Source organism: Lampetra planeri, chromosome 10 (assembly GCF_965212315.1).
Source record: "Lampetra planeri chromosome 10, kcLamPlan1.2.h2, whole genome shotgun sequence".
In the NCBI taxonomy this organism is placed as follows: Eukaryota; Metazoa; Chordata; class Hyperoartia; order Petromyzontiformes; family Petromyzontidae; genus Lampetra; species Lampetra planeri.
Genome location: NC_136116.1, coordinates 486,892 through 556,344, shown reverse-complemented (window position 1 = coordinate 556,344; position 69,453 = coordinate 486,892). Strand labels below are relative to the sequence as shown.

Here is a 69,453-nt window from a genome sequence, read left to right as displayed (position 1 = left end):
CGGGCCCACAGTGGGTTTGTGGGGGTGCCACCCGGGCCCACAGTGGGTTTGTGGGGGTGCCACCCGGGCCCACAGTGGGTTGTGGGGGTGCCACCCGGGCACACAGTGGGTTGTGGGGGTGCCACCCGGGCACACAGTGGGTTTGTGGGGGTGCCACCCGGGCACACAGTGGGTTTGTGGAAGTGCCACTCGGGCCCACAGTGGGTTTGTGGAAGTGCCACCCGGGCCCACAGTGGGTTTGTGGGGGTGCCACCCGGGCCCACAGTGGGTTTGTGGGGGTGCCACCCGGGCCCACAGTGGGTTTGTGGAGGTGCCACCCGGGCCCACAGTGGGTTTGTGGAAGTGCCACTCGGGCCCACAGTGGGTTTGTGGAAGTGCCACTCGGGCACACAGTGGGTTTGTGGGGGTGCCACCCGGGCCCACAGTGGGTTGTGGAAGTGCCACCCGGGCACACAGTGGGTTTGTGGAAGTGCCACCCGGGCACACAGTGGGTTTGTGGGGGTGCCACCCGGGCCCACAGTGGGTTTGTGGGGGTACCACCCGGGCCAACAGTGGGTTTGTGGGGGTGCCACCCGGGCCCACAGTGGGTTTGTGGAAGTGCCACTCGGGCCCACAGTGGGTTTGTGGAAGTGCCACTCGGGCACACAGTGGGTTTGTGGGGGTGCCACCCGGGCCCACAGTGGGTTTGTGGGGGTGCCACCCGGGCCCACAGTGGGTTGTGGAAGTGCCAACCGGGCACACAGTGGGTTTGTGGAAGTGCCACCCGGGCCCACAGTGGGTTTGTGGAAGTCCCACCCGGGCACACAGTGGGTTGTGGGGGTGCCACCCGGGCCCACAGTGGGTTTGTGGGGGTGCCACCCGGGCCCACAGTGGGTTTGTGGAAGTGCCACCCGGGCACACAGTGGGTTGTGGGGGTGCCACCCGGGCCCACAGTGGGTTTGTGGGGGTGCCACCCGGGCCCACAGTGGGTTTGTGGAAGTGCCACCCGGGAACACAGTGGGTTGTGGGGGTGCCACCCGGGCCCACAGTGGGTTTGTGGGGGTGCCACCCGTGCCCACAGTGGGATGTGGGGGTGCCACCCGGGCACACAGTGGGTTGTGGGGGTGCCACCCGGGCACACAGTGGGTTTGTGGGGGTGCCACCCGGGCACACAGTGGGTTTGTGGAAGTGCCACTCGGGCCCACAGTGGGTTTGTGGAAGTGCCACCCGGGCCAACAGTGGGTTTGTGGGGGTGCCACCCGGGCCCACAGTGGGTTTGTGGGGGTGCCACCCGGGCCCACAGTGGGTTTGTGGAGGTGCCACCTGGGCCCACAGTGGGTTTGTGGAAGTGCCACTCGGGCCCACAGTGGGTTTGTGGAAGTGCCACTCGGGCACACAGTGGGTTTGTGGGGGTGCCACCCGGGCCCACAGTGGGTTGTGGAAGTGCCACCCGGGCACACAGTGGGTTTGTGGAAGTGCCACCCGGGCCCACAGTGGGTTTGTGGAAGTGCCACCCGGGCACACAGTGGGTTTGTGGAAGTGCCACTCGGGCACACAGTGGGTTTGTGGGGGTGCCACCCGGGCCCACAGTGGGTTTGTGGGGGTGCCACCCGGGCCCACAGTGGGTTTGTGGAAGTGCCACCCGGGCACACAGTGGGTTGTGGGGGTGCCACCCGGGCACACAGTGGGTTTGTGGGGGTGCCACTCGGGCACACAGTGGGTTTGTGGGGGTGCCACCCGGGCGCACAGTGGGTTGTGGGGGTGCCACCCGGGCACACAGTGGGTTTGTGGGGGTGCCACCCGGGCACACAGTGGGTTTGTGGAAGTGCCACCCGGGCACACAGTGGGTGTGTGGGGGTGCCACCCGGGCCCACAATGGGTTTGTGGGGGTGCCACCCGGGCCAACAGTGGGTTTGTGGGGGTGCCACCCGGGCCCACAGTGGGTTTGTGGGGGTGCCACCCGGGCACACAGTGGGTTTGTGGGGGTGCCACCCGGGCACACAGTGGGTTTGTGGGGGTGCCACCCGGGCACACAGTGGGTTTGTGGGGGTGCCACCCGGGCACACAGTGGGTTTGTGGGGGTGCCACCCGGGCACACAGTGGGTTTGTGGAAGTGCCACTCGGGCCCACAGTGGGTTTGTGGAAGTGCCACTCGGGCACACAGTGGGTTTGTGGGGGTGCCACCCGGGCCCACAGTGGGTTTGTGGGGGTCCCACCCGGGCACACAGTGGGTTGTGGGGGTGCCACCCGGGCCCACAGTGGGTTTGTGGGGGTGCCACCCGGGCCCACAGTGGGTTTGTGGAAGTGCCACCCGGGCACACAGTGGGTTGTGGGGGTGCCACCCGGGCACACAGTGGGTTTGTGGGGGTGCCACTCGGGCACACAGTGGGTTTGTGGGGGTGCCACCCGGGCCCACAGTGGGTTTGTGGGGGTGCCACCCGGGCCCACAGTGGGTTTGTGGAAGTGCCACCCGGGCACACAGTGGGTTGTGGGGGTGCCACCCGGGCACACAGTGGGTTTGTGGGGGTGCCACTCGGGCACACAGTGGGTTTGTGGGGGTGCCACCCGGGCCCACAGTGGGTTGTGGGGGTGCCACCCGGGCACACAGTGGGTTTGTGGGGGTGCCACCCGGGCCCACAGTGGGTTGTGGGGGTGCCACCCGGGCACACAGTGGGTTGTGGGGGTGCCACCCGGGCACACAGTGGGTTTTGTGGGGGTGCCACCCGGGCACACAGTGGGTTTGTGGAAGTGCCACTCGGGCCCACAGTGGGTTTGTGGAAGTGCCACCCGGGCCCACAGTGGGTTTGTGGGGGTGCCACCCGGGCCCACAGTGGGTTTGTGGGGGTGCCACCCGGGCCCACAGTGGGTTTGTGGAGGTGCCACCCGGGCCCACAGTGGGTTTGTGGAAGTGCCACTCGGGCCCACAGTGGGTTTGTGGAAGTGCCACTCGGGCACACAGTGGGTTTGTGGGGGTGCCACCCGGGCCCACAGTGGGTTGTGGAAGTGCCACCCGGGCACACAGTGGGTTTGTGGGGGTGCCACCCGGGCCCACAGTGGGTTTGTGGAAGTGCCACCCGGGCACACAGTGGGTTGTGGGGGTGCCACCCGGGCACACAGTGGGTTTGTGGGGGTGCCACTCGGGCACACAGTGGGTTTGTGGGGGTGCCACCCGGGCGCACAGTGGGTTGTGGGGGTGCCACCCGGGCACACAGTGGGTTTGTGGGGGTGCCACCCGGGCACACAGTGGGTTTGTGGAAGTGCCACCCGGGCACACAGTGGGTGTGTGGGGGTGCCACCCGGGCCCACAATGGGTTTGTGGGGGTGCCACCCGGGCCAACAGTGGGTTTGTGCGGGTGCCACCCGGGCCCACAGTGGGTTTGTGGGGGTGCCACCCGGGCACACAGTGGGTTTGTGGGGGTGCCACCCGGGCACACAGTGGGTTTGTGGGGGTGCCACCCGGGCACACAGTGGGTTTGTGGGGGTGCCACCCGGGCACACAGTGGGTTTGTGGGGGTGCCACCCGGGCACACAGTGGGTTTGTGGAAGTGCCACTCGGGCCCACAGTGGGTTTGTGGAAGTGCCACTCGGGCACACAGTGGGTTTGTGGGGGTGCCACCCGGGCCCACAGTGGGATTGTGGGGGTCCCACCCGGACACACAGTGGGTTGTGGGGGTGCCACCCGGGCCCACAGTGGGTTTGTGGGGGTGCCACCCGGGCCCACAGTGGGTTTGTGGAAGTGCCACCCGGGCACACAGTGGGTTGTGGGGGTGCCACCCGGGCACACAGTGGGTTTGTGGGGGTGCCACTCGGGCACACAGTGGGTTTGTGGGGGTGCCACCCGGGCCCACAGTGGGTTTGTGGGGGTGCCACCCGGGCCCACAGTGGGTTTGTGGAAGTGCCACCCGGGCACACAGTGGGTTGTGGGGGTGCCACCTGGGCACACAGTGGGTTTGTGGGGGTGCCACTCGGGCACACAGTGGGTTTGTGGGGGTGCCACCCGGGCCCACAGTGGGTTGTGGGGGTGCCACCCGGGCACACAGTGGGTTTGTGGGGGTGCCACCCGGGCCCACAGTGGGTTGTGGGGGTGCCACCCGGGCACACAGTGGGTTGTGGGGGTGCCACCCGGGCACACAGTGGGTTTGTGGGGGTGCCACCCGGGCACACAGTGGGTTTGTGGAAGTGCCACTCGGGCCCACAGTGGGTTTGTGGAAGTGCCACCCGGGCCCACAGTGGGTTTGTGGGGGTGCCACCCGGGCCCACAGTGGGTTTGTGGGGGTGCCACCCGGGCCCACAGTGGGTTTGTGGAGGTGCCACCCGGGCCCACAGTGGGTTTGTGGAAGTGCCACTCGGGCCCACAGTGGGTTTGTGGAAGTGCCACTCGGGCACACAGTGGGTTTGTGGGGGTGCCACCCGGGCCCACAGTGGGTTGTGGAAGTGCCACCCGGGCACACAGTGGGTTTGTGGAAGTGCCACCCGGGCCCACAGTGGGTTTGTGGAAGTGCCACCCGGGCACACAGTGGGTTTGTGGAAGTGCCACTCGGGCACACAGTGGGTTTGTGGGGGTGCCACCCGGGCACACAGTGGGTTTGTGGGGGTGCCACCCGGGCCCACAGTGGGTTTGTGGAAGTGCCACCCGGGCACACAGTGGGTTGTGGGGGTGCCACTGGGGCACACAGTGGGTTTGTGGGGGTGCCACTCGGGCACACATAGGGTTTGTGGGGGTGCCACCCGGGCCCACAGTGGGTTGTGGGGGTGCCACCCGGGCACACAGTGGGTTTGTGGGGGTGCCACCCGGGCACACAGTGGGTTTGTGGAAGTGCCACCCGGGCACACAGTGGGTTTGTGGGGGTGCCACCCGGGCCCACAGTGGATTTGTGGGGGTGCCACCCGGGCCAACAGTGGGTTTGTGGGGGTGCCACCCGGGCCCACAGTGGGTTTGTGGGGGTGCCACCCGGGCACACAGTGGGTTTGTGGGGGTGCCACCCGGGCACACAGTGGGTTTGTGGGGGTGCCACCCGTGCATACAGTGGGTTTGTGGGGGTGCCACCCGGGCACACAGTGGGTTTGTGGGGGTGCCACCCGGGCACACAGTGGGTTTGTGGAAGTGCCACCCGGGCACACAGTGGGTTTGTGGGGGTGCTACCTGGGCCCACAGTGGGTTTGTGGGGGTGCCACCCGGGCCAACAGTGGGTTTGTGGGGGTGCCACCCGGGCCCACAGTGGGTTTGTGGGGGTGCCACCCGGGCACACAGTGGGTTTGTGGAAGTGCCACCCGGGCCCACAGTGGGTTTGTGGGGGTTCCACCCGGGCACACAGTGGGTTTGTGGGGGTGCCACCCGGGCCCATAGTGGGTTTGTGGGGGTGCCACCCGGGCACACAGTGGGTTTGTGGGGGTGCCACCCGGGCACACAGTGGGTTTGTGGAAGTGCCACCCGGGCACACAGTGGGTTTGTGGGGGTGCCACCCGGGCACACAGTGGGTTTGTGGGGGTGCCACCCGGGCCCACAGTGGGTTGTAGGGGTGCCACCCGGGCACACAGTGGGTTGTGGGGGTGCCACCCGGGCACACAGTGGGTTTGTGGGGGTGCCACCTGGGCACACAGTGGGTTTGTGGAAGTGCCACTCGGGCCCACAGTGGGTTTGTGGAAGTGCCACCCGGGCCCACAGTGGGTTTGTGGGGTTGCCACCCGGGCCCACAGTGGGTTTGTGGAGGTGCCACCCGGGCCCACAGTGGGTTTGTGGAAGTGCCACTCGGGCACACAGTGGGTTTGTGGGGGTGCCACCCGGGCCCACAGTGGGTTTGTGGGGGTGCCACCCGGGCCCACAGTGGGTTGTGGAAGTGCCACCCGGGCACACAGTGGGTTTGTGGAAGTGCCACCCGGGCCCACAGTGGGTTTGTGGAAGTGCCACCCGGGCAGACAGTGGGTTGTGGGGGTGCCACCCGGGCCCACAGTGGGTTTGTGGGGATGCCACCCGGGCCCACAGTGGGTTTGTGGAAGTGCCACCCGGGCACACAGTGGGTTGTGGGGGTGCCACCCGGGCCCACAGTGGGTTTGTGGGGGTGCCACCCGGGCACACAGTGGGTTGTGGGGGTGCCACCCGGGCACACAGTGGGTTTGTGGGGGTGCCACCCGGGCCCACAGTGGGTTGTGGGGGTGCCACCCGGGCACACAGTGGGTTTGTGGAAGTGCCACCCGGGCCCACAGTGGGTTTGTGGGGGTGCCACCCGGGCCCACAGTGGGTTTGTGGGGGTGCCACCCGGGCACACAGTGGGTTGTGGGGGTGCCACCCGGGCACACAGTGGGTTGTGGGGGTGCCACCCGGGCACACAGTGGGTTTGTGGGGGTGCCACCCGGGCACACAGTGGGTTTGTGGAAGTGCCACTCGGGCCCACAGTGGGTTTGTGGAAGTGCCACCCGGGCCCACAGTGGGTTTGTGGGGGTGCCACCCGGGCCCACAGTGGGTTTGTGGGGGTGCCACCCGGGCCCACAGTGGGTTTGTGGAGGTGCCACCCGGGCCCACAGTGGGTTTGTGGAAGTGCCACTCGGGCCCACAGTGGGTTTGTGGAAGTGCCACTCGGGCACACAGTGGGTTTGTGGGGGTGCCACCCGGGCCCACAGTGGGTTGTGGAAGTGCCACCCGGGCACACAGTGGGTTTGTGGAAGTGCCACCCGGGCCCACAGTGGGTTTGTGGAAGTGCCACCCGGGCACACAGTGGGTTGTGGGGGTGCCACCCGGGCACACAGTGGGTTTGTGGAAGTGCCACTCGGGCACACAGTGGGTTTGTGGGGGTGCCACCCGGGCCCACAGTGGGTTTGTGGGGGTGCCACCCGGGCCCACAGTGGGTTTGTGGAAGTGCCACCCGGGCACACAGTGGGTTGTGGGGGTGCCACCCGGGCACACAGTGGGTTTGTGGGGGTGCCACTCGGGCACACAGTGGGTTTGTGGGGGTGCCACCCGGGCCAACAGTGGGTTGTGGGGGTGCCACCCGGGCACACAGTGGGTTGTGGGGGTGCCACCCGGGCCCACAGTGGGTTTGTGGGGATGCCACCCGGGCCGACAGTGGGTTTGTGGAAGTGCCACCCGGGCACACAGTGGGTTGTGGGGGTGCCACCCGGGCACACAGTGGGTTTGTGGGGGTGCCACTCGGGCACACAGTGGGTTTGTGGGGGTGCCACCCGGGCCCACAGTGGGTTTGTGGGGGTGCCACCCGGGCCCACAGTGGGTTTGTGGAAGTGCCACCCGGGCACACAGTGGGTTGTGGGGGTGCCACCCGGGCACACAGTGGGTTTGTGGGGGTGCCACTCGGGCACACAGTGGGTTTGTGGGGGTGCCACCCGGGCCCACAGTGGGTTGTGGGGTTGCCACCCGGGCACACAGTGGGTTTGTGGAAGTGCCACCCGGGCCCACAGTGGGTTTGTGGGGGTGCCACCCGGGCCCACAGTGGGTTTGTGGGGGTGCCACCCGGGCCCACAGTGGGTTGTGGGGGTGCCACCCGGGCACACAGTGGGTTGTGGGGGTGCCACCCGGGCACACAGTGGGTTTGTGGGAGTGCCACCCGGGCACACAGTGGGTTTGTGGAAGTGCCACTCGGGCCCACAGTGGGTTTGTGGGGGTGCCACCCGGGCCCACAGTGGGTTTGTGGGGGTGCCACCCGGGCCCACAGTGGGTTTGTAGAGGTGCCACTCGGGCCCACAGTGGGTTTGTGGAAGTGCCACTCGGGCCCACAGTGGGTTTGTGGAAGTGCCACTCGGGCACACAGTGGGTTTGTGGGGGTGCCACCCGGGCACACAGTGGGTTTGTGGAAGTGCCACTCGGGCACACAGTGGGTTTGTGGGGGTGCCACCCGGGCCCACAGTGGGTTTGTGGGGGTGCCACCCGGGCCCACAGTGGGTTGTGGGGGTGCCACCCGGGCACACAGTGGGTTTGTGGGGGTGCCACTCGGGCACACAGTGGGTTTGTGGGGGTGCCACCCGGGCACACAGTGGGTTGTGGGGGTGCCACCCGGGCACACAGTGGGTTTATGGGGGTGCCACTCGGGCACACAGTGGGTTTGTGGGGGTGCCACCCGGGCCCACAGTGGGTTGTGGGGGTGCCACCCGGGCACACAGTGGGTTTGTGGGGGTGCCACCCAGGCACAGTGGGTTTGTGGGGGTGCCACCCGGGCTCACAGTGGGTTTGTGGAAGTGCCACCCGGGCACACAGTGGGTTTGTGGGGGTGCCACCCGGGCCCACAGTGGGTTTGTGGGGGTGCCACCCGGGCCCACAGTGGGTTTGTGGGGGTGCCACCCGGGCACACAGTGGGTTTGTGGGGGTGCCACCCGGGCAACACAGTGGGTTTGTGGGGGTGCCACCCGGGCACACAGTGGGTTTGTGGGGGTGCCACCCGGGCCCACAGTGGGTTTGTGGGGGTGCCACCCGGGCACACAGTGGGTTTGTGGGGGTGCCACCCGGGCCCACAGTGGGTTTGTGGGGGTGCCACCCGGGCACACAGTGGGTTTGTGGGGGTGCCACCCGGGCACACAGTGGGTTTGTGGGGGTGCCACCCGGGCACACAGTGGGTCTGTGGGGGTGCCACCCGGGCCCACAGTGGGTTTGTGGGGGTGCCACCCGGGCACACAGTGGGTTTGTGGAAGTGCCACCCGGGCCCACAGTGGGTTTGTGGGGGTGCCACTCGGGCACACAGTGGGTTTGTGGGGGTGCCACCCGGGCCCACAGTGGGTTTGTGGGGGTGCCACCCGGGCACACAGTGGGTTTGTGGGGGTGCCACCCGGGCACACAGTGGGTTTGTGGAAGTGCCACCCGGGCTCACAGTGGGTTTGTGGGGGTGCCACCCGGGCACACAGTGGGTTTGTGGGGGTGCCACCCGGGCACACAGTGGGTTTGTGGGGGTGCCACCCGGGCCCACAGTGAGTTATGGGGGTGCCACCCGGGCCCACAGTGGGTTTGTGGGGGTGCCACCCGGGCACACAGTGGGTTTGTGGGGGTGCCACCCGGGCCCACAGTGGGTTTGTGGAAGTGCCACTCGGGCCCACAGTGGGTTGTGGGGGTGCCACCCGGGCACACAGTGGGTTTGTGGGGGTGCCACTCAGGCACACAGTGGGTTTGTGGGGGTTCCACCCGGGCACACAGTGGGGTTGTGGGGTGCCACCCGGGCACACAGTGGGGTTGTGGGGGTGCCACCTGGGCCCAAAGTGGGCTTTTTGGGGTCCCACTCATTGCCAAAAGCTCCCGCCACCCGATGCGCCCCCCACCCGTGGGACGGGCCGAATTACTGTGTTTTATAACTGTTGTGTTTCATTTACGACCGTCAAATACCTCGTTTGCTGGTTGTGCAATATTCCTCAAATATCTCGTTCTATTTCAATAATGATGTAATCGTTTTGTTGCTGCTGTGCTCACAAATCTCCCTTGGAAATTCGCCGGACGACTGGCTAAATGAGATCATCCATGTGTAATATCGTTGAAGACTCTTGGACGCCGGGGTTGAGGCACACGTATTTATTCCGCAACAGTTGTCACAACCGCGGACATACAACACTGGAGGGGGTATCGGCCCCCTCACCCGGCTAGCTGGGAACACACTTGCTAGCTATCTTTGACCTACCTCCTAGTCCTCCACTAACGGGCTAGGGGAGGCTGTCTGGCCCGACACTGGTAAGTCGGGCTACGGTACCCGGAGTCCCAGAGCACTAGCTCTGGTTCTCGGGACCACGCCGCTGGCTCGGTCCTGCGCGGCCCTGATAAGGGCGGCGACCCAGGGGAGTCCAGGGCTCTAGCTAGACGATCTTCGGTCTTCACTGGTTTAGCTTTAACATTGTTCCCCGAGCTCTCCGGCTCATCCCCTTTTATACCAAAACCCCCCGCTGAGGGGTGGGGCCCCGGGGGATCACGATTCCGGGTCAGCCCCCCAGGCTGCCCGGTGCGGACGTCGTTGGGAGCACCTCCCCGTGCACTCACGAAGCCCTGCCCACTGTGTTTGTTTCCCGTGTGATCCTATGTATACAGCCCCTCCGTAACACCCCTACATCACCCCCCCCCTGTACAGCTCGCAGCCGTCCCGGCTGCAACAAACGACAATAAAAGTAGATTTACCCCTCGACCCCGCGTGTGCCTCACAATTTTTTTCAACCATAACGAGAACGAGAACAACAACAAGAACCAGAAAAGCAAGAATGGAAAATAACCCGACGCACCCCCCCCCCCCCCCCGAATAAATACGAATTCCGTAAAACCAACGTATATACAATTTGCAGGGAACCCCAGCACACACACAACACACAGTGAACACAACATACGTACAATCCAATGTGCCAGGAACACACCACCCACGCAGCACACAGTGAACATAACATGTGAAATTTTTTCTTTTTTTTTTCTTTTTGTGCATCACAAGAGTCTGCGCATTCTTGCGCGCGTCCTTGCAGCAGGCCCGTCACACGGGGCAACCCCGGATGGCGGGCCGTCGGGTGGCAACTGTCCATTTCCGAGTGAGTCTCTTCTTGATGTCGCGAGACCCTCGGCATCCCCCGTAGGGGTTGTCGGGCGTGAGCCCGTCATTCCTGGTGCACCTGGGGGCGGGACAGCCGGGAACACGTCAGGCGAGAGCAGCGGAGACGGACCCTTTGAGTCAGTCGACCCCCCACATGTTTGGCCACGCGTGTGTGGAGTGGGACTTCGTACCGCAACGAAGGGTTTCAATCTGGAGGGGTGCACAAACCACCGGCGCTTCCCCCATTTGATGCGTACGCACTGAGGCTGCAAAACCTCAACCACCTCGACAGGGCCCCGCCACGGCCGCACCAGTTTAGAGGAGGTCGCGAGTGGTACCTGTGGACAGTGCAGCCATGCCATGTCCCCCGGCTTCCACTGTAGCACGTGCGCACGACCCAGTCTGAGCCGCTCATTAGCTTTCTGACGGAGGTCGGAATTTTGCATGGCAGCATCCCGTGCCTCTGTTAATTTAGCAAGGTTAAATTTAACATGGTCGGCCAATTTAGTTTTACCCTGTGGCGAACCTGACCCACCTGTTCGAGCTGGGCCCGAACAGGTGGGTCAGGTTCGCGGCCATACATGAGGAAGAAGGGGGAAAATCCCGTTGCCGCATGGGGGGCCAATCTGTATGCTGCCAGGACCCCTTGAATTTGCAGGTCCCAATCGGTCTGAGTCCGAAACCTGCTGTGACAACATGGACGTGATGGTTCGGTGCAGACGCTCGACCATCCCGTCAGTTTGCGGGTGATAGGGAGAGGTACAAATTTTTTTCGTGCCCAGGAGCTCACAGACTTGTTGGAGCAGTTTGCCGGAAAATTTTTTGCCCTGGTCAGTCAGCAGCCGCTCCGGAGCACCTTTGTCCAGGACGTATCCCTGGACAAAGGCCTCCACGATGGCTGCTGCCGACTGGTTGGCCAGGGGCCAGGCCATAGGCCAGCGCGTAAAGTACTCCACCCCGGTCAACAAATATCTATTGCCCCTGGGGGTGGCGGGGAATGGGCCCAGAATATCCAGCGCGACAAGTTCGTTGACTCTGGAGACTTTGATAGACTGCAAAGGCGGGTTAGACTCCCGTGCTGGTGGTTTCCGTTGCGCACACCGAGGGCATGACCCCAACAGATCTGCGACATCCCTTGTCATGCCCGGCCAAAAAAAATCAAGCTGGAGCAAGGCGAGGGTCTTTTGGGTCCCCAGGTGGAGGAGGCGCTCATGAGCGGCCCACACCATCTTACCCCGTAACCCAGAAGGGACCACCAGCCGGTGTCGATGGGATTTCCCGTCCCAATGCATCAGCAGACCCGTGACCATTTCCCATGCATCGGCATCACCCCTCCCCCGCCCAGCATCCCTGACGTGACGACGCAACGCGAGGAGGGAGGTATCCTCCATCTGTAGGCGCCCCCATTCAGTGACAGGCAACCCCAACAGGGAATCTGATCCCTGTTGTGCGATCGAATTCGTCATTGACGCTGCGTCGTCGGCGGCCGCCAAGACCGGAACAGATATTTCACCCGGATGCCTGCAACGACCCGACCCCAGGAGGCATGCGCATTCGGGGGTGGTTGGCATGCGCGACAGAGCGTCCGCATTGGTGTGGCGAACGCCCTTACGGTACATGGTTTCAAAATCAAAGTCCTGGAGAACCTCCAACCTTTCGAGACAATTGTCCCGACGGTTGTTGAACTCGCAGGGCGTACTGTAGTGCCGCATGATCTGTACGGACGGTGAAACGCTGACCGTACAGATATGGGCGGTACTGTTGGATGAAATAGACAATTGCCAACAGTTCCCGACGGGTGACACAATATCTTTGCTCCGCTGGAGACAACACCCGACTACCGTACGCGACTACCCGTTCTACGCTGTCAACCACCTGGGAAAGCACGCCCCCAATACCCGTGTTGCTCGCATCGGTGTCGAGCACAAAGGGTTTAGAAAAATCGGGGTAAACCAAGGGAGGAGCTTTAACCAGAGCGTCCCGAAGGGAGCGGAAAGCAGCCTCCTCCTCCTGTCCCCAATGAAAGCGGACCCCCTTTGACGTCAAAGCGTGTAGGGGCTTTGCAATTGTCGCAAAATCCGCGACAAAGCGTCGGTAATACGACGCGAATCCAATGAAACTCCTGACCTCTCCCACAGAGGTGGGAGTCGGCCAGGAGCTGACGCACTGCATTTTGGCGGGATCGGTAGCAATACCTGAGCGTCCAACGATGTGTCCCAAATAACGCACAGATTCGCGTAACAGATGACATTTTTGGGGTTTAAATTTCAAATTAGCAGCCCGCATTTTGAGGAAAACCGCCCGCAACCTCTGGAGATGTTCGTCAAATGTTCTGCTAAAGACGATAACGTCATCCAAATAAATTAAGCACGAGTCCCATTGCAATCCAGCCAAAACCAATTCCATCAATCGCTGGAAAGTCGCCGGCGCCGAGTGGAGTCCCATCGGCAACCGGTTGAATTGGAAGAGGCCGTGCGGTGTACGGAATGCAGTTTTAGCCTTTGAATCATCGTCCAGAGGAAGCTGCCAGAATCCCGAAAGCAAATCCAATGTGGAGAAGAATCGCGCTCCCGCCAAGGCGTCCAGCGATTCGTCAATCCGTGGGAGCGGGTATGCGTCGGCAACAGAAATGTTGTTGAGGCGGCGAAAATCTACGCAAAACCGCAACGAGCCATCCTGTTTCTTAACCAGGACGATCGGCGCTCCCCACGGGCTGGTAGAGGGAGAAATGATGTCGGCGGCTAACATGTCATCAACAGCCGATTTGACATGGTCCTTTTCGGCGGGACTTAACCGAAAAGGATTTTGGCGTATTGGCCCGCTGTCACCTGTATCAATATGGTGACGCAGCAGATGGGTACAGCCCAAATCGAATTTGTTCTGACTGAAAACGTCGGAAAATTCACGCAGCAGTGTCCTAAGCTTTTGACGCTCTAAATCCGACAGGTCCGTCGATCCCGCACAAAGCGCCTCGAGCCACCCTTCATCGGTGTCCGAATGTGGTTGCGGCAGAGGGACAGTGCCTACGTGATTCGCGACAGGTTCCTCACAGGGCACCGGCGTTGCGTGAGCAAGCACGGTCCCTTGAGGAACCACCACCGTCTGCGACCCCACATTGAGGACCGCGATGAAAGGGTCCCCGTCCCCTTTGACGATGGTCTGGGCCGGAATTAAATGAGGTCCGCTAACCCCGGCCCTAGATGGCCCCAGCAGAATTCCCTGGTCCCCAATGCCTTTAGCGAAGGGCCGACGAAGTTTGAGAGGCACCAACATTTGTGCCCCCGGTGGTACGCGAACCGTTTTAACGACGAACGCCGGTACCGTCGCGAACGCCGTCCGACCCGCAGTGGGGGACGGCAGAAACGCCATGCGTCGGCCCGACGGGAGCTCAATGCAGCCCTGGTCTATTAAAATACGAATCAGCATTTTGCCCAAGAAGTCCGTCCCCAGCAGGCACGGAACCGCCAGCGAGGAGGAAACAAAAATCGGGCCGGATAATTTGATATCACCGATACAAATTTGTGCTCGAATCTGTCCAATGATGCCAAGTGAGCCCCCGTTAGCGGCATAGAATGGGACGTTAACCGGCAGTAAAGGACGGCTCTGGACAGGGAGAATATTGTAAATTAGTTCCGAAATGATGGTCGCCGATGCTCCTGTATCGACCAGGATGCGCACCTCAACCCCGTAAATGTGCCCCACCACGGCTGACGACCCTGACGATGCAGCCACAACGCGATGGGCCAACACGGACCACTGCCTGGGTTCGATCTGAGTCCCCATAGTGGTGCGTGTTGGCGCGACGGTGCGCAATGTCGGCCCCCCGTTCGTTGCGGTGTGCGAGTGTGTGACGGGTGTGTGCGTGGGCCAAGCATGAGGGGTGCCGCGACTCGCCGGGTTATGTTGATGGAGCTTGGGAGGAGGGCCGGCGTCCTGTCGAGGCGTCGTCCCGCGCTGCCGAGGAGAGCGGCACCCCGAGGCGACATGGCCCCGGATGCCGCAGTTGTAACAGCGCGGGAGCGCAGGCGGCGATGACGGATGGTCGGAGCGGCTCGATCCATCCCGGCCCGCCCGTACTCCCGCCCTCTGCTGCAGTCGATGGTCGATGGCGCAAACTTCCTCCGCCGGGAGGGTGGCTGCAGCCACCGTACGCCCGGCCGCTGCCCTGCTGGCCTTCCGTCGCTGCGACAGTAGGTTGGCGTGGAGGAGCCGCGCAGCCTGGAGGGAACCCATTTCTGTGTCATCCTGTGCAACGACGGCGATGTCCAGGTCGTCCGCCAGCAGGAGGATCTTTTACGTTACCATCGCGTCCACGCCTTCGTCGTCCATTCGTGGGAAGGCCGTCTTCGCCAGCGCCAGGAGACTCGTACGGTACGCCAGGGGCGACTCCTTTGCACCCCGCTGGCGATCATAAAAGAGCTGCCTGGATTCCGACGATGGACCGTAGACCGCAGCCAGCAACTGCAGCGCCATCTGTAGCGTGGAGCGTTTGTCCTTCGGCGCCGATGTAAGAGCGGCGAGGGCGTCGCTGTCGAGGAGCGCCGGCAGCGCGCAGAGAGCCTCGGCATCTGTCCACTGCGCCATTTCCTGGTGTGCGAGGAAGCGCCGCTGGAAGCCGCCCCAGTCGCCCTCCTCGCCCACAAACTCCTTGAGTGGAGGTAGCCGTTGGTGCAGCGCAGCGGCCGCCGTGGAAGCTCGCACTCCGCTGTTCCCGTCACTCAGCTGGGCTTCGGCGCGAACGACGGATGGCATCGCCGGTCGCACCAGTGGTGACGCTCTGTCCGCTGGTGATGACGCGGCAGCCACTGTGCGGCCGATGTCGGACCCGAGGTTCAGGCCGGCCACGCCCTCAGCAGCTGCTGCGGCGATGGCGGGAGATTCGAAGTTGGGCTCCGTTGAAATGGCGGGAAGGCGCACCGGTCGTCGGCTGTCCTCGCCCCGTGGCGGTCCACCAGCCCCCAGCCGTGTGATGTGTTCGAGCGTGGCGGCAGCAGCGTACAGCAGCTCCGCCAGTCTCGCGTGAGCCAGCCTCAGTCCTTCTGTTGACGGCTCCCCTTCATCCCGATGCTGCGGTAAGGATGCGTCCGGCCCCGGCTGCTCGATGCCTTCTTCAGCCGTCTCGGGCTCCACAATTTCAGCGGTGTCCTCCGCCTCCGGTACCCCGGCTCGAGCTGTCCGGCGCGTGTCCATATTCGTGGTCGTTCACTTCTGTCACCAGATGTAATATCGTTGAAGACTCTTGGACGCCGGGGTTGAGGCACACGTATTTATTCCGCAACAGTTGTTACAACCGCGGACATACAACACTGGAGGGGGTATCGGCCCCCTCACCCGGCTAGCTGGGAACACACTTGCTAGCTATCTCTGACCTACCTCCTAGTCCTCCACTAACGGGCTAGGGGAGGCTGTCTGGCCCGACACTGGTAAGTCGGGCTACGGTACCCGGAGTCCCAGAGCACTAGCTCTGGTTCTCGGGACCACGCCGCTGGCTAGGTCCTGCGCGGCCCTGATAAGGGCGGCGACCCAGGGGAGTCCAGGGCTCTAGCTAGACGATCTTCGGTCTTCACTGGTTTAGCTTTAACATTGTTCCCCGAGCTCTCCGGCTCATCCCCTTTTATACCAAAACCCCCCGCTGAGGGGTGGGGCCCCGGGGGATCACGACTCCGGGTCAGCCCCCCAGGCTGCCCGGTGCGGACGTCGTTGAGAGCACCTCCCCATGCACTCACGAAGCCCCGCCCACTGTGTTTGTTTCCCGTGTGATCCTATGTATACAGCCCCTCCGTAACACCCCTACACATGTAACAAAACGAGTACACCGTAAACTCTCATCCCTTGGACGTATTGGCAATGGGCCGTCTGTGAAAGAAGAGCTTCATAGCTCATCGGATTCATCTTCTTGGTTCTTTCGGTAAAGTCACGTAGAAGGGAAGTAATAAAATAATAAAACATAATAAAACAATTCTCACGACGTTTCGGCCACAACGCAAGCAGCCGTCCTCAGGTGAAAACCAGGTCTGTCGAGGCGACAGCGTCTGAATGACACAGCACACGTGCTTGGAGCATATATATAAGCTGGGTTGGAAGGGGGGAGAAGAGCGCCTTGACAAAAGAATATGCATATCAAGAGGCATTTAGCATATTTATGGGAAATGCTGATATTTGATTAGTACTACTCATGCCCGTGCATTATGCAGGATTAGCAGCATCAAAGGGAAGGGATATGGGAAATGCAGGTATGTGATTAGTACTACTTATGCCCGTGCATTATGCAGGATTAGCAACATCAAAGGGAGGGGATAGGGGAAATGCAGGTATGTGAATAGTACTTATGCCCGTGCATTATGCAGGATTAGCAGCATCAAAGAGAGGGGATAGGGGTAGCATTAATAAAGGGAAGGAGTGTTAATAGTATGTAGCTGCAGTAACTAAAACCACCACGTAAACAACTAAAGTATAAACTACATAGTATCATCAGCTTATATATATGCTCCAAGCACGTGTGCTGTGTCATTCAGACGCTGTCGCCTCGACAGACCTGGTTTTCACCTGAGGACGGCTGCTTGCGTTGTGGCCGAAACGTCGTGAGAATTGTTTTATTATGTTTTATTTTTATTATTTTATTACTTCCCTTCTACGTGACTTTACCGAAAGAACCAAGAAGATGAATCCCTGCAGTCACGAAAGCTTTAAATCGAAAAAGCTCATCGGATTCTTCCAGTCCCAATGCAGTCAGTATCACGTGGTAGGCTTCGGGTCCGCGGTGAAACACTCCCGGTGCAACTGTTTAGAGGTCAGGGACCGCGGTGAACAGTTGGTTTCCGGTGTAGCCAGGCGCCATCAGAGACGGTCGCGGCTCGCCGCGTCTCCCTCCTCTGCGGGCCCCGTCTCCCTCTCCCCGTCTCCCTCTCCCCGTCTCCCTCTCCCCGTGCTCCCTCCTCGTCGTCGTCTGCGTCTCGCCTCCTCTCCCGCCGCGATGGGAGGCGGCGATCTGGTGAGCCGGGCGGCGATTTACTCCGGGCCCGATCCGGGCCTGGCCGCTCGCGACCAGGCCGGGCAGCCACTCCGTAAATGTGGAGAATCTTTTACTTAAATAGCGTCCGCTTGTTTATTTTGTTACTTAAATTCTCCACAACGACGCTCACGATTACTTTAAGTTACGTACTGTAGTGTGTCCGGCAGAGTCGCTTTCCATAATTTAAATTCCCTACGTAGTGGATATCTATGGGAAAAGATCTTCAGAGCTCATCGGATTCCTACAGTCGAACTAAAGATTCTGCTTCTGATCATTACGTGATTTAGTGCGCGTACACAATCAAGAGAACAACAACACATCAACGGTCATGTGTGACCCAACGCATCAACCCCCTACAACCCTATCCTTACAGAATTATGGTTACAGCCAATCTGCCTTTAGTAATCCACAGCGTAACTAAAATGCAGTGTCTTGTGTCTGCTGCTTTCAGAATCTGAAGAAGAGCTGGCACCCGCAGACACTGCGGAATATCGAGCGTGTGTGGAAGGCTGAGCAGAAGCATGAGGCCGAGCAGAAGAAGATCGACGAGCTTCAGAAGGAGCTGGCGGAGGAGCGATCCCGGGAGGACATCCAGCGTCACGCCGAGCAGGGCGGCGTCATAACGTGCGGGTTGCCCACACGCCAACCCCAACCATACCGCGTCCCCTCCCACAGACGTGACTTGACCACTGTAAACCTCAACATAGGACCTGTAGTCATGCATTTGGTGATGATATTTTGCATAATTTAATGCTGTTTATTCTCTACCCACCGCTCGACTGGACATCTGTGAAAAAGAGCTTCATAGCACATCGGATTCCTCCAGTCGAAAGGTTCTGAAAACATTCTGATAGAAGATTAGTGAGAGCGCAGAGGATTTCCCCGTATTGTAGGAAGCTTCGCGTGTATGTGCTCTTGCGTTCTTTTGACAGATACCAATGCCTCCGAATTTTAATGTGTTGACACGGTCATGTGTGACCCAACAGGAAGAAGGACACGCGTCTGGACTGGATGTACCAGGGTCCTGGAAGCCTCGTCAATCGCGAGGAGTACCTGCTGGGAAAGCCCATTGACAAATACGCCAGTGACAAGCTCATGGAGGAGCCTCCTGGCCCAACCAGCACAGGGCTCCCGACTGGATCCATCTTTGCGGCCACCACCACGCCCCTTTCTGCCAATGACATGGCTGCCAAAATCCGGGAGGACCCACTCTTTCTCATCAGGTAAATTGTAAATCCTGGCCAGTATGATATCCAACAAGTGGGAATATTAATGCATGTAATAATGCTAATCCGTTTGTTTTATCCAGGAAATCCGCACTGAGTCAGAGATTCCTTATTCAGGATTGACCTGCTACATTGGGATGTTTGGCCAATGAATGTTTTTAGCTGTGGGAGGAAACCCATGCATAACAAGGGGATATCTAACCCAACTATTTGTTGTTGTGGCACAAATGTTACAAGTGTTACCACTGTGTCACGCTGCTGCCCTGTAATTTCATAGGATGGGTAAACCATGTAAAGGCATGGGCAGTGGCCGATAGGGCAGGTATACGACGGCAGGCCATACCGGCACTTGTTAGAATACAAACCACATATACCGGCATTTTATACATTGGTTCTTGTTTCTATATTACGATGTTTCCCCATACGAGTAATGACAGGGTAAGAGCGTGTGTGATTAGCTGTATAACTATTGACTTAAAGCTTTCGTGACTGCAGGAATTAATATTCTTTGGGTCTTTCGGTAAAGCCACGTATAACATTGTGTGGAAGCTACCTGGCCTGTCATGCCATACAACGCTCTTTTCTATGCTTGCGAAACCTGGACCCCTCATAAGGAACATCTGCACTGGTTTGAAACATTCAGTTTGGCTTGCTTACAAACAGTCCTTCCTGGCTTTAACAAGGCTGGATTGTGTGAAGAGCTCGCAGAGCCTATACAGTTCTCAACACAGTCCCATCAGTGAGTTCTTCTGGCAAGCAAAGCTGCATTGGCTGGCTCATGTAGTCCGCATGTCCAGCCACTGCATACCTAAGCAGCTTTTTAGCTGGATAGAGGGGGCTAAATGGGCAAGGCACGGGCTAGAGAAGAGGTGGGCTGATGTAGTACAGGTAGATCTGGAGCTGATTGGACTTCAATATCACCTTTATGGAGGAGGCTCGTAAAGAACGCTACTGGGCATTTGGACGCAGTCCCTTTCCAGCAATAATGGAGGGCACTGGAGCAACGCTCACAACGAGCAAAGTAGAGGGCACAGGTGGTGCATCTGCCAGTCATCTCAGTCAACCCAAAACACCTGCGTCTCTCGTCACCTCCTGCCAGCAACCCTTCGACACTTCACGTGGCTTCAAGTGCACCTTGCCCGGCACAACTGCTGTGGTGATGTCACCGCCACTTAGTGGCGAATTGCAGCTGTTGTCGTGTCGGTGGACGTTGGCTTCAGGACGAATAGGTTTCATAGCGACACTTATACGTTTACATTTTCGCAGTGAGTGTGGATAAACTGGCACATCATTAACTATAATCTCTGCCATTTCCACAGAAAAAAAGAAGAACAGAAGAAGAGGGAGGTCCTTCAGAACCCTGTGAAAATGAAGAAAATTAAAGAAATGGTAAGACCTGTAAAGCTTAGATACAAAATTCCGATTGAAGTGCGTCAAGCGTCTTCAGGACAAAATCCAGCGAGTTTGGTGATGACTTCCTAGATCTTGCCCTGATGATGTTTGACGCACCCTCAAGCCAAATGCCATATATTTGATTGATAAATTTAGTAATGAGACTCGTTCTTCAACGTACCGGTGAGCTAATACAATAACCATTGGTGTGTAAATGCTTGTACACTGGACAACTGCATTGTTTGGTTATATTGGGTGGTGGAGGGTCTTACAATGCATGTCCAGATAATTATGTAGCCCAACTCAAAATTTATTTTGAATAATTGGCTACGAAAAGCTCCATGTTCAATATTTTATTGGTAAAGTTATTTGAAAGTATTTCTGGTCGTGGTGTTGTTTTGCAGCTGAAAAAGAATATTTTGAAAGAAAAGAAAAAAGAGAAAAAGAACAAGAAGAAGAAGAAGCACAGGCGGCGGCACGAGTTGAGCAGCGATAGCGACAGGGAGGCACGATCGAGGTGAGGCAGCGCTCGTGCAGGAACTCCGTACCTACAGCTTCACCCAGCAAGTGTCACGTCAACCGCCATGCGTTCTGCTATTAAATAACGCTTTGCACTCCTTTAGGAATCATAAGAAACCATCGCAAGAAGAATCCCACGGTGAAAAGTCTCAGTATAAGAGAGGCGATTACGGCCTTCAGGTGAGCATCTTATTTTATTACTAAACATTTATTACAATCTTCTCGTGTAGGCTGCCTTGTTAAAACTGATAAACTACACAATTTCCTCTTCACCAAGCTCGCCAAATATATAAAAAATTCTGCTGCCTCATAGCTCAGCCACACATAGCCCAGTCACACCCATATATGAGACCACGTTGCCGTCATGGATGACTCTCGGACAAATGTCAAATGAATATATAATGTGTCCTGCAGAAAAGGGCCATTGCCTAAAACGCCACAGTGGTATCGACGAATGTGAGTTCATTAACTGTGCTTGTGCACCGCTGACAAATGCAGCAGCATCAAATAATTTGTTCAGATAACATCTAGATTACACTCAAAATCTTCACGGTCCTGCATAGACTGGTCCCTAACTCTTCTGCTCCTCCACGCACTCTGCTCCCTCTGTCTTCTCTCATCACAATGCTCCCCCCCTCCACACACAATCCGTTATAGTAGCCAGCGCTTTATGAAAGCTCGCAGTCAACCTTTGCTCGGTGTAAGATCACTCAATTTTCCTCTGTTGCGTCCACAGTTTGGGACATTCTTTTCCCCAGACATCCATGCTATTGACTCCCTGCCGCTGTTCAAGTACAAGCTTAAGACCTTCCTCTTTCCTCTGCCTTTGACTTGTTTGTGAATATAAAATGTATATGCCCACCGACATTGTTTCTCTACGTTGTGGTTGCATGTAGAGCATATTTAAATCCTAACTGTATAATTGTATGACCTGCACTTGACTCCACCATTGCAGATGAAAGAGCATCACCGTGAGCGGCACAGAGAGACATTTATGTCATCTCGGGAAGCCAGAAGTTGTTCCGTCTCCCCTGATCGCCAGTTTCACCACGGGCGGCACAAAGAGGCGCCTCCAGAGTCCCACATGGCAGCCAACCCACAGAGGTGGGCTCGCTAATCAGCATCTTGATAGGCGGTCCCTTTCAGATGGTTTATAAGTTGAAGAATTGTATATGGCTTATTGGCACGCATGTTGTGCACATGTCGGCAAACCCAGAATGTTACATTGCATTATTTACCTTGGAAGGAGTAAAGGATGCATCATTCTACACCTTTTGTCAATCCACTGTGTGGGACGTTGGAGCATTATGAAGTATATGGTTATACTTTATAATGCTGGTCAGTGCAGTTTGGTGAAGTGCATTTTACTCATTGAAAATATTCCGTGAATGAAAATAATGTCAATAACCGTGGCTGGAGTGGTTTGCACTGAAGAGGTTGTGAGTTAAAATTCTGGTTGTAGATTGACTCCGGCCATCATTCCTCCGAGGGAAATGAAATGAGTACCACTTAGTGGGGAAGTCAGCAGTGATCCTATGGATAGACTCCCCCACACCATGGGAATGTATACATCCACCACTGGCTCGGGGCTATGAACAGGATATGAGCACCACTTTAATGCCCATTTGAGCATCACTTTGATTTTAGTACATTAAATGCAGCCCATGGTATTTGAACCTGAGCATTGTGCATGTGTATCTGACAGAAACGCTGCAGCCGAGTCTGTGAGCAAGAAATGCAGAACCTCAACTCCTCCAGCCCCTTATCAGCGTCGCCCACCTGCACACACCTCCAGGTCCTTAAACATCCTGTTTGTTCATTTTCCATGGTCTATAATCTCACCATTAAAATACCATTGGAGTATAAAAAAAATGTGTAAACGCCAAAAACGTTGTATTAATTGCTGTGTTCAGCATACTTTGGGTTTCTTTACCTCCAGTCCCATATCCTGTTGTGGATGTCATTTGCCTCAGGGAGGCTCATCTGCCTTGAGTAAAATAGCTTCATTTCCATTGGGTTTGGACAATTACTGAACTTCAAATCAGATCGACATCAAAAGAATACTTTAGCTACCAACCTACAAGTGAACCTTGTAGGCTTTGAAGCTTTCCTTCTAATTGCATTTAACTATTATTAGAAACATGTTTATTGGGTTTAGCCACTTATTGATCTCGACAAATTTCTGCCGCAAGGACCCACCACCACCTGACAATTTGTTATGTGTTTAAGAATTTATACACCAATTTTTACTGTTTCAAGTTATTCTGACAAGTCTCGCAATCAACTTTTGCAATTATATACACCAATTTGCTTGAAACTGCACCAAGCATCATCAGGACAAGGTCCAGGAAGTCAATAAAATCGAGGATTTCAAAACGACTGGAACAATAATAATTGGCGTGTCGTTAAATACTTGTACACGTGACAGTTGAATTTGTTTGACTGTGAGGTGATGTGGAGTCTTAACGACAGAAGTTTGGCCAGATCAAATTTACATGTTTAGTTTTACTGCGTTCTTTACAAACGTGTCACTACCTTGCAGCAAACTGTCAGCGGAAGAGCTGGAGAAGCGGCGCGAGGAGATGATGCAGAATGCCAAGTGGCGAGATGAGCAGAGGGTGGCGAACGTGAACCGATACCGGCAGGAGGATGAGCATGAGCGCCAGCGCGAGCGCAGCGACAAGCGCGATGGCCGCTTCCTGCAGTAAGTGCACGCAGTCCCTCAGTCCCCTTAGCATAGCCACTAGCACGCAAGAGCGACCTTCATCGAAATCTTCCGTTTCGCTGGCTAACAGCAGAGCTTGCCGACGTGGCCGAGCAGTGGTGCGTTTTTTGCGTGTTGCAGAAGCTCGCGGTTCCAATGAGATGCCGCCGTTTTTTTTACTGAAGAGTTGCTGAGCATAGAGTTGTAAGAAAGAAGTCTTAATGTTTCTTTAATTAAGCAAGCCTGTTATCAGAGCTTGGAAAAAGAGACAATGGGAGGGAATTTGAAAGCAGAGCAGTGCAAGAGAAGCATAGCGAGAAGTGTTGTGACCTGCAATATGGTGGTTGAGTGTGTTGTTGTGACCTGCAGTATGGTGGTTGAACAGTGTGGATGAGACAAAACAGTCTGGTAGACCAAATCCTCAACATGGGTGGAGGAATCAAACGGTGAACTTCACTAGATCAATAACCATGGTAGTAGTGATAGAAGAGTGCTAAGGTGGTGGACTGGCCTCGGGTGGGCGAGTTAATGCAGTGAATTAGTGCTGCATTATCAATCACCCTGACTTTTTAATTCTGTTGTGTGAATTCACTGTAAAATACCACATACTGTCTGCTTCACTTATAGCGGACGTTAAAGACCCCGCAACGTCATTGGAAGAGGAGGTCATTATGTGCTGGCGTCATGATCCAAATTTTCCAAATTATCCACAAATTACTTTGGAAAAAACACAGCAATTGTCATGCCTGCCTGAACTTCAGAACCTTCATAAGAAAGAGCTGATCCACAGTGAGGCTTTCCTGGGTAAATAAGCATGGTAATAATAATATGTGACCGTCTGCTTCGTCACCAGTGCCATGAAGCTGGAGAGCGCGGCCTCGTCCTCCGTAGAAGACAGAGTCAAGCGGAAGGTGCACTCCATCCAGCGCACGGCTGCCGCCCTCGACAAAAACTTCATGCGGCGCTGAGCTTCCGGTTGGCGCCAACGTTCCTTTAGGATTCAACGTGGTGCAAGGGGCAGGCTGGACAGACGCACACCTATTTGATACAGAGGTTTCCTCTGCAGTAATGGTCATGGTGCTACAAGAGCCACACAGAAATCCAGATGCCTTACCCAGGCATTAATGATGATGATAATACTTAATTTTGGTGTAAAAATTTAGTGCAGACAAATTTTAAACCTGCCCCTAAACACGTGTGTGCATGCCATTACGCATTTTCTATGCACGTGCCAGTTGATAGCCCTGGACTTTCCGTCTCAAGGGATATTTCCAGATTAATTTTTTTATCATAACAAATTCATTGATCAAGTTTAAAGTTGCAGTTCTGTAATAATGGATTAAATTATTTTTTTTGTCATGAGTAAAATTTTGGGGAACAGATATTTTTAGAAGGGTCTCATGTTTTGGCATATGTAAGAATATTGAGTGCTTAATTTTCTGGAAACCTTTATCAGATAAACGTGTGGTCGTGTCAATAATACAACTGCAACCACTATTGTAGCCGTGCTTTTTGTACTTTATCTTTGTGATGAAAATACTAGCTAGTCCAGCAAAGATTCTGGAGAATTACATTTTTTTCACAGCAATTTGACATAAAATCAGAAATATTGCAACACCGTAAGTTTTTATACATTCATGTTGCCCAGCACAATCACCTCTGGGTGGAGCTGTAAATACTCAGAATTTTGGGTTTGTACCGTTTGTTTGGTATTGTACTGCAATGTTGTTTCATAATGTACATTCAAATAAAACATCAACTGTCAGTTTTGTATTGTGTTATGTATACTCGTACATGCGAAGAGAATTGGTAGAAAATTTGGCAACATGTTTAACAAAAACGGTCCACGCGTGTGCACGTTTCTTTTGCATTGATACCGAAGAATGGGACTTGCATAGCCTCATTTTCCACTGTCTCTGTATGAACTTTAACAAAATGAGATTGAGTGGCAATGTCCCTTTAGTTAACACTCCCGGCATGTACAATTAATATTGATGATTTGTTTTGATGAACGCCCTTCACGCCGGGGCATCTCAGACCGCATTAATTACACACGATAATGGACTTGCGTCGCATCTCAAACATTTTGAAAGGGAATTCCCAGTAGCAGCTGTCCCTGTGTTGCATAATGTCAACACCATGGCCTGCCAGCGGGCATTAGTCTGCCAGTTTCCATTGTCTTAGAGTTGCTAGGCATGTGACAACTCGTGAAATACAAATTCTTACATTCATAACAGTGCTGAGAATTGTACATATAAGCGGCACTTCTGGCTTAAACGAACAGCAGTCAATGATTGGGTCGTAAAAAAATGTAAGTGTCCTGGGTACCTTGCCACCTCCAGATGTTCTATATTATTCACAACGCCAATGAAATATATATTCGCGAATCATCCCCCCAAATCCTGACTGCATCAACTGAATGTGGTGAATTGTTCGGTGCCTAATATCTGCCCTAACATGAGAAACAAGACCGTCACCCATGGTTGTCGCGATAGTTGCTGCAGTGACTGGTGCATTCAAATTCCTCTTTGGGGCTGGGGAGACGTGACCTCACAAATGCGTGTAATTGGAGGCCTCGGCACTGTCGGCATGGAGCAGCGCCCCTACGTTATGAATGAGGTCCACAACGTGCAGCTGAGGGGGCAATAGCAGAGGGCCGTTAGACGCAGGATGAGAGAGGCCGTCCGCAGGCGTTGCCGGCTGGGGTGGCGCGGGCGGCAGAAGCAGCTCGTTCCAGGCATGGTTATAGGGGCCTCTGACCAGGCTGCAGGGCACACCCAGGCGATCGGCCACCACCTGCGTGTAGGCGTACAACCCGTCGGCATACAGATAAAGATCGAGAAGTCAGTGTGGCCAAAGCCGTTGATGCCACAACACCTCACGACAAGCACTTTCTCCCCTCCGCCAGATCCCACAGCTACTGCACAGTAGAAAGCGACCTCCAAGGTCTGTGCTCAAGCATCCCACCACCATATCTGCTCTTAGGTCTTCCCCGTGGTTACCGAATTGGAGTCCCCTCCAATACCTGCTTTGGCAATCAGCTCTACCCCATCCTGTCTAATCACATCTACAACACTCACTAGCATTAATCTCCGACTTCTGTGCTCATATGCCAACAACTTATTTTAAAGCTGCTTAATTTGTGTCCAAATCTCCTATCCACACAGCAATCCCACCTCAACTTTCCTTTGAACTCGCAACCTTCCGATTGCGAGTCCCTTTGCTATAAACCTCATTCACAAAACGAGGGTCTTCACGCCGCCACACGACCACCGAGCCCCTGGGCTGCACCTTGAAGAGCAGCGCTCGGTGCGGCTGCACTCCTCTCTGGATGCGGCCCAGTGGGATGAGGTTGGACTGGAGCTCGTTCTTGAGCTGGCTTACGTGCAGCTCCCAGCTGAAGTCGCTGAGAGAGTCGCGCTCCACCGGGCCTCCCATCCTATCAGACACAAGCCTACGTACCGTCGCAAGCACACGCCATCACATTAAGCTCAGGAATCAGCTAGGGCTGTGTCACGTGGTGCAACAACAAGTGAAGGTGGGTGCGCGGCACGGGAAGCTGAGCACAGATTAAGGAGGGGTGAGTCACGCGGGTGAAATCGAAGTTATATAGGTTCACAGTTCGAATCTAGCAGGCCGCTCTGTTACGTAAAGGACCTTACAGATCCAGGACATCATTAGAGAGTCCAATTTTTCCCAATAAAAAAATTGACCTGTATATTACTCAATTGGGATTACACATAGCAATAATCGTCCCTTATTGACAGACTCATGCCCACTTGCAGGTGCTATCACCTTGTACCGCACAGAGACAGCTGTCACTGGGATGTGGTGTAAGTCACTTATCGCGTGTCAAGCGCTCTATCGTAATTGTGATTACCTGGCGAGAGTGGCGGCCTGCAGGCGCGGGCAGGCCAAGGGTAGTACCGCTCTAATCGCCTCCTCGACAAACACCCGCAGCTCGGGGTCAGGGGTTGGCTGCCATGGCGGCTGCTCAATGGTGGCCCCTTCTATCCGCATGGCGGGCCCAGGGGCCTCCTCCTCCTCCGGCGCCCGTTCTTCCTCCTTCCGTCCCTTGGTCTTAGTCTTACTGTAAGAGTTGAACGATTGGTGGGGTAACGCAACAATATTGCTGTATTATCGTGCAACCTTTGCATTAAAAAAAAAACACATTTTCTGAGCACAGGGCCCTAAAACATCAAAGAGCGAGCAACAAATAGCACTAACCAAAGTTGTAATAGATAACAGTTAGCATAAGAGATTGGGTGAAGAGGTGAGAGGAGGGAATTCCAAAGTAGAGCGGTGCAAGGGAAGAAGCAGAAAGGAAAAGTGTTGTGACCTGCACTGTGCTGAGTCAGTGGGTGAGTGTGTTGTTGTATGGTGGTTGAACAGTGTGGATGAGACAAAAGTCTGGTTGACCGAGTACCCAATATGGTTGAAGAAATCAATGAGCAAAGTTCACGGGAACAGTAACCGTGGTAGAAGCAATCGAAGAGCGCTAAGGAGGCGACTGACCACTGTTGACCAAGTGACTGGAGTGAATCAGTGAGTGCTGCTTCAGCAATCAACCATCTTTGTGCAGCTCACCTGGGAGTCTTGGAGCCCTTGGCCTGGAGGGAGGACACACGCCCACTTTCCCCTGGGTCTGGGGGCTTCTCCACAAGGGGATCAACCACGTTCAGCCTGCACCGACAGTGCCACGCTTGTGCTCAAACTCCGTTACAAGTTCATTTTGCTTACCCTACTTAACTCAAAGAGGGTGGAATAAAGTCAAATTTACAAGTGTCGCTTTGGTTATCGAAAAGACAAACGCAATAACGTAAAGGCAAAGTATAACAATGAGGCAAATAGAAATCCGAGCAAAATAAATTAAATATAAATCGGAGCAGATACACCCAAATTAAAACCAGAGCAAAAAGTAAACATGCTCCAGAATAAATTGAAAACAGTACACAAACATAATGAAAAGTTGCATTATTTTCCTGCAAGGAAATTACTGTACTTTAAAAAACCGTTGAAAGTACAATTGAGTTTAAAGAAACATTGAAATGGAATTGGGTGAATATTGCACGAGTGTGCAAACAGACAAGACACTCTTGTGCATTGTAGCAATGGAGCAGGTGAGGCATATTCGGAATAGACCAAAGCAAGTGCACTGAGCTCAAACAACGACGCATTCAAATTCACCAAGAGATCGTATTGTTCTTGAGTGATCGGTAGTACCGTGGTTAGTGCATTGCACAATGAGCCTCGCGACCCGAGTTCCATTCCCGCTTATGACCAAGATCACTGACATATCTGAACCGGTTCCTGGGGCCTGCCCTATGTCGCCTATAATGAACATGGTGCTGGCCACCTACCCCTTGTGTGCCTTAATAGGTGTTCTCTAACACCATTTGCCCCAACAGTCTGTTAAGCCGAAAGTGGAGGATCTCGGTCTTTGTGAGCGTGTATGTCTTTGCATTGGTGTGTAATCGTGTCGTGTCTTTGCATGTGTGTGTGATCGTATTGTGTCTCTGTATGTGTGTGTAATTGTGTTTGCTATGCATGTGTCAATTGACACCAGAGCCGGCCCAGCCACTAAGCGACCCTTGCAATTGCAAAGGGCCCCGTGGCCAGCAGAGGGCCCCCTAGAGTCACTGCTAGCTAGTGGGTGAAAAAAATCATACATCAAAGGGGCCTCCAACCAAATTTTGCTTAGGGCCCCCAAAGGTCTAGGGCCGGTTCTGATTGACACCCTGGACACCCTTGCAAACAAGATGTTCTATTCCCTGGTATTATCCACGTGAAATTCTTTAACTAAAATAAAAACACGTGCGCAAATCTGTTGCCATGTGAGCCCACTCGCTCACATGTGCAGCCGAATTCTATTGAGCTGGTGGCCCGGTTAAGGCCGAGAGCTTTTGTGTGTGCAATGCCACACAGCCTCACGTGTTGCCGAGTGGAGGCGAGCAAGCGAGTGAGGAGTGCGAGCGAGTGTGAGCGAGGAGTTAGAGCGAGTGAGTTCAAGCGAGCAAGCATGAGTGAGGAGTGCGTGTGAGTGAGCGTGAGTGAGTGCAAGTGAGCGCGAGTGAGGTGTGAATGTGAGTGAGTGAGAAGTGCGAACGATCACGTACTGCTCAGCGGGGGCCGTGTTGACGAGGAGTACTGCGCGGTTTCGGTTCGGCCCTGTCCGCGCCAGCTCCTCCAGGGAGCCCCGGTGCTCACTCTGCCGCAGCTCACACAAGCACACCACACAGCCCGCGTGAAGCTACAGGAGCAGCCCTGCAAGCGCTCGCTCCTGCCACTGCTGGCAGATTCTCATTCAGTCCGCTCTTCCACGCTGACCGCACACGTTGGAAGACGTGGGGGTACCCACATCTCAACCCACTGATCGACTTAACTGCGGTGTACCAACAGTTATATTTCCTCCTAACTACCTCACAGCCTTACCGGAAGATATGGAACAAAAACTGAAAATTGCGCAAAGAAGTATGGACCAATGCATGTTTGGAATTGCAGTGAGACAGCAAGAGGAACCCATGGATTAGAGAAATATACAGGTTAATGATAGCATCCAAACTGTTAATAAAAGCAAGTGGGCTGGGGTGGGATGCATCACGGATAGACGGGAGGGTGGTCAAGACTAATAACCAAGGAAGGAAACGCCTCCGAGAGGATGGCCTACTAAGAAATGGAGCGATGACACAGCTCATGCACACGTGATGGATGGATTTGTTGCATCGCAGAATTGCGAGATGTGGCAGTGGCTTGGGAAAGGGTTCATCCAACAATGGATTGATAATGGCTGATGATGATGGTAAACCTTCCACAACACCAGTAACTGTGTGAAAAACACACAAAACAACGGTTGCCAGGTCAGCACGGGTTCTCACCGGGCCAGCATCATAGAAGCCATCGGTGATGGTGTTGTGTGCTGAGAGCCGCCCCGTGCGGCTGTACTTGAGCGGGAGGTTGCTGTCCAGCACGCGCGCCAGAGCCGTCTCGCTGAAGCGACTCCTGCGCGTCTCCGACTCGTTCAGCCTCTGCAGCACCTCCAAGCCTCTGGGGAAGCCGCAGACGCCCAGCCCAAAAGGTACTTGGCACGTACTTGATATCTACCCATGCCCGTTTACGTCTCGTGCAACAACCACCCAGGATCTATTTTGCTGTTTCAGTCGCGTGACTCCACAACGAGTGGCTTGTAGGAAAGATCTGTCCTAGACAACACTTGTGTCTGTAAATGTATTTTAATATCGTTTATGTCCGTGCACTGTTTTCAATTTCTTCTTTTTGCTGCGATGAATTCGCTGTATAGTTGTGTTTTGCTTAAATGTTGTTTTGTCATTTTGGTGACCAAGGTTACTCTTGAAATTAAGATGCAATGCTGGTCTCTGGAGTTTTCACCTGGCTAAACAAATACCCTTGAAACTCGAAACGAGCAATATACCTATTCTGGGCATTGTTTAAAGTATGTCACTTTAGTTCTTTCGGTAAAGTCAAAGGCAGCTCTCCCGCCGACTTCAGAATTTTCTTGCTGTGGTTGTCCCACCTGATGAAGTTTGCTTGTGTTGCGATCAAAACGTCGTGATTTGTTTTATTTTATTTCATTTCTATCAACGTGACTCTACCGAAAGAACCAAAGAGTATAGATTCCTGCAGTCACGAAAGCCTCAAATCAAGTATGTATTAACTTATTAAAATACTATACAAAGGCAAACTGTGTAAGTTATAGGTTCATATACATGACATCATTATGCGTTTGTTATGCGTGCATCGATGGACACCCTGGACACCCTTGCAAATGGGATTTCTATCGCACGGGGATAGATACATAAAGAAACCTCACAATCCACGCAGGAGCAGAGGCAGAGAGCGGCTGAGGTCGACGCACAAGACCTGAGAGAAGTGATTGTGCACAGCCTTAGGCCAGAGGCAGCAAGGGGTGACCCTACAGTAATGAATATAATCATTAATTGTGTTTTCTCCAGTAAATATCAACAAAACATCACCGCCCTCCCCCACCGGCACCCCTTCGATCCGCCAATGCCCTGAGCTGCTGTGATGGGGCCGAGGCACAAACCCCAGGCGGCAGATCTCCATGGCTGTGGGCTCGTCTGCAGCGCAGAGGAAAACCACCCAGCATGCCGTGCGGCGTATCTCCACCGTGTTCGAGTCGAGCATCTGAACCAGCGGGGCAAGACCGCCCACTATACGTAGCTGTGCGACGCATGGAAAATAAAAACACAAACACACACAGTACTGCTACCATGCTCGTTTGAGCAGGAATTCAATTTCACTTTGGAGCCTTCAAGAACTCTGAACCAGAAATTTTACTGGCTTTAAGTGGACCTAACATGTCACCTATTGACAAGCCATCGAGCAAAATGCCACCTAAGTGACATGCCACCTTTCGGCATGCCACCCCGTGACATGCCACCTATCGGCATGCCACCCAGTGTGTACATTCTCCACGTTTCTAAACATGCGGGGCAGTGACAGCAGCATCCCCACCAACCTGTGCCCGAGCCTCGGCGCTGCACATCAAGCCAGCAAGCGCCAGCGCAGCCTTGCCCTGCAATTGCGGATTTGGGGAAGACAAAAGGGCAGCTATGGCTTCGACAGCCCCGCTTGCCAGCAATCCAGGCACCAGGTGCTCTAGCCCGGCAAGGTTTGCCAACACCACAGCCGCATGGGCGGCAGGACTTGTCTTGGCGCCCGCCTGTACAGCCAAGCGCCCAGCAGCCAGCAGCCCCAGCAGAGCCTCTACTCCTTCTGCCGCTGTGCTGCACAGAAGCCACACACATACCAATATTACTCCATCCAAAGCAGCTCTTGTTTGTCTGAATCAACCTTCGTTTCAGCAAGTTTATTACATTTTATATCGATGTATGTTTGTGTAATATGGTTAATTTTGCTCCGATTTATATTTGCTTCATTGCTGTGCTTTGTTTTTATGTAATTGCTTTTTCCGTTTTGATGATCTAGGTCACTTTTGCAAGTGAGACCATATTCTGATCTCGTCAGTTCTCACCCAGGTTAAACTAAACAATTTTTATTTTAGCAGGCAATGTTCACTGAGCTATATAGCTCTTTTTCAAAAGCGACTGGCCATAAATGATAGCACAAGGAAGTGGCTTATCATATGGAAATGTATAGTAGCCAAATGCTCTAAACGCATGCTTCTAAATGTGGAGGGAAAAACTGGAGGTCTCGGAGAAAAATCCACGCGACTACGGGGAGAACACGCAAACTCCAAATATACAGGCGTCAGGGTGAGGATCGAACCCACGACCTCCTGCATACCAGATGCGGGAGTTTAACATCTCGCCACCGTGGCGCCCAGTTAAACAAAATAAACCACAAACTTGATTAACCTATCCCTGCACGCATTTCAACATAGACATGTGTATGCGTTCCTGTGCCCCGGCGATACCCGCAGGTGTCGGGGAAGGTGCTCGTGAGGTTAGCGAGCGCCAGCACAGCCGTCTCCCGTACGTCCGCACTCTCACTGGACAAGAGCCGCACCAGCTGGGCAGTGCCCCCTTGTAGAGAGCAACCATCACGTGTCACCATCAGCACTTGGAATTACAATCACTTTTGCATTTACACGGCACTTGCTTAAATGCATGAGCAACATCTCATCTCAAACATTAGTCTGCCAGTCAGGGGTGATGGTTAGTACGATGTGTGATATCAAGTGATACATGAGTGATTTGCAGGGATTTTTTTATTTTTAAAATTTGTCCATGATGCTAGCATGCAATGGCCTACTCGTGTCGAATAACGTCACGTGAATGTCCACTAAAGTGGGCAGCGCCTAAGTATTTTATGGCGAATACTCCCGCAGTGTAACCTCGAAACCTCTGCAAAAAGCGGCGATCGCGCTAACACTGAGCCGTGTTACCGCCCCCTCGCACCACGAAAACACCCTGCTCACGTTTACATGGCAGCTGATGAGACTGCATTCTGGACAAAAGAATAACTTGTAGAGTGATGCAGACACTTGCGTGATTTTTTTTTACACAGTTGCTCAGCAGAGGCCCAAAGGCCCAAAACGTCAGAGAGCAATAAACAGCACTATTAAAGTTGTAACAAATAACCGTTAATGCGTGTCTTGCATTAAGAAAGGTAATACAGTAATGGGAAAATAGACAATGGGAGGGATTTCCAAAGTGGAGCAGTGCGAGTAATTAACAAGTGGAGTTCACGAGGACAGTAACCATGGTGGTAGTTATAGAAGAGTTAATGGGTGAGTTAGTTAGTAGGTGAGTGGTTGAGTGAGTGAGTGGGTAAGTTATTGAGTGAGTAGGTCAGTGAGTGAGTGGGTGGGTGAGTGAGTGGTTTAGTGCTTGAGTGAGTGTGTAGTTGTGACCTACAGTGTGGTGGTTGACTACAGCATGGATGAGACAAAACCGTCTGGTAGCCCGAGCGAGCCCTCAGCACGGGTGGAGGAATGGACGAGCGAGGTTCACCGTGACTGTGAATGGCGATGGCACCAGCTTGGCGCTGGCTCATGGCAGCCACAGCGTGAGCTGCAGCCGACCGGACCGCATCGCCGCTGGCAGCAGAGCCCAAGAGCGCCACCATCACCGCCTCCACACCCTGCTCGTGCAGAATCCCCCAGCTCTCGTCTGCAACAGCCAGACAACCGCACATTAACATGCAGAACTGCTCGCATACGTATTGCCATCACACACAAAGGGACAAAGACAAACATCCCCCATATAGCCTTTCACAGACTGTTGGGGCAAGTGATATTACAGCCGGCACGGCACACGAGGGGGTGACTGGCAATGCCCAGCTGCCTTTGTCTCCCCAGTGCTGATGTTAACACGCTAAACCAGGAACTCGTTTAAGGCTGAGTGGACCTAGGGGAGGCCCAGGACCAGTTGAAATTTTGCCCACTGATGTTGGCCGTGAACGGGATTAGAACTCGGGCAGTTTGCTAACCACTACAGCGCCATGTCCGTCTCACCGATGCCAATGCTTAAGTCTACGCGAGACACACTGCACGCACACACGAACAAGGACATGCTACAACGAGCACAAACAGCCCCACATCACAAATACAGTTCTATTAAGATAGACTCATACTAATAATAAGGTGATAGACACAGCAGCACCAAGCAAGTTCTTCTATGCATGTCTACACGTTTTCTTTTCAGTGCCAAATCCTCCTTCAACTCCGAGCAATTCCTACTGTTGCGATACAAAGCTCACATCCAGCCAAAGCTGGAGCCCTGCTGCTGGAGTGGAGCACCCAGTTCCTACCTCAATGCACCGGATAGAGTTCAGAGTAAAGCAGCAGACGGGATGATAGATGATCCACTACTCGCCCCTTCACTCGAGTCACTCACCAGCAATCAGTCGCCTCCTTATCACTCTACTATCACTACTACCATGGTTCCCGTTAACTTCACTCATTGATTCCTCCACCCACGTTGAGGACTCGGTCTACCACACTGACTACTTCCTCTCATCCACGCTGTGTTCAGCCGCCACACTGCAGGTGACAACACTTCTCTTTCTGCTTCTTCCTGCGCACTGCTGCTCTTTGGAATTCCCTCCCATCGTATGTTTCCCCAAGCTGTTACAATAAATTCGCTCAATTCAAGATGCGTGTTAACTCTGTACCTATTACAACTTGTATGGTGCTGTTTGTTGCTGGCCACTTGACACTTTGGGCCTTTGGGGTAGTGCTCAGCAACTGTGTGTGTGAATAAAACTAAATTGTGTCTCACCGGAACCAGCCATATGGGCAAGGGCACGAGTGGCATGGGCCTGCAGGTCAGGTTGACTGGAGGCAGTCACGAAGCTCAGCATGGTCTCCAAAGTGCCACTGCCCTGCGCCTGCCTCATAGTCTCCACGTCTCCCAGGCACAGCGTGAACACCTGCAGCGCTTGTGCGTGCAGATCCATCCACTCCTGCGGGAGACCACCGTGACTACATGACTCGCATTATCGCCACATACAGTCATCCTCTTCCTTCAAAATACCCCTTTGTGCGGCTCAGCGGCAGGGCGGGCGGCCTGCAGTTGGGAGGTGCGAGATGAAATCCTGGTTGGAGGTTGACTCGGCCCATCATCCCTCTCTCCGAGGTCATATAAATAGGTACCACTATGTGAGGAAATCAACATTAATTCTTCTACGCACTCGACCCTGTCATATGAATGTGGAATTTCCACCGCTGGCTCAGGGCTTTAAACAGGAAATAAACACCTCCTCAAGGCTCATTTGAGCAGGAAATCACTTTAACTCTTCCAGGGTTTCTCAGGCCACAATGCCCTCTCGAGGGGCCTCTCTCGAGCTCCGTATAGCGGGGACAGCCGCTACGATGAAAGTCACGATCTCGAGCTGGTCTTGACAGAGCCACCCTCCTTCACGCTGCGACATCCCAGAGGAATTTTACCTAAGATAAGCGGCTTCCATTACACAGCATGCCAAACTCTTTAAAGGGCACTCATTGGCAGCTGTCGCTGTGTGTTACACGGTGACTTAGTTTGTGGCCTGCAAGTGGCCAATAGTTTACCGTTAGGAAGTGTTGATTGCTACTGTGCGTGTGATTGAGTGATTTCTGGGTAAATTCTCTCATTTGGCAAACATTGCACCGTGACACCGCCACACAATCGCTGAGTTTTTTTTAATGCCGTCAGCAGATCTTTAACGTTCACTGTGAGCGAAGCAGACTCCGCATAGTGTTTTATGGTTAATACACACAACCGCAATAATAACCAGGACGGCCTGCCGGTTACGAACTATAAACCAACGCAACAAAAGGTGAAAGCGCTATTCCCGGGCCACGTTGGTCTCTCACCTTCTGGCTCAGGATACCAACCACGCGGTCGAGCCCTTGGCGCAGGGCGCCGCGCCCCTCCCCGTCGCGTGCCACCGCTACCAGCGTGTCCAGAGCGAGTTTCTGGATGACTGGAAACTCCGAAGCCAGAAGGTCCAGCAGAGGCGGCACGGCATGTGAAGCATGCAATGCCAGGCGCCCCTCCGTGTCCTGCACAGCGCAAACACCACAAGTGTGGTGATGGACATTTTTTTGTTACAAACCGATTCCTAAGTTGCTCACCTGGCCATGACGTTCATAGCTGTGATGTTCATATCATTTTATTTTTTGAGCTGTATGGAAAGGCCAGAAACTTTGGCCCATGCAGTAACAGAAACTATCCCTGTCTAAAACAATCATCTCTCAAACCCTAAACTTGGCCTATATTTCGAAAAGGTTTATGTCGTGGATATACACGAAATAAAAATTATTTATAGTTATATTTTTTATATGGAGGGAGTGGATATGGATAATAATTAAAATTGTCTAATTGTGTGGTGACACAGCCCAGTGGTAACGCGTTCACCACTTGTAGCAGAGGTTCGCGGTTAGAATCTGGCAAGCCACCCTGGTTAATAATAAAGGCATGTTAACTGTACTACGTGCCGTGTGCTTCTTTCATTATAGACATTAAAGATCCGATGCTGTCATTCAATGAAGAGCAGAGGCCATTGTGTGCCAGCTTGATGGTCAAAACATTTACAAATTTGAAAAATGATACCACCAATTAATGAAAAAGAGTTTTGAGACTCGGTGATGCTTTCCTGGCTAAAGGAGCAAAATAATAAGGCTGTATTTGAGTTCCACATTACCATTGTTTAGCATTCAAACACAAAAGACAAAGATACCCCTTCCAGCCAGCCTTAAGAGATTACTGGGGCAAGTGCTGTTAGCGTGAAACTATGAAGGCTGGCACCAGAGCAGCCTTTGTCTCCCTCGTGCTGATTCATACACACACCCTGCACGAGGTACTAATTTGAGGCTGAGTCGACCTAAGGAAGGTCCAGGACCATTCCCCATATTTACCACCAATGTTGGTCGTAAGCGAGAATGAAACTGAGGTCGTCGTAGCAGTGCTCTGACCACGACACTACCGGCTCTGCACAAATGAACGTATATGTGCACACACACGCTCATTGACTGACCTGCGCGAGCAGGGAGAGACATTCCACGGCGTTCTTCTGTACATCAGGGTCGTGACTGGTGAGCAGGCGGACCAAACAGCCGGTGCCCCCCTGTGCCACCACACCTGCCTTGCCATTAAACTCCTGTGCCAGGCACGCCAGCACAAGGCTGCCGTACTCGTGGCAGACCACCTCCTCTACAAACGCAAGGAAACATCGTTTTGGTTTCCCTGAGCAAATCACAAGTCAGCCATACCTACCCCATGACCATAGTGGCCTTAACTGAAAGGCAACGACTGAGGATGGGTGACTGCGACGCATGCTAGGAATTTCGTGGCAAGTCAAGATAAGCAGAGCAGAAGTCCAGAAGAAAACGTGGCAGGGGAGTATTGTAGATGTGTGCAGGATGGGGCGAAAATAGGGTAAGAAACTTGAAGGTTGGGAAGAGAACATGGTTAGTAAGTACTGCAGATATGATTGCCAGGACAGAGGAGGGCCGATTGCTGAGATAGGCGACCAAAGGGAAGAGAAGACCTAAGGCCAGATGGTGGGAGACTGGCAGGGTAGATCTTTGAGGTCATGCATCTACTGTGCAACAGTTGAAGGATCTGGCGGAGGGGAGAAAGAGCTGGCGAGGAGGTGCGGTGGTATGAACAGCTTTGGCCACGATGACCTCGAAAAAACTGAAAATGTTTTAGCCCACTACATGGCTAATACAAAATATATTATCCGTACACTAACACAATAAGCATGAGAACCAATCCCATTATAGCCTAGAAAATAAATAAGAAGACAAGTATTTTTACACAAGGCTTGCTTGAACCAATGCACGTGAACTGCCAGATGTTTATATGCACAGACCTCTATATTAGACATGAGACCCTGTCTGCTAGATATGAGTGTCGTTGTGCACAATGTAACTTACAAAATTAAACGGTCCTGTTTAATTTTGTAACTTACACTGGATTCGAACTGTGAATCTCTGTGACAAGCGGCCACTCCATGACTCCAGACAGCAAGACCTCGCACTCGGGTCACAATCGGGTCACATTGGATGTGTATCACCTGCCTTCAGGTGACAGCAGCTTTAATACAGGTGAAACGACATCTGCATTCAACAGGATCTTCCTCACAGCAACTGCAGACAGAAACACAGGTTTCCTTTCAAGTTCAAAAGATATAAAATCACATCTGTTTAATGTTTTGTTTTTGCGTGTACAGGGAAACCCTGGCTAGCTGGACTAACAGAGGGGAGCCCTGGTCGGCTCACTGATGACTGTTAGACACGTCCCACGTGGCGCTAAGCAATTAACACACCGAGATCTCAATCTAAATTTCCCTCCCCCCCCCTCTCCCACCTTCTCCCACTGCCACTTCCCTCCCATGGTTACCAGTTTACCCGTTGTCATTTAACAACCCTAATAATATGGCCTCACCATTTGATGCCAGCGTGCCCAAGGTCACAATGGCGTTCCTGCGAACGGTCTTGTCGTCCTGTGTGAGCAGAGAGGCCAAAGGCTCCACAGCCCCAAGGTCCATCAGCATCGCTCTGTTTCCCTCGCCTGACAATCAAACAGCCGGGAAAATCGCATCAAGGGCCACAGCACAAACCCATCAAGAGTGACATCACAGACCCAGAAAAAGCCACAGAACAAGCCCAGAAATATCCACGGCACAAACCCAGCACAAACACATTGTTGCACACTCATCGGTGACACAAGATAAAAGTATCAAACAAGCAAACAATAAATAATTCGGCTGCTTCTCATATTTGTCCCTCCTCACAGCCACAGTCTTCTGGGAGTGAATAATTTCATCAGCATGGGTATAGAAAAAGCTAAACTCTGGACTGGTTTCAACATTCAGTGTCTATGCAGTCCCACAGGACTATGTGGCTGATGGAATGTGTAAATAATACTTTTATTTTCTATGTGTAGGATCAGATATGATAATATATTGTTACTTATATTCTCAACAATTATACGAAAGATAATTTTGTGTTGCACACAGCGTTTGGTATGAACGCATCGCCATAATTTCCCGTGAGTGCAATGCCATGAGTGAGATCCGTGAGATGTGTGAGTGTGATGATGAGTGGGATCATGTGCAAGTGTGACGGTGTGTGAATGTGATGGTGTGTGAGTGTTTAATTGTTTGTGAGTGTAATTGTGTGCGAGAGTGTGTGCTGGGAACATACATTTATCAGCGAAGCGGTGGAGAGCATCGCAAGCTTTGGCCAAGACGTCAGGCTCAGGCGAGCGCAGCATCAGCACCACCGTGGCCACACTGCGGCTCTCTATGGGCAGCGGCTCAAACTGTCACATCAACAAGATTGTCAGCCCCTTGTCAAAACACATCAGATAACTCTCACATGTACAATAGTCCCATGTGGCTTAACTCAACATCTCTCGTTTTACTCCGACAATAACTCTGCTCCACGGTCCCACAGGCACAAAAGTTGAATCATCCCTAGAGACCAAACCCACACAGGCACACTCTTGCTCAGAGCTGCTTCAGCATGGAACCATCTCCCAGACCCACCAACTCTTGCCGCCAGTCCCAGCTGATTTAAATCTGTTCAATGTCTGCAACCGTCACAGAGCGAGTGCATTCGACGTGAACCTGCTGTGTGTACCACTTAGTTCTGTATTTATGTGTGTGTTTGACTGGATGAGATATTTATTGTGTAAACGCAAATGGTATAAGTTACAGATTTTAAAAAATTTCAGCCACCCACCCCCTCGTATGCCACTGTGTTGCCTCCATATTAGTCACTAACGGCACTTGCCCCAAGTTTATTAAGGATGTACGGGGGATCTTTCTCTCTTTTGTGTGATTGTATTAATGCATGTCATTATACATGTGGATTTTGTATGCAAACCTTTGGAAATATGAAGTTCCATCTCAAGGAATATTCCAGATTAAATATTTGTAAAAATATAAATAAAAAATATCATCCAACATCAAAAATACATGGCACCGGGTACATCAGCAGACCGTGCCACAGTCTACATCAACTTTACCAAGCCATTACATCTTTTCCACAGACCAAAGCTGGATACATTCCTCAGTTAGCCGAGTAGTCAAGCAACTAGCCAGCAGCCTTCATCCTCCTGCTCCTCCTCTTGCTGCGTGATGTCGTCCCGTCCCCTCGCAGAGCCACTGTCTCCACTCACCGCGTCTTTTGGGGGACCTTCCGCCGCCTTCTTCACCTTCTTACCCATCCTGCGTCGACAGTGACACTGCAGGGACACGGGCAGACATGCAGAGAAGGCAGCGGTTTCAAGTTGAGTTTGCTTAACCATTCTATCTAGTTTTGCTTAACCAGGTGGTGAGAATTCAAGAGAGCAGCATGAGTCTCATTTTCAAGAGTGACCTGGGGTCTTGTATTGTACAACAATGAAGCAGATATAAGTCAGAGTGAAAGCAATTAATTGAAATCAGAACAACAAGCAGCCAAACAGAAATCTGAGCAAAAGCAACAAAAAAGAAACAACAGCAGAGACAACCAAGTATAAATCATAGCAGAAACAGCTGCTTTGCAGAACTAATTGAAATCAGTGCACAAGCATAGCTCAACATTAAATAAAATGAATGTCTTGTAATGGTAAATAAATCCAATGGTTATGGTGTGTGCTCTGGTTTTTATTGAACACATTTGCCCTCGTTTCTCAGTTAAAGGTTCAGGGCTGAAATTGCCGGTTCACGCCACTGCCGGCAGAAGAGCATCCACTGGCGTGAGCTCTCGAGGATATTTGGTCAACTCGTCCACTTAACCCCACCACATGCGAATTGCCGACAATGGACGCACTGTGGAGTAGCAAGTGGTTACTGCTGGGTGAGCAGGGGGGCAGTGCACGACGGCTCGAGAAGCCTCCACCACAGCGTCAAGTGCCGCGCCGGATAATGGCGTCGAACCATTGACCTCTGGTCTCGAGATGTTACCTACCTCGCATGGTGTACAGGAGGTCATGGGTTCGATCCCGACCCTGACGCCTGCTGTATATTTGGAGTTTGTGTGTCTCTCTCTCTCTCTCATCATCACGGTGGCTATGAGATGTTAACTTCCTCGCCTGGTGTACAAGATCATGGGTTTGATTCCGACCCTGACGCCTGCTGCTGTATATTTGGAGGTTGCGTGTCTCTCATCATCATCATCACGGTGGCTATGAAATGTTAACTACCTCGCCTGGTACACAGGTGGTCATGGGTTTGATCCCGACTTTGACGCCTGCTGCTGTATATTTGGAGTTTGCGTGTCTCCCTCTCCCCGTGGCCGCGTGGATTTTTCTCCGGGTCCTCCGGGTTTCCCCTCCACATTGAGACACACGCGTTTAGAGAATTTGGCTGCTATGCATTTCCGCGTGATAAGTTACTTCGTTGAGGTATAAGTTGTGGCCAGGTCGCTTCTGAAAAAGAGCTCAGTGGGCCTTACCTGGTAAAAAAAAAAATAGTTTAGTTTGAGAATTTCAGGTTCCGTGATGACCATCAACCCCAATGTGGCAGCTCCCTTGGTTTCTCACTTCGGTTTTATTGCTCGATGTTTTGTTTTAACACGTGGCAAATCGATAACAGGTTTCTACCAATGTTTTCCTCATGCCCTTAATGGCCCGGTAATGCCAACAACAACACAACTTCACAACCCTCAAAGCAGCAGGGACAGCAAAGACAATCATCGACATCGCCAGTGGAGACCGCGGGTCCGCGGTCTCCAGGGGTCGTGCCGGGCCTCCGGCTGTAGCCACAAGGAAGAAGCCCCCGGCCACAAACCCATTGGGACATCGTCCCCGTCCTCGCGTGAGGCGTGCGAGGAGGAGGAGGAGAGGAATGGAGACGGAATGGAGAGACGTGCGGCTCTTACCCGACCCGGCTCCTCGCATTCGCCGCGTCCTTGGTCGCTAGGCGACGCCGCGCGCTGCGTCTCGCAACCGCGGCGCCCCTAGCGGACAGCGCAGACGCAGCACAGACACGAGACAGCGCAGACACAGCACAGGCACAGCACAGCCACAGCACAGACACAGCACAGCACAGACACGAGACAGCACAGGCACAGCAGACACAGCACAGACACAGCACAGCACAGACACGAGACAGCGCAGACACAGCACAGGCACAGCACAGCCACAGCACAGACACAGCACAGCACAGACACGAGACAGCACAGGCACAGCACAGACACAGCACAGACACAGCACAGCACAGACACGAGACAGCGCAGTCACAGCACAGGCACAGCACAGACACAGCACAGCACAGACACAGCACAGACACAGCACAGCACAGACACAGCACAGACACAGCACAGACACACAGCACAGACAGCACAGAGCACAGACAGCGCAGACGCAGCACAGACACAGCACAGACGGCACAAACGCAGCACAGACACAGCACAGACAGCGCAGACGCAGCACAGACACAGCACAGACACAGCACAGATACAGACAGCACAGACACAACACAGACACAGACAGCACAGACACAGCACAGGCACAACACAGACACAGCACAGACACAACAGACACACAGCACAGACAGCACAGACAGCACAGACGCAGCACAGACAGCGCAGACGCAGCACAGATACAGCACAGACACAGCACAGCACAGCAGACACAGACAGCGCAGACACAGCACAGACACAGCACAGACAGCACAAACGCAGCACAGACACACAGCAAAGACAGCACAGACACACAGCACAGACAGCACTCACATGATGGACAGCACAGACCACACTCACAACACAGACAGCACCTAGAGCATAGACAGCAGACACGAGACAGCACTCGCAGCACACGCACAGCACAGACAGCAGACACGAAACAGGCACAGACACAATACAGCACTCAGCGCACAGAGAGCACGCACATAACTCATCACAGACACAGCGCTCAGAGCACACAGCAGATACAACACTCAAAGCAGACAACGCCCACAGCAGACATAACATACTCATAGCATACACAGCACAGACGGCATGAAAACAACACTTACAGCAAATACAGCACAGCACTTGCAGCAGAGGCAGCACCCACAGCAAAAACAGCATCGACACCACTCGCCGCATAGAGACAGCACTCACAGCAAGACTCGCACATACAGCACAACCCCAGAACATCATGCAGCCTCGGAACTGCACACACCACAAATGCAGATTTCAACGTATTTAATATAATCATAACTCATGAGCATCACACAGCAGTTGAAACTAAACACACAGCTGCATTGTCACCAACTTAAATTACCCATGGACATAGGCGGACAACCCCTGACGTGCAGACACCATCATCATAACTGTATAGGGAATATCGGAATGCAATCTGAACGAAGCAATTTAATGATAACAAACCATCCCGCTTCGAACCGGTGAGATTACTGGTACTCCCTCCCAAGACCCCGTCTCGTTTGTGCCAATCTCCCAGGAACATGGCCATCTTTACCACAGGTCAAACCCAGACCTATTTCCCAGTCAGCCTGGGTCTATCATCAAAACTGTGCAGAATACTACATTAAAGTTCAACATAATACTGAAATCTCAGTACAAAATCTATTTCTGCCACCCAGAGGTCAATTGCCAGGCGGTCCGGGTCAAACCCAGAAGTGTCATCCTGATCTTTCCACGATTACCATCGTCTCCAGGAAAGGTCAGCTGAGATTAGTCCTCAAAATCGTGCAATGTCACCCTCTAAAAATCACAAGTGCTTTAAAAACTAAATTCAACGCGTGTTTTGTAATCTGGAATAATATATCTCCTGCCCACCACTGCGTTTTGAACGTCATGTACATTGGCCTTGTAAAACAAATGCAACACACCATGCGTCTGCAACCATGAAATTCACAAGCGGCAGTGTTCAGCGTGGGCTCTAACAATGCAGAACTGCAGGTCACGTGCCTCTCTTCAAACATTGTAACAAACACTATGTATCACACACATTTCCACATGTTTATATTAGAGGAAAGTCATACATCAATGGTTTAATTTTAAATAATTTTTCACACTTCCTAACCTCCCATGTAAAATATGAATCATTGAGCATGTGAAACGGTATTTCTAGGAGTACATGTGGAACTTGGATGTTTTAAACATCCACATTTCAATCCAAAGAGAAGTGTCATAACAATTATGAAAATGTCAAGTGAATGCTTGGGCCTTCAAATAAACATTGCATTGCCTTTTCACTGTACAGTATACTATTTATTTAAAAGTAGACCATACAGTTTCTTTATTAAATGTCACACATAGGCATTTGCAGCCAATGCTATTATTCATAATTGACTTTTGGGTAAGGCCACACAAAGATCTGACCAGTACGTGACCTGACCATTATTGCACACGTGACAATTTAATTTAGTTTGGCCGTGTCGTATAGTGGAGGGTCTTGCAACTTTATTTTTGCCAGATCGTTACATGGCCTGAGCCAAAATTGTATGGTGAATCTTATTAACTTCCGTTTTATATACTAACTAAAGCGATATCACTGAACATTTTTGGATATTTTTATCACTCCAAAAGGACGATGAAAACACCTTGTAAAACGAATGCTGCTTAAGAACATAATATGCATGTGTCAAGGCCAAGGCACGTCGAGAGAGTTGTTGGAAGAGCACCAGGTGCGAGTGGAGACTTCATTAAGGGTGTGGGACTTTGTTGCCGCTTTCCCAGCCAGCCATTGTGACAACTTCAGACTTGGGCTGCCTTCTCTAGACTCTTGGCCGCGTCTTTGAGTTTTCCCAGCAGATCCTACATACGGCACAGTTTCTGTGATTATATAAAACAAAGTAATGCATCACTCTAGTGTGCATACATCACAAATCAAGTCACAGCATTATCATGTTTAGACAAAATAAGAATCAGTTTATATGCCTCCTTCCCATATCCGTCTCTCTCCACATCCATTTTTTATATACTCCAATTTCAGCAGCATTGGTTTAATTCAAGCAAACTCTAGACCAGTTGTGTCATTTGGTATCCCATCAGCAATCAGGCTTGATTAAACCACTGCTGGTGAACTGCCAGGTGTTTGTTTACAGGCAAGGACCCTCTTAGATATGGGTCCTGGTTCGACACAAAACTGTAAAATATATGATTTGAAGCTTTCGTGACTGCAGGAATATATCTTTGTATTTGTTGATACTGGGTTGGCAGTGACGCATGAGCACAAATAACAAAACTCAACACGACTCTTGTTTACCCAGAAAAGCCTCACCGAGCCTCAAGACTGTTTTCAGGAGTCTTCCCAAGATTTAACAGTAGAGGGCGATGTTGCAGTCGGAGGCGATGTGTAATCCCAATAGGGTAATTGGCAGCACTTTTTTACAGCAGGGTATTTGGCCATTCCCAGTTACATTTTATGTTTTCTTTAAATTATGAACTATGCATCAAATTATTGAGCCAACAATTTGATTCATGATTTATTTCTTAGTGGGCCAGGTAATGATCTGGCCAAATGTGTGTCATAAGACCCTCCACCACTGAACATAGCCATACAAATCAAATTGTCACGTGTGAAAGCATTGAATCCACCAATTATTATAATTTCAGCTCAATGGTAAGTTGAAAAACTATTCTCACAACCACAATTAGCATTAGTATCTGACCTAACCCAAAACTAAATTTGTATTAAGTTGCTGCTGTTCTATAAGTTCCATACCTGGAGTTGCTCCCTGTTGCAAGTGAATGTTACAGGACAGAGTGAAGCTTCACATCCAACCTAGGGCACAGAATATCGGCACACACAACGATGTATTAAGCACCAACAATGCACCTCACCATCTAGACACTGCCTGTAAATGTGTAAATACCTATGAGCAAAGAGAGATAATCTCTTCTCACCTCTGTGTGTAAGGTGATCTGGTAGTATGGCTCATCAACCTTCTGCAGATGACTGTTCTAAAAGGTAGTGAAGACACAAGTTATAACAGCTGCTAAACATAAACATTGTAAAATGCTATACCACATCACTGCAAATGACATAACATGATATTTAAACATTTCAGCGAAGGGCAGTCTTCACAGAACGACTGCTATTTTATAATCCGTATCATCTGTAAGGAACTGCCACAGTGGTGTAATGGTTAGGCTGGACTTGTGATCCAGGTCACTGGTTCTATTCGATCTCCCGGCGAAGCAGTTGGAACCATCGTTCAAATTCTCAAATCCTCCCCATCGCCTCTGCTCCCCACCCAGCAATATGAATGGATGCACCATGGTCAATCGGTTGATTGTGTGGTGGGGCAAAGTGAGAGCACACCTAACTTTTCCAACACATGCGGTCAACGTGGAAGAGTAGGCCAAATTCCCTCTAGACTTGGCTTTAGTTGAGGGCCTTCTGCCAGCAATGGAATGAGCATGCAATTGCAGGAATGCACTATTATCTTCACCTTTACAAATTGCTAAAATCTTACTTATTGGGAATGTTATAATGTGCAGTCATGCTATGTTCACACACCTTAATGTGGTAATCCAGACGCCAGGTGACATCAACAAGTGTCCGTGGTGAGTGACCCAATCTGCATTTTCCATGGGTATCAATACATAGGGAATCCAGATATGACACTTATAACAAACATAGCAAAATATCTTCTCCCTGTTCAGAGTTGGGAAATTAAAAGGCTCATTTCAAATGTAAAATTTAAAGTATATTTTAATGTAAAAGGCTCAGTAAACATATCCATTGCAACTATAATTTCTGCAGGTATTCAATTGTTGTAATTATATTCTCTACAATGACACTAATGATTATTGTGTTATGTATAATATATATTTGCGTCGAACTAAGACCCATATCTAACAAAGAGGGGGGCCCTTTCCTATGAACTTCTGGCAGTTTGCCAGCATCGGTTCAAGGCAGCCTGACTCTGGCTTTATAAATTTAGCGTCTGATCAGCAGTGTTAAACCAATGCAGCTGAAATTATAAACTCCCAGAAGACCGTGTGGCTGACAGGATGTGTTAAAAAAAACGATATTTTTTAATGACGGATATGGAAAGGAGGCGTATTGTCTGCGTATTTACTTTAACTAGGTTTTATTATAATTACCTATGGATTTGCATTCTTTGAGCTTACTGCAAAATCATTTCATGGTATAACTTTCTGCATTGAGTAGTAATAGTAAAGAATAATTCCATTAACAAGTATACTACATGTCAGACTTACCGTCCAAGCAGCAGTATCATATCAGCTAGATTATCCTGTGGGCAGATAATGCATGGGTTTACAGTATTTCATAGCAAGTTATGAGACACAAATAACACAATACAAATTACTCATAATAATTTGTGCACGCTGCATTATTCTTGTGTGCCAGCATCATGGTTCAAATTTACCGTATTCGAAAATTACCTGAAGATTACCAATTTGGAATAAGCAAAGTGAGTATCGCCCCCTACTGGCACACTAAGGCCACTTACAGGCAAGTGCCAAGTCACCTTGTGCCGCACAGGGGAAACTGGCACTTGGTCCTCCCTTGAAATGTCCAAGATGAAATGTGATGTAAGTTGCTTTTTGTGTATATGTAATGTAGTAACTCGGCGGGAGACGACTTCACGGGTAACACACTCTTTACTTTATCAAACTCGTTCACAGGTGACTAACACCTACTTCGTATCTCGGGTGACAAACACCCACTTAGTATCTCGGGTGACAAACACCCACTTAGCTACTTGGCGACTAACGCCCACTGAGCTACTCGGGACACTCCCTGCCCGGGGTATCCGTCTCGACTGTGGGTCCCCAGCCCGACCCACGGGGGCGTCGGACCCCGGGTCCCACAGCCTCGCCTCCGAGCCACACAGGGCCCCGGTCCCCACAAGGACGGCGGGACTAGGGGTCTCGGGGCACTAGGTCTTCAGCTCCGTCTTCGGGTCTTCAACTGGGTAACTCTCCCCGAGTGCTCTCGCGCGTCCCCCTTTATACCCCACCTGCGGACGTCGCTGCGAGCACCCACTTATTCGACCAATCGCTGGGCGCTGGCTACGATCCTCTTTTCCCACATCTCATCGTGCCTCACCACCCACGCCGCGCCGCCCCGTCATCTGTCACTCCCGGCGCGCGCGTCCACACCACGCCCACAACGCGTGCCCAACCCCGCACCCCGCGCCGCCCCGTGATCCATCACTGTCACAGTCGGCGCACGTCAATACCACCACTACATCACCCCCTACCACTTAGCTCGCAGCCGACCCGGCTGCTATAAAAATATACAAACCGCCCTGTGTGCCCCGTAACACAACACAACAACAAGAACAACAACTAACGTAACAACACAACACGACGCGAACACTACCATCCGCAACCATCAACCAATGCCACCGCGGCAATAGAACAATATATACAAACCGGCGAGTGACAATAGCAATGTGTATGCAGAAAGGAAAATAAATGGAAAATTTTTTTTTTCTTTCGACTCGTGCAGTGTCCCATCCTTTCCGAGCGTCCCTACAACGGGACATTACCCCGGCAGAGGGGAACACCGGGCGAGCTCGGTGTTGAGAAAAAAAACGTCTTCATGAAAATTGTTGTGCCCTAGCCCGAGTCCGCCTTGCCGGTCCGTCGTACGGCACCAGACGCGGTTGAACGTCCGGTGGTGCCAGCGGTTCAGAAAGACATCGGCCAGGCACCGAGGACCCGTGCGTGCCGCGGGGTTCAGGCTCCCGACGGTTAGCAGCCGTCAAGCCCGAGGCACCTGGGGGTGGGTCAGGTGGAAACACGTGAGGAGCAGCCTGCGACACCTCCCTCCCCGAGTCGACGGTCACATCACACGCCCGGTCGTTACGGCACAGAACGGGGTCACACGGTGCCGTATAGGGCTTCAGTCGGGAGGGGTGCACGTACCAACGGCGTTTTTCCCATTTAATCTGTATACTCTGGGGTCGTGCAACCCGCACAATTTCCACCGGTCCCCTCCAAGGTCTCAACAACTTGGGGGACGTAGCCAACGGTGCATGTGGACAATGCAGCCAGGCCTTATCGCCTGGTTTCCAATCATGCGTATGCACCCTCCGCTCATGCAATCTCTCGTTCGCAATTTGCCGCGACCGCGAATTCAACCTCGCCGCCTCCCGTGCTTCAGTCAATTTTGCGATATTAAATTTGATGTGGTCTGCCAATTTAGATTTTGCACGTGGCTGGGAAATCCCCAGTTGGACGTCCATGGCCGGATCGGCCTCCCGCCCATACATAAGAAAAAATGGGGAAAACCCCGTCGCCGCATGAGGGGCCATTCGATAGGCCGCGAGTACCCCCGGCACCTGTAAGTCCCAATCAACCTGATCGTCGCAGACCTGTTGGCACAACATAGACGTAATCGTCCTGTTCAGACGCTCAACCATCCCGTCAGTCTGCGGGTGGTAGGGGGAAGTACGCACTTTCATTGTACCCAACAGGTCGCACACCTCGCGCAACAAACCGCTCGAAAAATTATTTCCTTGATCCGTCAGCAAGCGTTCGGGGGCGCCCTTGTCCAAAACATAACCCTGGACGAAGGCGTCCGCCACCGCTGCAGCCGACTGGTTGGCGAGTGGCCATGCCATGGGCCATCGGGTGAAGTATTCTACGCCAACCAGCAGGAACCTATTTCCCCTCGGTGTAGCAGGAAAGGGCCCCAAGATGTCCAACGCAACCAATTCGTTTGTGCGCGAAACTTGAATGGATTGCAGCGGTGGATTAGCTGCCAATGGTGGCGGTTTTCTTTCGGCGCACCCTACGCATCCCTTAAGAATGTTCGCCACGTCGTTACCCATCCCCGGCCAATAATAGTCTCGCTGGATTAGGGCGAGCGTTTTTTGAAAACCCAGATGCATGAGCCGTTCATGAGCTGCCAGAACGACCTTACCCCGCATAGCAACAGGCACAACGAGCACGTGACCCCGGGACATGTTGTCCCACTTCATCAAAAGGCCCTGTCTGCACACCCAGGAACCGACCCGCGCATCCCCTACCTCGGGAGCGCCAACTTTTCGACGTAGCGTAAGTAGGGAGCTGTCGGACATTTGGAGACGGCCCCACTCAATGAGGGGCAATGACAACAGCGAATCCCTCCCCGTGGGAGCGTCGACTCCCAATTGCACTTTGGACAAGTTAGCAGAACCGGCACACAACGAGTCCAACCACTCTGTCCCCTCATCACTTGGAGGATGCGACTCGACAGTGAAATCCGCTTGAGACACGAGCCGTTCCTCAACGGGTAGCGGCGCGGCGTGAGCCAGCACCGTTCCCTGCGCAATTTCGGCCGGCCGCGACCCCGTATTCAGGACCCTTACGAACGGCTCACTGTCCCCTCTCACCATGGTTTGAGCAACCGCTAAGTCGAGGCCCCTTCTGGCCCTGTTAGACGGCCCCAACGGCACCCCCTGTGCCACCGCGCCCACCTCGAGTGGCTTCCTCAACCGACGGGGTACCAACATTTTCGATCCCGGGGGCACCCTTACAGTCTGAGTTGCCAGCGCCTGCACCGTCGCACAAACCGTGCGTATTTTGGTAGGGCTCGTCAAGAACGCAAGCCGCCGACCTGACGGAAGCTCAATGCAGGCCTGATCTATGAGAATTTTGATGGGCATTTTGGACAAAAAGTCCGTACCTAGCAAACAGGGAACGGCCAGCGATGATGATACAAAAATAGGGCCCGCCAATTTGATGTCACCAATGCAAATAGTCGCCCGAATCTGGCCGATGATCCCCAGGGATCCCCCATTCGCCGCATGAAATGGCACGTCTACTGGCAGAAGGGGTCTACTTTGGACGGGAAGAATGTTATAAATAAGGTCCGAGATGATGGTGGCCGACGCACCCGTGTCAACAAGCACCCGGACCTCAACCCCGTCAATGAAGCCCGTTACCACGGACGACCCGGCCGACGCAGCCACGATCCTGTGGGCCAATTCGGACCACTCGACTGCTTGCGGGCCGCGTACGGACCCCCCTCGCCGAAATGAACCCCCGGCACCCAGCCGCGAACCCCCCACCGCCAAGCGGCGACCCGAATGTGCCGTGTTTGTGGACCGAACGTGTGAGGTGCCGCGACTTGCCGGGTTTTGTTGGGATGACTTGTGGGCCTGGTCGTCGTCCCGACGTGGTCCTGTGGCGCGCTGACGCGGGGCCCGGCACCCGGCTGCGACGTGACCCCGAAGGCCGCAGTTGTAGCAGACGACGGACGTCGTTGGTTTCGGTTGCTCCAGCTTGCGGGGTGAACGTGTGGGCGAACGACCTCCCGTTCTCCACTCCCCCGGACGCGATGCAGCGAAGGCCTGCTCCTGATCCGCAGCTGGCTGAGGTTCGGCGATCGTGGCTGCCAGTACCGCGTTCCCCGCCAAATTGCAGACGACCCCCGGCCTGCGTTTGAGGACCTCGTACGCGTGAATGCTCGTGGCGATCGCCAGGGAGCAGATATCCATCTCGTCCGCCACATTGATGGGGACCCCCAACTCGTGGGCCAACACCAGCAGCTGCTCCGTCACCATGGCGTCCTTCCCCTCCTTATCCATGCGGGGAAAAGCTGCGTCCGCCAAGGCGAGTAGTGCCGTGCGATAGGCGAGCGTCGTTTCTCCAGCCACCTTCCGCCGATCGTAGAACTGGTGGCGACACGTGGAGGGCGGTCCGAACACCTTCGCCATCAGGTGTAGTGCGGCCTGGAGCGTAGAGCGGGACGACCTTGCAGCAGATGTGAAGGCTGCAAGCGCGTCGTCGTCGAGCATCGCTGGCAACGCACGCAGGGCAGTGGTGTCGGACCACCCCGACATCTCCTGATGAGCGAGGAACCTTCGTTGGAAGGCTCCCCAGTCGCCCCCATCCGCCTTGAACGCCGACAGCGCGGGCAATCTTTGCTGGAGGACCCGATCGTCGTCGACGTCGGAGAGATTTTCCCGCGCTCCGCTGTAGTTGTGTAAAATGTCGGCTCGGTTGTCAGGCGCAAAATGGAGAGCTCCGGTGCGCGCTGATGATGTGGGCTGCGCTGAGCGGAGGTCTCCGGTCACGTGGTGTCCGTGTTTCCCGCCAATCAATGGCGGCCCCTCAAAAACGGCGGGAACTTCCAGACTTTTGGCGCGAAGCGCCTTTTGGCGGGATCCCGCCAGCCTCGCTCCTTCCTCCAACCCCGCAGCCATTTTCTCGCCCGCTGGAACGGAGATCTCCGCCAAGATTGCAGCGGCGGCGAGCAGCAACTCCGCCAACCGGGAGTGTGCGTCTTGGAGGCTGGTGTCGGAGGCAAGCAGAGCGTCGGCCATCACCGCGAGGTGCTGCATCGGCGGCCACTCCTCGTCCTCTCCTCCCGAGGTTGGTGTCCCCGGTACGCCGTCGTCGTCCCGACCTCGCTCGTGGGTACGGGTAGTCTTCCTCGTGTCCATACTTCTTGAAGACAGGTTCACTTCTGACGCCAGTTGTAATGTAGTAACTCGGCGGGAGACGACTTCACGGGTAACACACTCTTTACTTTATCAAACTCGTTCACAGGTGACTAACACCTACTTCGTATCTCGGGTGACAAACACCCACTTAGTATCTCGGGTGACAAACACCCACTTAGCTACTTGGCGACTAACGCCCACTGAGCTACTCGGGACACTCCCTGCCCGGGGTATCCGTCTCGACTGTGGGTCCCCAGCCCGACCCACGGGGGCGTCGGACCCCGGGTCCCACAGCCTCGCCTCCGAGCCACACAGGGCCCCGGTCCCCACAAGGACGGCGGGACTAGGGGTCTCGGGGCACTAGGTCTTCAGCTCCGTCTTCGGGTCTTCAACTGGGTAACTCTCCCCGAGTGCTCTCGCGCGTCCCCCTTTATACCCCACCTGCGGACGTCGCTGCGAGCACCCACTTATTCGACCAATCGCTGGGCGCTGGCTACGATCCTCTTTTCCCACATCTCATCGTGCCTCACCACCCACGCCGCGCCGCCCCGTCATCTGTCACTCCCGGCGCACGCGTCCACACCACGCCCACAACGCGTGCCCAACCCCGCACCCCGCGCCGCCCCGTGATCCATCACTGTCACAGTCGGCGCACGTCAATACCACCACTACATATAGAGTGCTGTGATCGGCTCCGGTGGATAGGCTGCTCTATCAGAAACAAATTATTAGGTGTTTAATATTAATAACGTTTGTGCTGATAATAAGTTTAGGATGTTACATGGCTTTGATGGATAATGGTCAAGAATAGTAACGGAGTGGCAGACAAGGAATGGAATCTGACCGAGAAGATCGGAGCAATGAAATCAGTTTGTGCTGGATAAATTGTAGCATTGCAGGATCGTGAGAGGTGGCGCTTTCAGAAAGCCTTCATCGAGCAGTGGACTGATCATGGCTATGCAAATATTACTCAAACCCCACGTCTGTAATTTGGCAGATCCAATTTCCACCCATCTCCATAACTTAGTTTCACAGTCAACAAGTGTGTTCACAACATGTCCAGGACATACCTGGTAAGCTGTAGTAAATATCGCCACTCGGTCAGCGCTGAACTTAAAATCCTCCATCCATTGCCTGGAAAAACAAAAGTCATAATTTGTAATGAACAAACATTTAGTCCGAGTAAAGTTGTACAGGTGAAATAGATAAAACACCTTTCTTGGCAGGACCAAAAATAAGCAGATAACCTCCTTCCCACATCCCTCCCTCAAAATAACAAAATAACGGTGAAGTTTTTATACATCCCATATTTTCAGCGGCATTGGTTCAACACGTTCAAACTCTTCGCCGGCTTAGACAATGAGTGTCTTATTTGCAGTCAGGCTTTCTTGGTGGGTTGGGTTGGGTGGTTGGGTTGGGTTGGGTGGGTTGGGTGGTTAGTGGGTGGATGGTTGGTGGGTGGGTGGGTGGTTGTTTGGTTGGTGGGTGGGTGGTTGGGTGGTTGGTGGGAGGGTGGTTGGTGGGTGGTTGGTGGGTGGTGGTGGGTGGTGGTGGCTGGTGGGTGGTGGTGGCTGGTGGGTGGGTGGCTGGTGGGTGGGTGGGTGGCTGGTGGGTGGGTGGCTGGTAGGTGGGTGGGTGGCTGGCGGGTGGCTGGCGGGTGGTTGGTGGGTGGGTGGTTGGTGGGTGGGTGGTGGGTGGGTGGATGGTGGGTGGGTGGTTGTTGGGTGGTTGGTGGGTGGGTGGTTGGTTGGTGGGTGGGTGGTTGGTGGATGGGTGGTTGGTGGGTAGATGGTTGGTTGGTTCGTGGGTGGGTGGTTGGTGGGTGGATGGTTGGTGGGTGGGTGGGTGGATGGTTGATGGGTGGGTGGGTGGTTGGTTGGTGGGTGGGTGGGTGGTTGGTGGGTGGGTGGGTGGTTGGTGGGTGGGTGGTTGGTGGGTGGGTGGGTGGGTGGGTGGATGGTTGGTTGTTGGTGCGTGGTTGGTTGGTGGGTGGGTGGTTGGTGGGTGGTTGGTTGGTTGGTGGGTGGGTGGTTGGTGGGTGGGTGGTTGGTGGGTGGGTTGGTGGGTGGGTGGGTTGGTGGGTTGGTTGGTGGGTGGGTGGGTGGGTTGGTTGGTTGGTGGGTTGGTGGGTGGGTGGGTTGGTTGGTGGGTGGGTGGGTGGATTGGTTGGGTTGGCTGGTGGGTGGGTTGGTTGGTTGGTGGGTGGGTGACTGCGTGGGTGGGTTGGTTGGTGGGTTGGTGGGTGGGTGGGTTGGTTGGTTGGAGGGTGGGTGGGTGGGTGGGTTGGTTGGTGGGTGGGTTGGTTGGTGGGTTGGTTGGTGGGTGGGTTTGTTGGTGGGTGGGTGGGTTGGTTGGTGGGTGGGTTGGTTGGTTGGTTAGTGGGTGGGTGGGTTGGTTGGTGGGTGGGTGGGTTGGTGGGTGGGTTGGTTGGTGGGTGCATTGGATGGTTGGTTGGTGGGTTGGTTGGTGGGTGGGTGGGTGGGTTGGTGGGTGGGTTGGTGGGTTGGTGGGTGGGTGGGTTGGTGGGTGGGTTGGTTGGTGGGTGGGTGGGTTGGTTGGTGGGTGGGTGGGTGGGTTGGTTGGTGGGTGGGTGGGTGGGTTGGTGGGTGGGTGGGTTGGTTGGTGGGTGGGTTGGTGGGTGGGTGGGTTGGTTGGTTGGTTGGTGGGTGGGTGGGTGGGTTGGTGGGTGGGTGGTTGGGTTGGTGGGTTGGTTGGTGGGTTGGTTGGTTGGTTGGTGGGTGGGTGGGTTGGTTGGTTGGTGGGTGGGTGGGTGGGTTGGTTGGTTGGTTGGTGGGTTGGTTGGTTGGTTGGTGGGTGGGTGGGTGGGTTGGTTGGTGGGTTGGTTGGTTGGTGGGTTGGTTGGTGGGTGGGTGGGTTGGTTGGTGGGTGGGTGGGTTGGTGGGTGGGTTGGTTGGTTGGTGGGTGGGTTGGTTGATGGGTGGGTTGGTTGGTGGGTGGGTGGGTTGGTGGGTGAGTTGGTTGGTTGGTGGGTGGGTGGGTTGGTGGGTTGGTTGGTTGGTGGGTGGGTGGGTGGGTGGGTTGGTGGGTGGGTGGGTTGGTTGGTGGGTGGGTGGGTTGGTGGGTTGGTGGGTGGGTTGGTTGGTGGGTGGGTGGGTTGGTTGGTGGGTGGGTGGGTGGGTTGGTTGGTTGGTTGGTTGGTTGGTTGGTTGGTTGGTTGGTTGGTTGGTGGGTTGGTTGGTTGGTTGGTTAGTTAGTGGGTGGGTTGGTGGGTTGGTTGGTGGGTGGGTGGATGGGTTGGTTGGTGGGTGGGTGGGTTGGTTGGTTGGTTGGTGGGTTGGTTGGTTGGTTGGTGGGTGGGTGGGTGGGTTGGTTGGTTGGTGGGTTGGTTGGTGGGTGGGTGGGTGGGATGGTTGGTGGGTGGGTGGGTTAGTTGGTGGGTTGGTTGGTGGGTGGGTGGGTTGGTTGGTTGGTGGGTGAGTTGGTTGGTGGGTTGGTTGGTTGGTGGGTGGGTGGATTGGTTGGTTGGTGGGTTGGTGGGTGGGTGGGTTGGTTGGTTGGTTGGTGGGTGGGTTGGTTGGTGGGTGGGTTGGTTGGTGGGTGGGTTGGTTGGTGGGTGGGTTGGTTAGTGGGTTGGTGGGTTGGTGGGTTGGTTGGTGGGTTGGTGGGTTGGTTGGTTGGTGGGTTGGTTGGTGGGTGGGTGGGTTGGTTGGTGGGTTGGTTAGTTGGTGGGTGGGTTGGTGGGTGGGTGGGTGGGTTGGTTGGTTGGTTGGTGGGTGGGTTGGTGGGTGGGTTGGTTGGTTGATGGGTGGGTGGGTTGGTTGGTTGGTGGGTGGGTTGGTTGGTGGGTGGGTGGGTTGGTGGGTGGGTGGGTGGGTTGGTTGGTGGGTGGGTGGGTGGGTTGGTTGGTGGGTTGGTTGGTGGGTGGGTGGGTGGGTGGGTGGGTGGGTTGGTGGGTGGGTGGGTTGGTTGGTGAGTGGGTGGGTTGGTGGGTGGGTTGGTTGGTGGGTTGGTTGGTGGGTGGGTTGGTTGGTGGGTTGGTTGGTGGGTGGGTTGGTTGGTGGGTGGGTGGGTTGGTTGGTGGGTGGGTGGGTTGGTTGGTTGGTGGGTGGGTGGGTGGGTTGGTGGGTGGGTTGGTTGGTGGGTGGGTGGGTTGGTTGGTTGGTTGGTGGGTGGGTTGGTTGGTGGGTGGGTGGGTTGGTTGGTGGGTGGGTTGGTTGGTGGGTGGGTTGGTTGGTTGGTGGGTGGGTTGGTTGGTGGGTGGGTGGGTTGGTTGGTTGGTTGGTGGGTGGGTGGGTGGGTGGGTTGGTTGGTGGGTGGGTTGGTTGGTGGGTGGGTGGGTTGGTTGGTGGGTGGGTGGGTGGGTTGGTTGGTGGGTGGGTGGGTGGGTTGGTGGGTGGGTGGGTTGGTGGGTGGGTGGGTGGGTTGGTTGGTTGGTGGGTGGGTGGGTGGGTTGGTTGGTGGGTGGGTGGGTTGGTTGGTTGGTGGGTTGGTGGGTTGGTGGGTGGGTTGGTGGGTTGGTGGGTCGGTCGGTCGGTGGGTGGGCTCCGGCTCGAGTGCTGCCCCTCACCCGAGTCGAGCGGGGTCGAGGCCGTGTCGAGCGGCCTCCAGGGCGAGGGCAAGCAGCCCCGAGTGGCACAGCTTGAGGGTGGCCGCGCTCACGGCTGCGCCGCCCGATGACTCCTCCGCACTGCGGCTCCCTGTGGTGAGGAACACGGGGTGAGGAACACGGCCACGAGACGAGGCCACCACTCACCCCGCTCCTCCGCGACCACCACTCACCCCGCTCCTCCGCGACCAGTTGGACGCCACAACCACAAGGCCGTCTGTCTGTCGGGTGAGTGGTTGTGTGAGTGGTTGGGCTAAGAGGTGGTTGGGTGAGTGAGCGTGAAGAGTTGGCTGTGTGAGTCAGGTAGGATTTTAACCTCGCGGAAGACCCCTCGGCTCGATCACCTCACTCCTAGGACCCTCACCCCTCTCACCTCACCCCTCCCCCTCACCCCTCCCCTGACCCTCACCCCTCGCCTCACCCCCCGCCTCACATTCACCGCTCACCTCACCCCTCGCCTCTCGCCTGACTTCACCTCACCCCTCTCACCTCACCCCCCGCCTCACCGCCGGTCTCTGTATCGCCGAGCGCCGCGTACGCGCCCCGCACCGCGGCGCGGAACGCGGCCGCGTCCATCAGCCCCGGGTCGGCGCTCAGCTCCACGCCGAGGCGCGCCGAGCCCGACAGCTCCATATCCGTCATCGTCTCTCACGCCTCTCCTCTCTCTCCTCTCTCTCCTCCGCACTGTGGCCTCGGGTAGGAGAAGGAAGCCTTGAAGCAGGAGAAGTGGGGAGGAAGAGGAGGAGGCCCCGAGCGGCAGTCGGAAGAGGAGGAGCGGCAGTCGGCGTCAGGGATTCGGGGTTAAAGGTAGCGGCCCGGCCTGGCAGCAGCCGGCGCCTGCCTGTGGCCTCGCGTTAAAGAACAGGAATAAAGTAACAACAACGAACGACAACAATCGACAACAAACAACAGCAGCGGCAGCAACAATCGACAACACAGCGACAGCCACGACTCCAGTCCACGCAACGAGACACGGCTCCGAGGCTTTTTGCCACGGGGCCCTGATTATTATTCGTGGGCCCTGAGTGGCCGCATTGGCTCGTTGAGGAGGCCCACCGAGGTTGCCCGAGTTGGGCCCCTTCTTCCCAATCTCCCCCTCGTCCCCCCCTAGTAACTGGGCCATGCGGGCTTCAGAGCCCCCGTGGGGTCCAAATGGCCTAGGCCTGATGCTGCTTCTGCCTTTGGTGGCCCTGGGCCCAATGCTGACGTGTGTGGCTGCGTGGGAAGCCACGGACATGGAACTGTTCGATCTGGTGGAGGAGGTGCAAAGGAATTTCTACGATGTCCTTGGCGTTGACCAGGTACTGGGGGGGGGGGGGGGGGGGGGGGGGCCTTGGGACATTCGTTGGAATTATTGATGGTTAATATACTACTGGGAATGGCGTGTGCTTTCCCTACCGCAGTATACCTTGATGCCGCATATACTATTGTGTGTTTATTCTGCAGGTGGATATGTTGCATGAACATTGATGGTGCATATGGAGATGTCTACAAAGTGGTAGTGCAGAAGGAGATGTCTGTTCAGTGATGGTGCAGGAGATGTCTGCTCGCTGAAAGTGCAGATGGAGAGGACCCATGCTCTGTAATGTTAATTTGTCGGTGTCGGTGGCTAACAGCCGAGTGGCACAGCCTGTTGGTCTGCAACTGCACGTAATCTACCTACCCTGTGTTACGTCTCCTCCATAGGCGGCTCCCCCCAGCGAGATCCGCAAGGCGTACCGCCGCATGTCCCTTCTCCTCCATCCTGACAAGAACAAGCAGGACAACGCAGAGATGCTCTTCAGACAGGTTTGGTCTTGCTTTCGAATATCAAGTTTATTTGTGGAATCAGGTCAGAACTCCAGAGATCAGGAAAGAGGCTCATTTGCAAGTTACCTGGGTCACCAAAATGACAAAAGCAAGAACATATAAAACAAGCATAACAATTAAGAAACCAAATAGATATCATAGAAAAAAAACGTGTTGCACGAATTGTAATTCATGTGAAATGAAAACCACTCACAGTGCAATTACTTTTCACACTCCAAATAGACGTAAAATTACGTTACAGAAACTTAAACATGCATTTATGGTGATTATTGCACTTTTGTCAATCAGCAACAATGAAATGTTGGATGTTGGGAATAGTCTGAAGTCAAGGAATGTTATGCATGTGAAGGTTTAATCATCTGGCTTTCGTAACGAGTAATGCAACACCTGTGCTCATCTCAGCACAGTAACTGCTGTGCGTCTTGTTACAGCTCGTCGCCATTTACGACGTTCTGAAGGATGAGGACAAGAGAGGGAGGTGCGTGTCCTGGCCAGAAAAGCAGAGCGGCATGCACTGTGCTTCCCCGGGGCAGTGCTCCATGCCGTCTGCCTCTTGAGCGCCAGTACTCGTCTGATATTTAACGCTGTACTCCATTAATGCAAAGACAAATTCGGCCGGAGCTGGAACACTGTTGCCATATCTGGGTGGAGCATCCAGCTCCTACATCACTTCACTTGATAGAATTCAACATAAAATAGAGTGATTGTAATCCAGCATTCACTGATTCACTCCAGTCACTGGCGGTCACTCACCTCTGTCACTCTTCTGTTGCTACAACCATGGTTACTGTTCCTGTGAACATCACTCATTGATTCCGCTTCCCCTGTTAATAATCGCAACATGTAATGCGCAGAGTATTCACTCACGCCAAGAGAGAGAAAAACTCTAGATACTCAGTGTACCAGACTGTTCATCTCATCCCCACTGTTTAGCTATCACACTGCACGGCAAAATCTTTCTTCTGCCTTCTATGCGCCCCTTTAGAATTCCCTCCCATTGTTTCTATTCTCATGCTCTTATAATAACCTTGCTCAATTTAAGAAATGTGTTCACTCTTATCTGTTACAACTATGATAGTGCTGTTGCTGCCACCTTTGGCCCAGTGCACAGCAACTGTGTAAACACAACTTCATTTCTCAAATTTAAATAATAAACAATAAACAACATTTCTGTTCACAAAAAAAATTATGTATTTTTCCACATACCATCAGCCACAAGAATTTCTGGGAGCACATGTTTTAAACAGCAAATGTGATGTGTTACAAAATACCTGGCAGATATTGGTTGATGAATTGAGAAAATACCCTTGCTTATTTAGAATGTGTAAGATCACAAGCATGTTTTTAATTCTTAGAATTGGCCATATAACACAAGAAATTAATGTGCACACTTTGGCTCTGGTGTGCAGATATGATATAGTTCTGCAAAATGGGCTGCCGGATTGGAGGGACACAGTCTTCTACATCCGACGCGTGCGCAAGATGGGTCTCACTGAGTTTTCACTCCTCCTCTTCCTCATCCTTACTGTGGGCCATTACCTTGTGGCCTGGTCAGTCTACCTGGAGCGACGCTTTGAGCTGGTACACACTTTTTCCTGTTTGAATTTCTAAATCATCTCAATGCACAAAACCCGGCCATCCAGTTCACCATGGAAATGGAGGTGAATAACACACTCCCTTTCCTAGATATTTTGCTTGGACATGGCCTAAATGGAAAAATGACACACAGCGTTTACCGAAAGGGATCGCACGCTGATGCCTATCTGAATGCAGATTCGCATCATCACCCGGCTCAGAAATCCTTTCTTATCAAGACCCTCATACATCGGGCTAAAACAGTGTCAGAAGGTGAAAGTCTAAGGAGAGAGATTAAACATGTTAAAGAAGCACGACAGAATGGCTACAATAATGCTCAAATTAACAGCACTGAATGCCAAATCACAATTGCAAAGCAACACTGCTGAAAGTGATCAGATTATTAAAAAATTAAAGTATCATATATCGCAGGAGTCACTAACAAATTAGCCCGTGTTTTGCAAACGCAAAACAAAAATAAAGTTAGATTTGGTACAGGACACAATTCTAAAACTAGTATCTTGTTCTAAAGACGAATTACCTAAATTATCAACAGAAGGTGTATATCGGATTAATTGTTTATGTGGCAGATGCTATATTGGATAGACAGGACGTAACATCAGCGTAAGCCTAAAAGAACACCAAATAAATATTCAAGTATCTCAAACACAACTGTCAGTGGCAGAACATGCTTGCCAACAAGGCCACTCAATTGATTTTGATAACCTTGAAGTGTTATGTAAAACGAATTATTATTGGCCAAGACTAATTAGAGAATCAATTGAAAGAGAGAAATACAAATAATTTTAAACGCTCCGACAGCGACAGGCTTAGTGCGGTCTGGAAGCGTATTATTCAATAATACATATTACAATTCCTTATAAGGGGAAACACATACTAATTAACTGATTACTAACTAGTATATAATTACAATAACCCCTCCCCCCCCTCCTCCATCTCTGATTTTTGCACCTGATTGGATATAGTGATTGGGTTCAGTTATTAAATAATACACACTACAACTCCTTATAGAGGAATCATAACAATTAAGTGATTACTAATCTATTATATAATCATAATACCGCCGTCTCTGATCTCTGCACCTGATTGGGTTAAATGATGAAGTCACCCTGCTGTTCTATTTAAGATCGGGAGCAAGTGGAGGGCTTCACTATTCTGGCAAATCCCCCGATGATGCTGGATGTAATTACCAGCGAAACGTCGTACTCAAATTGTAAATGTTGTGGATTCACTCTTCAACACACTGGTGGGCTGAAGTAGTAACTATTTGTCTTTTTGTTTACATGACAAATCCCTTGCTGATTGGCCTTGTCGGGTGGTGGAGGGTTTCGACAAATTTATACTTGCGCGATCTAACCCAAAAGCCTTTATTATGAAACCTTTAAAATGTATTTGACATTGCACCAATGTGTATCACTCCAGTCACTTGCTCACCGGTTGTCAATTGCCTCAATAATACTAATAATTACATTTTATATAGCATCGTTCATGCAAAACTTCATCAGACAATGCTGTACAAGACAACAGAAAAATAATCTTATATCTTGCCCCCCGCAAAAATAATTCTTCACTCTTCTCCTATTACTGTGGTTACTGTTCCTTTAAACTTTACTCATTGATTACTCCACCCATGTTGAGAACTCGGCCTACCACACTGACTGCTTCCTCACATCCATGCTGTGTTCAACCACCACACTGTAGGTCACAACTCATGTCTTTCCGCTTTTTCTCTTGCACTGCTTCACTTTGGAATTACCTCCCAACGTCTTTTTTCTCCGAGCTCTAATTGTAACATTCTATTTTTGCAGCAAGAAGTGTTCACCAAGCGCCGGAAAGAAAAGAAACGGAAGTTTAATAAAAGCAGTGAAATGGAGGAAGACATAATTGAGACTCTCCCAGAAGAAGTGAGAAGGTATAAACTGCATGAGCACACATGTTCTCTGTATTGGTCATCTTTCTTGTGGCTTATGAAAAAGCTATTATTGTGAGTAATATAGCTATTCAGTTTCTTTGAGCATTTGGTGAATTAAATATAAAGTTAGATAGTCCGTGGTGTGCAGCTGTTAGCCGTAGTTGCACACACGAGAATCTCTGATTCTCCACTTGTGCATTAGGTTCTATATTTGTACAAAGAGGAAAGGGAATCATAATTCGTTTCTTTTGGGTTCATTTAGGTATAATGTAAATGTTTAAATATTATACATAGATTATCTAACCCAAAAGCAACTAATTACGAATCATAAAATTGGTTGTGAAAGTCTACATATAGGAGAAGGGAATGAATGGCTCGTGTTTTTGTTAATTCCAGGCTTCTGGTCAAGCCAACACTTTCAGATCTACTACCATGCATTTTTTGCCGGCAGTTCCTCCTGCTGCTGAGGTCTCTGCCCTCTCTCTATCAGGTGAGTTCAAGTTTCAAAGTGTTTTTTTAACCAGGAGATAACTGAAAGAGACCAGCAGAGTCTCATTGCGAGAGTGACCTGCATCACTAAATGACAAGCAATAACACAAAACAACTACAGCAATGAAACAAGTAGAAATTGGAGCATAAACAAATACTAATTACAGTGAACACCACCAAATAAAAATCTGAGAAGAAACAACTCGATAAAAATCAGGGCAAACAATAACATTACAGAATATATAAAAACAGTGCACAAATGTTCTAATACATTAAAATACATTTCTTCATTCAAAATTTGTCTTGGAGAAAATATTTTTAAAACCCATTCATAATAAAATTAAAAGTAAGTTACAGAAACCTCAACATTTGACACATGTCATGTATTTAACATGTGTTAACATGTGTCAAATACATGACATTTGACGTGTCAAATAAATGACGTGTCAAATACAGCTGCAAATAAAGTAATACAGAATTGTCAACTCGTCAAACCATGATACAGATGGAAGAGTAATCCAGGATCTTGAAGCAGTGGATTTCCAGGTGTTTGCGCATTCACAGATAATTTATAAGAATCGTGTGAAGGCTTTGTCCTGAGTACAATGCCAAGTTCTGTTCTGCTTGTTCCACGACACAGCACACACGATTGCCGCTGGAACGCCCGAATGTCTTCCCTGCTCTGTGATCTTCCCTACAGGATTGTGTGCATTGCTACCAAAGCTGGAAGAAGCGGAAATATGAAGCAGAGGCACCGTGTCAGTCTAAAGATGTAACAGGTAAAAGATAATTGATTATATAGCTTTAAGTCACAATGCGATCTCGGTAAGCAGGTGGTTCTTTACACGGTTGTGTGTGTGCACTTGTGCACGTGGATGTTCAATGCTTCTTGCAGAAGAGAAAAGACAGCCTAGGCAGCGGCGATCACGGCTAGAGGCCATTCCAGAGTTGGGAAGCAAAGAGGGCATTTTAGGGGGCCTCCGTGCACCCCTACCACTTGACGCACCAGCCTTGGAGGATCTGGAGAGGCAGTTGGATGACTGGCTCCAGGAGAAGCCAACTGAGCACAGACACAAGGTACACGTCTCACCACTATGCCGAGTCCAATGACTGTATACGAGATATATAAGTACTGAGAATATGCAAATTGTACATGTAAGGTTAATTAAGCTGAACATGCTAAAGCATTGCCATTGTCAATTTCTTTATGGTTGTTGATTGGTGATGTAACACTTACTGATTTACTCCAGTCACCCACTGGTTGTCTCCTTATTACTGTTCTATTGCTACTACCATGGTCACTGTCCCGTGAAGGTCACTCGTTAATTCTTCCACCTCTGTTGAGGGCTCTGTCCACCAAACTCCTCCATCCCATCCACTCTGTTCAACCACTACACTGCAGGTCACAACTCTTCTCTTTCTGATTCTGCCCTCGCACTGCTCCGCTTGGGAATTCCCTCTCAAGGTCAACTCGTGAAACATGTTAACTCTTATCTATTGCAGCTTTGAAAGTGATGTTTGTTGCTGGCTGCTTGACATGTTGGGCATTTGGGCCTGTAATACACCACCTTTCACTTCTGCAGGTGACTGCTGCAGTACAGTTGAACTTGACTTTTACAGTCATGCGACATCAAGGTGATGTGTTGGTGGTTCACATTTGTGTCACTAGATACATGCCATGAGTGTTGTACAAAGTCAGTGATTTTTTTGCTCAAATATGCATTCATGTGGTGCTCATCTCCTTTTAAATGTGGAAATTCCACGTTACTATGGTTGGAGCGAGTCTATGCATAGGACAACCTCTATTAACATCCCTGAAAAGTGGTAGTAATTTTATCAACCCCATAGAGATGTTAGGTTGAGTTAACCTTCCCCCCCCACCCCATCCAGGATTTGAACTCGCAACCTTCTGATCACAAGCCACTCCCCTCTACCACTGAGCCACATGACCGGATTTTTCTTTATTGAGCAGGATCAGGAGTGGACTGAGGAGGATGGCTCTCGTCTGGCTCGTCTCATGGTGAAGTTTCCCGGGGGCACCCCGGGGCGCTGGGAGAGAATTGCCAATGAGCTTGGCCGCTCCGTTGCACAGGTTTCCATTGTGTTGTAGCACGCATGCCGGAGCACTCACTCACATGACCCCCTGATATTACCGCACCCTGGGCCAGCCCTTATCATCTTGTCAGTCTCTATCATCTTTAGATCTATACCATTGCGGCTTAGTATGCATTATTTGGTGTTTTTTAACACTTTGTGTTACTGGTAACCGCATGAACAAATATGGTGAAACCGTTTAATACCACGTCTCGAATTATCTCCAGAACACAAGGGAGCTGCTATAATTTCCACCAGAATCCATTATTGGTTCCTGACTTGCCAAATCGGTAATCAATTCTCAATACTGTTACCAGTTTACCATTTAGCAACCCTGCAATATTCCATCTTGTCAGTAAAAAAGATTTGTTGCTCAAACATTGAGGCAGTGCTCTTATCCCATGTCAGCCCTGAGACAGTGGTGGACATTGCACATTCTTATGACAGGGCCAGTCTTTCCATAGGACAACCACTGTAGAGTTTCTTCTTCTTGGTTCTTTCGGTAAAGTCACGTAGAATGGAAATAATAAAATAATAATAATAATAAAACATAATAAAATAATTCTCACGACGTTTCGGCCACAACACAAGCAGCCGTCCTCAGCTGGAGAACAGGTCTGTCGAGAAGACAGAGTCTGAATGACACACCCCAGGCTTGGAGCGACTATTTAAGCTGGGATGGAGGGGGGAAGAGCGCCTTGACAAAAGAATTTGCATATCAAGAGGAATTTAGCATATTTATGGGAAATGCAGATATGCGATTAGTACTACTTGTGAAATGCGTAGGAGGTTTGGCGGGGGGTTTAAAGTCATTATGCCCGTGCATTATGCAGGATTAGCAGCATCAAAGGGAGGGGATAGGGGTAACATTAATAAAGGGAAGGAATGTTAATAGTATGTAGCTGTAGTAACTAAACCACCACGTAAACAACTAAAGTATAAACTACATAGTATCATCAGTATACTAAATATACTCTCCATTAAGGTGAGCTACTAACAGTAAGAAATACATTACAATTCTATGTCGCAAAAAATATAATATGCTTCCAGCTAAACTTTATTCTCTTACATCACACGAGTCTACACCGTACTATATACTGCCATAGACAAACCCAACATTAAATTATATACTGTATTATTATACACCACCTTATACATTGTAATATTACACTATGTATTATTCTACCCACCCTAATGTATATCACACTGCTGTATATTCACTATACAATTACGATACTATATATTACTTAGTACATTGTATTAAACATTGTAGAGTTCCCCACAATTTTGCACAATCATTGTATCCACCTCAAAGAGATGATGGGCTACATCCACTTCCCCAATCAGGATTTGACTTAACCATCCAACAAGGTGTCAATTGTGAGCCGCTTGCTCTACCGCTGAGCCACGTGGTTGGTTTTTAACTTAGGAACCCGCATCTCCGATCAGCACGGTTGCCTATTTTTCTACACGGTCAAAATGCACTGAGAGTGAATATGCCTGTCCTGGCCTCTTCCACTCAACCCAACAATTAGAATTTATTGTGAAAATGCACGTCGTCGTCGCACTCAGGATACAGACCCAAGTTAACGCGACAAACAAACTTCTTATCACAGTGACACAAATACACAAGGCAGGCATTCTAGACATCAGTACAAATCATTAACAGTTTAAGAGACACGTGTATGTGTTGCATTCTATTTTTACCAAAGGTTACAACTAAAGCAAAGCAAGTCAAGGAATCAATTACCCATACAGCAGGTATGTCTGTCAGTTAAACACACAATACATTGATTAAATATAACTTTTTATTTTTAGCTATGCCTCGCCCAAATCCCCATACTTAATCTATGAACAGATAGACATTGGTTACTTTGCTAAACCATGTAAGAACAGTGATTCTAAATGACCTCACAAACCTCTAACAATAGCACTGGGTTGTTTATTATGCCTTGTTGCAGCCCAGCATCTGTTTTATCATGTTTTATCATGTTTGTTAAAAGTCAGTGTTTTTCTGCTAAAATGAGCATTGAGGTCAGTACTCCTCTCCCATTTACAGCCCTGAGCCAGGGGTGGGAATTCCACATTCCTCTAATGGGGGCAGTATATCCATAGGATAAGCATTGTTGGCTTCCTCGCAATGTGGTACCAATTGTATCTACCCCAGAATGTTTAACTCAGACTTTAAATTTCAAGCCACTCAATCTACTGCTGAGCCACCTAGGATGATATAAGAATACTTTGTATAGGCCCATCATGTTGAATGAACACAAATGGGGATTATTAATCTGTTATTTACACTTTTTTTTTACTTGGTCTTCAACCCATGCATTTAATTCAAGGCCTCACCAAGCTCAGCACACTCAAGTCTGTCCCTTTGACCACATTAGCCGAAGAGACGGCGCCAAATTATGAGTATCACACAGAAGCAGACATGTGGAGGACTGAAGGGAGCAGTGGGAACTCGGAGAAACTGAGCGACGGAGAGCCTGGGGAAGGCGACAGGGATGAAGGTGGCCAGGAGGCAGCTGGCAAAAGGGACGGTGGAGGCAGGCGGAGACGTCTGAAGGGTGGCAACCCTGCCGAGCGGGCCGCCCCACCAAGCGATGGAGCCAGTGCCGAGCGGCAACGCGGGAGGAGGCAGAGGGACTTCCTGGAGGAGGAGGAGGATGGTGACGCAGAAGAGGAGCGACCTGGGAGGAGTGGGGAGCCAGTGCCTGGAGGGGTTCAGTCCGCAGGCAGCTCTGCAGAGGGTGGTCCAGCCTGGAGCCAGAACCAACAGAAGTTGCTGGAACTTGCACTGCAACAATTCCCGAGAGGAACCGCGGAGCGATGGGAGAAGATCGCAAAATGTGTGCCAGGAAAAACCAAGGTGAAAACGCAAAGCTTTGATTTGAAGTAAAATTCATTACCATCAAGAGATGATGTACAAAATAATAATTTGCGCCATTGTGTAGAATATGCTGGTAATTCTTTTTTTTTGTATATCTTATACGGTTTTGTGTCCAATTTGGGCCCATTTGCCAGTTTGCTAACATTGGTTCAAACAAGCCTGACTGTTGAGTTTGTATTGAACCAATGCTGCAGAAACTGCCCTCCCAGAAGACTGTGTGACCGATGAGATGTGTAGGAGGCTTGTTGTATACGAATTTTTTTTTCAGATGTTGATTATAATCCATTATATTACATTCATGACCCAAATATCTCTTTCTCCAGGATGACTGCACAAACCGGTACAAGCTCTTGGCCGAATTGGTTAAAAAGAGGAAGCAACAGAACTAGACGTCATGCGTGCTCTCCGGACTTCGTTACCAGTGAAGTGGTGAAGTGGTCGACTGCCTGTTAAGATGCATCCTAGCAACTCTTGCCGTTGATGGAAGAGTGGGCAATGTAGTATTCCAGGGATACTGCTTTGCGTGTTTTAATATCAAAACGAAGTTCATAGTAAACCGTGATTTTATAAGGCATTTTGTGATGGTATATTTAACATGCTGAGTTGTGACGTCTGGAGGTCACTTAAAAGTGTTTTCGTGAAAGTTGCTGCAAGTGAGCACACCACCGTGTTATATTTCAAGCCCTGGTACAACAATGTCCTGTGAGATGAATAAATACTTTTATGCAGTGCAGCTGTGCTTGATTTATTCTACACATCTCGCAATCTCATCTAAACATCTCAATATCGTTTACACATCACAATCTCATCCACATATCTCCCAATCTCATCTGCACGTCTTGCAATCTCATCTACATTCCTGGCAATATCATCTGCACATCTCGAATTATCATACATGTCGCGAAATTGTATTGACATGTCTCATATAATGGATAATGCTGGGACAATGAACAGGGGACACCCCCTGTGATGAATGAAGTGTATGTGTGATAGGGTGTTTTCAATGGAGGGATGCAGGCAAGCAATCTGTATTATGCCTTCTAGGACTTGTCCCATGTGCTGGCTAAAGTGGCCCCTCGGGATAACCCTGTGTGACTAATGCTTAAATGGGACATGACCCAGACACCTGGGCCGGATTTTTTGGCAGGCACGGGCAAGATCAGCTCGATTACAATGGTAGGAGCCTGCTAGACTTCTGTGCATCCCATAGACTTGTCATCGACATGCTGTTCTGACCGGCGCATCCAGACAACATCATGGATGGAGGCAGCGTCCTTGGACAAGAACATCTGGACTATATCGTGACAGAATCTCGTATGTCATTGACACCAGGACCTACTCGGGAGTTGATTTCCCCATTGACTATCGACTTGTCTGCAAGATGTTGAAGGATGCGTCGACCATACATCCACTGCATTGGTGAGCATGCACCTACAGAACTCCATTCAAACCCACAATAGCATGGTCTCCACTAACTGATGAAAGTGTCAG

General features: G+C 52.2%; 4 protein-coding genes across 8 annotated transcripts; 2 read left to right on the top strand and 2 right to left on the bottom strand.

Moving 5' to 3' along the window:
* The first annotated feature begins 17,257 nt into the window (after positions 1–17,257).
* Positions 17,258–25,087, top strand: CWC25 (CWC25 spliceosome associated protein). 2 transcript variants are annotated; one of them, XM_078597838.1, is made up of 10 exons: positions 17,258–17,460; positions 17,933–18,105; positions 18,468–18,704; positions 20,027–20,096; positions 20,504–20,616; positions 20,723–20,798; positions 21,574–21,722; positions 22,324–22,413; positions 23,161–23,322; positions 24,176–25,087. In XM_078597838.1, the coding sequence occupies exons 1-10, from the start codon at positions 17,443–17,445 to the stop codon at positions 24,288–24,290; spliced, it is 1,203 nt and encodes a 400-aa protein (XP_078453964.1). In that variant the 5' UTR covers positions 17,258–17,442; the 3' UTR covers positions 24,291–25,087. The 2 variants fall into 2 exon arrangements, with proteins under 2 accessions (XP_078453964.1, XP_078453965.1); XM_078597839.1 differs by lacking the exon at positions 22,324–22,413.
* ARMC3 (armadillo repeat containing 3) lies at positions 20,999–42,197 on the bottom strand. Of its 2 annotated transcripts, none has more exons than XM_078597833.1 (18): positions 42,122–42,197; positions 40,437–40,502; positions 39,458–39,575; positions 38,697–38,822; positions 38,330–38,398; positions 37,282–37,457; positions 36,119–36,307; positions 35,046–35,229; positions 33,777–33,935; positions 32,738–32,846; positions 31,820–32,087; positions 31,385–31,521; positions 30,198–30,366; positions 29,439–29,539; positions 27,910–28,005; positions 27,203–27,412; positions 26,614–26,776; positions 20,999–26,118 (listed from the first exon to the last, which is right to left on the bottom strand). In XM_078597833.1, the coding sequence occupies exons 2-18, from the start codon at positions 40,482–40,484 to the stop codon at positions 25,873–25,875; spliced, it is 2,568 nt and encodes an 855-aa protein (XP_078453959.1). In that variant the 5' UTR covers positions 40,485–40,502; positions 42,122–42,197; the 3' UTR covers positions 20,999–25,872. The 2 variants fall into 2 exon arrangements, with proteins under 2 accessions (XP_078453959.1, XP_078453960.1); XM_078597834.1 differs by having other exon boundaries at positions 29,439–29,530.
* Positions 42,198–43,414: 1,217 nt separating this feature from the next.
* Positions 43,415–58,218, bottom strand: COMMD3 (COMM domain containing 3). 2 transcript variants are annotated; one of them, XM_078597841.1, is made up of 8 exons: positions 57,676–58,218; positions 57,131–57,260; positions 53,673–53,736; positions 47,420–47,454; positions 46,713–46,773; positions 46,097–46,153; positions 45,915–45,974; positions 43,415–45,022 (listed from the first exon to the last, which is right to left on the bottom strand). In XM_078597841.1, the coding sequence occupies exons 1-8, from the start codon at positions 57,809–57,811 to the stop codon at positions 45,005–45,007; spliced, it is 561 nt and encodes a 186-aa protein (XP_078453967.1). In that variant the 5' UTR covers positions 57,812–58,218; the 3' UTR covers positions 43,415–45,004. The 2 variants fall into 2 exon arrangements, with proteins under 2 accessions (XP_078453967.1, XP_078453966.1); XM_078597840.1 differs by having other exon boundaries at positions 43,415–45,004; positions 57,676–58,195.
* On the top strand, positions 57,130–68,690 carry DNAJC1 (DnaJ heat shock protein family (Hsp40) member C1). Of its 2 annotated transcripts, none has more exons than XM_078597836.1 (13): positions 57,130–57,397; positions 57,870–58,470; positions 58,856–58,957; positions 59,410–59,456; positions 60,388–60,559; positions 62,383–62,486; positions 62,883–62,976; positions 63,676–63,754; positions 63,871–64,052; positions 64,948–65,067; positions 66,782–66,830; positions 67,460–67,941; positions 68,286–68,690. In XM_078597836.1, the coding sequence occupies exons 2-13, from the start codon at positions 58,291–58,293 to the stop codon at positions 68,349–68,351; spliced, it is 1,677 nt and encodes a 558-aa protein (XP_078453962.1). In that variant the 5' UTR covers positions 57,130–57,397; positions 57,870–58,290; the 3' UTR covers positions 68,352–68,690. The 2 variants fall into 2 exon arrangements, with proteins under 2 accessions (XP_078453962.1, XP_078453961.1); XM_078597835.1 differs by having other exon boundaries at positions 57,132–57,397; positions 67,412–67,941.
* The last annotated feature ends 763 nt before the right edge of the window (positions 68,691–69,453 follow it).

What these genes read in the sequence shown, in the direction of transcription:
- ARMC3 (XM_078597833.1), bottom strand. Translation starts at nt 40,484, where the DNA reads ATGGGTAAGAAGGTGAAGAAGGCGGCGGAAGGTCCCCCAAAAGACGCG. An exon ending in TGCCCATATGGCTGGTTCCG is followed by an intron (nt 33,936 to 35,045) that starts GTGAGACACAAT and finishes TGGCTGTTGCAG; the next exon opens with ACGAGAGCTGGGGGATTCTG. An exon ending in ACCTTCCCCGACACCTGCGG is followed by an intron (nt 32,088 to 32,737) that starts GTATCGCCGGGG and finishes GCTTCTGTGCAG; the next exon opens with CACAGCGGCAGAAGGAGTAG.
- COMMD3 (XM_078597840.1), bottom strand. Translation starts at nt 57,811, where the DNA reads ATGACGGATATGGAGCTGTCGGGCTCGGCGCGCCTCGGCGTGGAGCTG. An exon ending in CGGCGATACAGAGACCGGCG is followed by an intron (nt 57,261 to 57,675) that starts GTGAGGCGGGGG and finishes TCCTCACCACAG; the next exon opens with GGAGCCGCAGTGCGGAGGAG. An exon ending in ATGATACTGCTGCTTGGACG is followed by an intron (nt 46,774 to 47,419) that starts GTAAGTCTGACA and finishes TGGAAAATGCAG; the next exon opens with ATTGGGTCACTCACCACGGA.
- DNAJC1 (XM_078597835.1), top strand. Translation starts at nt 58,291, where the DNA reads ATGCGGGCTTCAGAGCCCCCGTGGGGTCCAAATGGCCTAGGCCTGATG. An exon ending in CTCTGCCCTCTCTCTATCAG is followed by an intron (nt 62,977 to 63,675) that starts GTGAGTTCAAGT and finishes TCTTCCCTACAG; the next exon opens with GATTGTGTGCATTGCTACCA. An exon ending in TCAGTCTAAAGATGTAACAG is followed by an intron (nt 63,755 to 63,870) that starts GTAAAAGATAAT and finishes TGCTTCTTGCAG; the next exon opens with AAGAGAAAAGACAGCCTAGG.
- CWC25 (XM_078597838.1), top strand. An exon ending in GACCCACTCTTTCTCATCAG is followed by an intron (nt 18,705 to 20,026) that starts GTAAATTGTAAA and finishes CCATTTCCACAG; the next exon opens with AAAAAAAGAAGAACAGAAGA. An exon ending in GAGGCGATTACGGCCTTCAG is followed by an intron (nt 20,799 to 21,573) that starts GTGAGCATCTTA and finishes CCACCATTGCAG; the next exon opens with ATGAAAGAGCATCACCGTGA.